A 72089-nucleotide genomic window follows, 5' to 3' on the forward strand; every position below is an offset into this window, starting at 1 on the left:
GGATTTACTTATTACAATTTGACCTGATCTTTATGGTTGATGAAATTATTAACTAACCAAATAACACCTCTTTTTCACCTTTTCCTGGCAAAATTCCTTGGTGATAATGTCATAGATGTCTCTATTACTTTTCAATTGGCATCATACCTAGATAAAAATTTATTTTTCAAAATGGATGCTTCTCAACATCACACAGTAAATACTCAGAAATTATTAGTTTATTTGAGTAATTTAATTATGCGTACTCTTGCTCATCAGATGAGGAAAATGTTTATGCTCATAGCTTCAATGCTAAATGCCCATAGCTTGAGTCTAACAGCTTTAGAATTTCTGAACATCTGCACAATTACTATAGTGGTCTTTAACAAATAGATTTGGGGTGTTTCTGTATCCCAGGCACTGTGCTAGACACAGGGGATATGATGATGATGATGACGTACATAGTTTCAGGTCCTCCAGGCTTCTATTTACTATTTTTATATATGTTATGAAAGGAAGAAAGAAACAAGAATTGAACTAGAGAATGATGCGGATGTGCTTACTTGGGGAAGGTGACTGGAGAAGGCCATCAGACATGAGATAATATTGAATGAGAGATATAAAAATTGGGAATGGAGTAGACATAGGAACCAAGGAGGAAAGAACAGTGCAGAAAAGTGGGTAGCTTAGGTGATGTGAGGGACTGAACTGTAATACAGCGAAGATGAGGAATAGATAGCCCTGGATGATACTGGAGATGTAGACTTGACTTTGTATTTTATTTCAAGTAGAGTAAGGAAACACTGGCAGTTTTGTAGGCATGAAAGTTAAACGATCCTATTTATATGTTTAAAGAGTCACTCGCGTTGTGGTTGATACTGAAGAGTTGCAGTATAATTAGGGAAGCACTTTACAAGGCTGTTGTAATAGAATGAGGAGTAGCAGTGGGTTTGACTAGGGTGATAGAGAAGTTTATGAGAAGTAATCAATAATAGCTACTGCGATAGTAATACCAATGATACTATTACCTCAGCAGGGATTGAAGATACGTGAAAGAATAATCGTAATGTTACCTATGAAACCCACGATACAATAAGAAGACAGTGATGCCATTTGATACCCAAATTATCATGAGAGAGTGTAAGGATAATACCTGACAGTCCAAAGAAATTGAATGATTGTTGCAGTACATTTCTTGAGCAGGTGTTGTGGTTAGAAGACATACTTCTTGAAATAAAAGTTCAATGCTGCCCCAAAATGTGGAGCTGACAAATATAAATGGCAGCCATGGCAATAGATAACTAAGTTAGAGGGGAAGGAAAGAAGATGGGTAGACCAAGACCAGAGTATTAGCTAGTTAATCCCTGTAAAGGTTTAATGCACAGTGATTAGTGACAGGTGTTAGAAGGGAGAAGAACAAAATCTTCAGTGAATCAAGTGAAGTTACCATAAAGTTAAAAGTATAGGGTTATTGGATCTTTCAATCAAATCATTCAGCTTTAAAAGCAGTCTAGAAGTTGAGGTGGTAAACGAAATGGCAATTGCCCATTGAAGAACTGTAACACGAAGCAATCTCCTCATCTCTAATGTGGAGATCATTATATTTGATTTGAGATTATGTAAATGGAAGCATAATTACTTCAACCTTAGCATGATGAAGCCCTTTGAAAGGCTTCAGAAGGAAATGCTGAAAATACACAAAGTATTACCATTATAAAAAAATCTCCAAATCTCTACCTGGAGTACAATTATCTTTCTGGTTTTGTTTTTATAAACAATTATAGCACAATACAAAATTTCATTTAAAGAGATATAAAGCATTTGATATGATTTTGGAATTGTTCGCTACACTTTATCAATGCAACACAAAAATCAATGTTTTCCTTAACAAAACAATGGAGTTGTTGTATAAAGGAAAAATTGCTTCAGCTTGGATTCCTTGCCAAGTCAGGTAATTAAAACATAGAAACAAATTGCTAAGTGTTTTTCATGGAACATAATACTGATATAGAAGTCACACATCTTTGGAACTGCTATCATATATCAAGAATTGGGGAAAAAAAAAGAGATGCCATCTGGTGTTTTAGGTTTGATATATAAGTAACCTGTGATTGAATTTATCACAGAAAAATCCATAAGCATAGGACTTTTAGAAAGTTCAAACTATGGGTGACCATAAAGCATTGGCATTACCTGTGAATCAGACACTTCTGCTCTAAGAGCCTCCTAATTCAGAACCTCTCCAATTCTTTACTTTGTTTTTCCTTCTCATGGTTTTCATTAGTCCAGCACAAGCCATCACAAGTTTAAAGGACACAAAGTAGAATGAGGACATCTTAGAATACAAACTCCAAAACAAATGAGTGAACAAAATTCACTGTATCTTACATTTTGGTTATTTTCTTTGGTCCTTTCCCAAATATTGGCTAATGCTAGGCACATTATAAAATGAAATATATAATTAAAAATTTGGTTTCATTGTTTACCATCCATTCTTGGACTACTAAGCTGAAAGACAGTGGTTATTTTTTTTTTTTATATTCAAGTAAAGCACTGCTAGAAAATACTTATAAATCCAGGGAAGTGATTTTGAAAATACCATGTTATTTCCATAGGTTTATAGTCCCACTGGAGACATTCAGTCATTTCTTGACATTGTGAAATCCTTTAGCTTTGAATCCTTCTTTTTTCCCTTCCATGTGGATGTTGATGAATTTCAATGCAGCAAAAGGTGATCTCTCCCATTCTTTATCTTTGAATTACAGTCATGAAACTTAGCTTAAAATTTTATCAAAGAAGAAGAAATACACTGTGAAAACGTGTAATAAAAATAGGAAGAGCTTATTTGCAACTTTGATTAAAATAGGGTTAACATCATATAACTCTAATTGTATTGGAAGTAATTTATCTGACAACGCCATTGCTTTAATCCATAATTATAAGTATGAGGGAGAGCTGTCCGATACATGTCTGTCAATCTTAATGCTTTATGATTGTTACAAAGAGTAATTAAGTAAAGAATTGCTAGTCTGCTTTTGTGGTTAGTAGATCATAAAAATAAAATAATATGGAACTGATTTGACAGAATCTAGAAAACAATACCATACTACTTAAGAGCTCAAGTTCTGAATCAGGTAAAATTGGATTTAAATTCTGTCTTTCCCACTTATTATGCACATAATTTTGAGACATTCAGTTAGTTCCTTTCAGCCTCAGGTTTTTTATTTATTTTTTAAGTTTATTTATTTATTTTTAGAGAGATAGAATAGACAGAGAGAAAGAGAGAGAGAGAGAGAGTGGGGGAGGGACAGAGAGAGGAGAGAGAGAATCCCAAGCAGGCTCTGCACTGACAATGCAGAGCCCGACATGGGGGCTCAGTTCCATGAACCGTGAGATCATGACCTGAGACGAAATCAAGAGTTGGACACTAAACTAACTGAGCCACCCAGGCACCCCTCAGGGTTTTCATTTGTAAAATAATATTATCAGACATAGATCTGTGGCAATTAAATATGTCTCATGTATAAAACTTAGGTTGCATGTAGCAAACCTCAAAAAATTATATATACATAAATAGTATGTTTATTCATATGTATATATTCATATACATATATATATAGAAAAAGAGAGAGAGGGAGAGAGAGAGAGAGAGAGAAAGGTAGAAGCAGTCATATAACTAAATGGATATTAAAAATAGATTTTGCCTTTAGAACTTGTATCACCAAATAACATTATTCTACTAAATAGCTTATTTCATTTAAAATATACATGCAAATCTCAAATTGAGAGAGGTGTTATTTAAATACGTATATGCAGGAAAAACATCATCTACATTAGATTTTCTCTTCCAATTTTCGGAAAATCATTTGAAATTAAGTTGGCGAAAGAAATTTAATTTACCAAGTAAATACATTGTGAAGCTAATCATTTAATTTTTTATCTACTTTGCTGCATGTTTTTCATATTATTCGTTTATATGTCCCTGGGTCACTACAAAATATATAAGTGCCTGCAAAACCACATTGAATTACCCTCAGTATGGTTTTAGAATATGCTGTGATATTGCCTTAATCAGACTATCTCAATAACCTTAGCAGCTCACTGTATAGCTATTAGATAAAAGGTATTTTACTCAATTGCCTTAAAGTTTAGTTGATTGGATAACTGTGCATATTCAAGTCACTGGTAATTTTCTAGAAATGATGTCTGTAAATTTTCAAGTTCACAGACTCACCATGCCTGTAAATTACTTATGTTTGAGGTATCTAAATCTAATTTAAATAAGTAGCTGCTTTCCTCAATGAGCAATTTCATGAAGAAACAAGTATTATCTTAATGCCGATATGTGTAAGAATTATTTAATATCACTACGAAGTTTTTAACAACTTTTCCTAGAGTACTGATGCACCAGGACTGAAATAACAAATTGAATAAACAGATCCCTCTAACACTTGCATTTCACATAATAAAATTTGACATGCGCGTGATATTTTTTATTACCTGCAGGATAAATTATTTCACTCTATAGTACGTTTTGAGAATAATTGCTAAATGATAATCGCTTCCACATTCCATACTTTTCTTCTGTGTGAACATTAATGGTTTCCAACTCTGGTGAAGAGATATCCTCCCTGATTAATCAGCGGCAAAGTATGAACTGAAACAAAAATATGTCATCCAAATCGGAGAATGCTAAGTGTTCTTGAAGTTGTATCGATACAGGAACTTTTGTACTTTCCTTACTGTTTTTCTCATATTCTTCTCAGGGGCAAAATTCTCAAGTTTCTAAGCACCAGAATTCCAGCATTTGGCACCGGAAGAAAACAGCAGTTCTAAGAAACTTATATCGAAAAAGAAAAGTACGGAGAGAATTATTGTAACAAACAAAATATAGGGGATGTAATTCCCCTTCTTTATTGCACTGTATGCAGACTCTCTTTAATTTATTAATTATTAATAGGTAAAACATGAATCTCTCATTCTTCCGATATCATGTGCTCTCTAAATTCATAGTGGGCATTATTTGTTTAGTATCCAGGTAAGAATATTTGCCATGCACCCTTTTATGGTTACAAACTACAAACTATGCATTTTCTATGCATCCACTAAAAACAAATACTACCAGCCCCAGTGCCATTAAAATATCTTATATATGTATTTATGCCTTAATTTCTACAAAGGTCACCAGCCCATGAAAATACAGTCCAGCCTCAGTCGTGTGTAATGTGGAGAATTGGGGGACAGTCGGCGGGGGGGGAGGGTAGATTTGAAAACTTTGCATAGGATCCAATTTTTCACAAATGCAATGAGTGCTTGCCAATTAGGCAACATATTTCACTTGCTGGTTAAAATGAAATCCATCTGTGAAACTGTACAAAATAATTGTTCTAAAGTCACCATCCCAGTGACCTTACCATTAATTTGCCTTATTTCTCTGATTTGTCCTAGAATGTTAACTAGGATCCTGGTGTCTGCAGCACAGCCAGAAATCCCGTATGATGGGACTATTGTGGTTCTTCATGTCATGGATGTGTAGATCTTTCCCATAAGGAAATTCAGGAAATAATTCATGGCCAGGGTACCATAATCCATAACCTAGGAGTTAGACAAATTGCCTGGCAACCAGGGATAAATGCAGGTTCTACAAATAAAAAATTAACTTTCTCAGGTTTACCATAATTTATATATGAGGTAAAATTCAATATACTCTGCAAACATTGAGTTTTTAGTACAGCTTAGGTTTTCTTGGAAACCTGGTTTTCTGGAAACACAGTAAAATCTTGGTGTAGCAAAATAATCCAGGGACAGGGACTGTTAAAGGAAAGGCATTTTTTGTGTAAGTGTACTCTTTTTTTTTTAATTTTTAATTTTTTATTTGAGAGAGAGTGCAAGCAGGGGAGAGAGGCAGAGGGAAAGAGAGAGAGAGAGAATCACAAACATGCTCCACACTCAGCACGGAGCCCCATGCAGCACTAGATCCCATGACCCTGGGATCATGACCTGAGCCGAAATAAAGAGTTGGACACTCAACCAACTGAGCTATCCATGTGCCCCGAGGGAAGACATTTTTAAATGACTCATGTGAAGTAGGAAATTACCACTTTGTGTGAAGTAGACCTAGTTAATACTGATCATTTTAAAGAATACGTTTTAACTCCAGCTGTCCCACTGCCAGACATGTCATACCAGGAGCTGTCATCTGTACTAGGGATTTTCCCCTCGGTATAATTTGGTAATAAGAGCAAACTTATAAAGCCTGAAGACATTTAGTTTTTTACTGGATATTGATAACAGAGAAATAATAAATTAGCATTGTGTCTTCGCACTCTTTCAGGCAATATTGCAGTAACAATAACTCAGCAATCTCTATTGATTTCAGCGGGAATATTCTCACTGTTAGTAATTCTGAACCAGAAGTCCAAAACAGAAATTTCAGCTCAAACAGCGCAGCAAATAGCACTTTTCGAGACACTTGCTTACCGGCATAACTGCTGATGGTGGCCATTAGGTAGTTTTCTTTAGCGGAGGAGAGAAGATTAGCCATCTTGCTCAGTCCCCCATTGTTTCCAGTAAGGAGACTTTTATGGTGAGAAAGTCATCTGTGCTGTGACTAGTAAATGAGGTAAATAAGACACATCCTTAGTATCTGGGGAGGAGTGAGAGGGAAGACAGAAGGAAAAGAAAGTACAGTCTCCTGTTGACCAAGAAGCAGGAACGCTGTCCTGTTGGAGACGTCGCTAACTACACGTTATAGGACAGAGCTCATTTACAAAATGTTTGAAAAATGAAGGAACGATTCCGTAGCACAGAGCTTAATTCTCCTGTTAAATGACAAGGTCTACACGCTGCTACCAAGGTCTTTTATTCAACCATCATCACCGGAGTGAAATTCAACTGAGAGGTGGGTTGCTGATTCAATTTCTAAGATGAAAAAGAGAAATTAATATTATGAAGTTGTTTAATGGGTAGAACTTCTACATAGATCGTCAGAATGGTACATGCTGGCACTTAACAACCCCTCATTCTACAGCAAGCTATGACAAGGCTTTTCCAGTGAAGGTCTAGTGATGGTTCCAGCTTCAGGTCCTTACCGTGAACCCAATGATCAGACATAACCTTGACACTGTTCATTCCAGTCAACCTGTGAATGGAATTCTGTTGACTCACTCCAAAACTTCGGGAAAATACAACACAAAATCACTGGGTGGCAACATTCCTAACCTTTCCATGTCATTACACAAAGACAAAATAACAATATTTATATTTATATTTATATTTATATTTATATTTATATTTATATTTATGGCATGCTGGTGCTGCCCAGGCCAAAGGGGAGTGGTCAGGGGCTCCAAGTAGCCTTGGCTTCTACCCAGCCACTCTCAGGTGGCCCCTTTACATCTGTCTCATCACACTACTGGGCAAAATCTGCTCTGATCTGATCTACCAAATGAATAGTCCGGCCCACACATCAATACATTATAGACATTGAAGAGAATTCATAAGTCTTCTTTTATTTATTTATTTTTTTGCAGCTGCCGCATTTATAAGGACTATCAGCAGAACATCTGGCCACTTAACGCATTCTACGGAGAATTTTAAAATATTGTTTTGGAATCTCTGAATTGACATTGCAGATGCTCTAGGCAGTGACAGTGCTTATGAATCCAAGAGAGACTATAACCTTCTCTACCATCAGACCGGTGAAGTATTGTTAAGAAGTTTTCAGGACACAGATCAAAATATTTTAGAAGAATCTTGCCAACGGTCACTGTGTCAGTTTTTGTTCGTGGGTATGATTTATGCTTTATTTATTCTGAATATCGTAAATGCACTCCAGATTTTTCAGGCTAATAATGGGCCCTGAATAATTTTTCAAATAATCTCCAAAAGGTGAAGGGGAGGAAAACGAGCCACTTTCTTTGTGTTGAGAGTCCTCACCCCCAACACACGGATTGTGTAATTGACATTAATGCATTTCTTTCATTACCACGGAGCTGTGCTGCAGAAACTTTGGGACACATCCATTATGTTCAGTTCCTCCTAGCATCATCGCTTTGTACTCTGTGCTGAGTAAAGGATTACAGCTTGGAAATGAGGAGTGACTACTTTGGTATTTTGAGCAATTACCCAAGGAGCACCAAAGATGATCTGCATGGGGGGAAGAAAAAGATAAGACTGCCTTTAAAGTTTCTTTGCCTTTCTTTTTCCCATCTTTCTATTTGTTTTTAATTTAATTAGAGGAGGGCAATATCCGAAAGAGTTACCAGGGGAGAGTGCCCTGTTGATGGAGTGGTGTGAGAATAGTTTGAGAATGAGGAACGACCCCAGCCTTGGCTGTGTTATTAGGCAGAAAACAATATTTTTTAACAGACTGCGTAGAAGGTAACAGAAGTACCATTAACAGTTTAGCTTCTCCAGAAGTAAAAAAATACTCATTACTTTCGCAATTTTTCTCGGCCAAGAAGTACCCAAGGGCATTCTGAAAGGGACGATAACTGATGCTTTTTAATATGTGAGTGTATACTGTCCAGGAGAGCTGCCCGTTCTGCCACCTGAGCAGAAGGCAGAGGCAGCCAGGACACCTCCCCGCCTCATGAACAGACCAATTTTATTTCCTTTCCGACCTATCCTACTTTCCCTTCTTTCTCTATTCTATATGGGTTTCGCTAAATTTTAATTTTTTTTTCAGTTTATTTATTCATTTTTGAGAGAGAAAGAGAGAGAGAAATGAGAAGCAGAGAGAAAGGGGGACAGATGATCTGAAGCAGGTTCTGTGCCCACAGCAGAGAGCCCAACACGGGTTCGAACCCACGAACTGTGAGATCATGACCTCACCTGAAGGTAGATGCTTAACTGACTGAGCCACCCAGGCGCCCCTGGTTTTACCAAATTTTAAATACATTGATTTATACCTATGTACATCATACAGAAACATAGTTAAATAATATTATTTATAGTTCTAAAGCATAAAGGTAAGAAGGTATCAAAAGATAAAGCATATCAGAGCTTCACAATATATCCATTAAGGTTATTATTTTCAGTGTCATGAAAAATTGCAAGAAAATAGATAGGAATATGGATAAATATGTAAGGATTTTACTTTTATTTTCTTTCCTTTGAACTTTAATTTCCTCAAAAGCTTTTTTATAACGTAACTGTTATCAACACTTTACCATTAACAGTATCTTACCATATCTGTTCAAACTCTCAAAGGAATTAGAAATTTAAATATAAAAATGCATTATAGTTATTTAAGTATATATTTACACCCATAGTTCTTTCTTTTAATAACGTATTGCTATCAATAAAATGCCAATTTATTATTTTATTTAATATACTCCATTTAATGTCAGTAATTAATTTCTGAAAACAGACATTCTGCATAGGACTGTAAATAGGGAAACTATTTCCCATTTTTTAAAAATTTTCTTAAATTTTAATTCTACTGTAGTTAACATAGAGTGTTGTACTAGTTTCAGGTGTACAATATAGTTATCCAACAAGTGCATACATTACTCAGTGCTCATCATGATAAGTGTACTCTTACTCCCCTACACCAGTTTCACCCAGCCCCCCACCACCTCCCCTCTGGTCACCATCAATTTGTTCTCTATCATTAAGATTCTGTTTTTTGGTTAGTCTCTTTTTGTTTCCCCTCTTGTTTGTTCGGTTTGTTCATTTCTGAAAACAGACGTTCCGTAGGAGAGCGTAAATATGGAGAATATTTCCCATGATCTTAAAAGGAAAGCAATTATAATTCATTTACATGTCAATCCTCATCAGTTTCTTAAAATATAACCAAAATACAGAGCCATATTTTCATATAAATTATAAACTATCATACCAAAGTATAATATTGTTTAAAACATTGCTTTCTGGTCACCCAAAATTCAGTTGTTATCCACTAACTGGAGCGACCCAGCAGTATCCAATCAAAGTCAGCAGTACTTGACATAGGACCCCTTGGTTGGGTCTTAGGGAGCTGTTCCAATCGTCCAAATGTGATTCTGGCCCTTCTCCAATTATATTTGAAATAGACCTTACAGCCTTTCCCCACTGGAGAGTTTTATGTTCTGAGACATTTACGTTAACAACATAGCAACGTTTCCCAATTAATTTTTGACTGAAATACTTGTTACTAAGAGTTAGATACAGAGTGCCTAGGTGGCTCATTCACTTAAGCATCCGACTCTTAATTTTGGCTCAGATCATGATCTCAGGGTCATGAGACCGAGCTCCATGTCTGGCTCTGTGCTAAGCATGGAGCCTGCTTGGGATTCTCTCCCCCACTCTCTTTCTCTCTGCCTGTCCCCTGCTTATGTGTGAGTGCAGAGGACCTCTCTGTCTCTCAGAATAAATAAATAAACAAGCATTAAAAACAAGCTTTAAAAAATGGGTTAGAAAGATAAGTTAGTATCTTAAAAACTAAGAGGAATTCGGAGTGCCTAGGGGCTGAGTCAGTTTAGTGTCTGACTTTGGCTCAGGTCATGATCTCCCAGTTAGTGGGTTTGAACCCCACCTTGGGCTCTGTGCTGATAGCTCAGAGCCTGGAGCCTGCTTTGGATTTTGTCTCTCTCTCTCTCTCTCTCTCTCTCTGCCCTTCCCCTGCTCGCACTCTGTCTCTCTCTAAAATAAATCAACATTAAATTTTTTTTTAACTGAAAGGAATTTTACCAGATAAGTGTTTCTTCATGAAAACATAACTATTTAATTTTTTGTTATTATATTGCCAATTACCCTGGGGGTATACTGAAGACACAGAACTGAATTCTCATCCTTCTGCCTTTCTTCCTGGACCAAAAAGAAAAAAAAAAAGAAAGATCCAAAAATGTGAATGTCTTTCCCAGATGGTTTGAATTGTTGGACTGTTAGATGTCATTCCAGAACTACAGCTCCTGAAATTGAGTAGTTCTTTGGTAGGATAAAATTAAAGATATCATATTTGCATGATTTCCCAAATTTTCTAGCCACATTCATGTAAATTTGAGTCATCTCAACTTAGGATGGGTGACTATGTCATGTTTTGACCACAGTGAGAGATTCATTGGTAGATATTCTTTTCCTATTGTCCTTGCCAGTGTAGAAATAAATATGCCTAGGACAGGGGAGGAGATCTCAAGACAAACATTACATAAAACAAAGTTTTTTCTGTTATAAAAAGGAAATCCTGGGTGGCTCAGTCAGTTGTGCATCCGACTTCAGCTCAGGTCATGATCTCCCCTTTGGTGAGTTTGAGCCCCGCCTCGGGCTCTGTGCTGACAGCTCAGAGCCTAGAGCCTGCTTGGAATTCTGTGTGTGTGTGTCTCTCTCTGCCCCTCCCCTTCTCATGCTCACTCACTCTCTCTCTCTCTCAAAAATAAATAAACATTTTAAAAAATTTTTAAAGGGAAATCCTTCATCATTTACTTGTATTGTTACATTTCAACATTTTATAGCAAGAAAAATAATAGCATGGAAAATAATGATACCCTTTTAATTGGTATACTTTTTTCCATGATGAAATAATATCTCATCTCTAAGTAGAGCCACATCCATAAAGTCAGGTAATCAAATACCAATTAATTTTTTTCACGTATATTTTTTGGAAGGTACATGAGGCAAGGCTCAGAAGATGGAACAATGAAGAATGTGTGGTGACATGTTAAGTTCTGTTGAAAAAAATAAAATAACCGTTTAGGTCAGTAAAATATAACAAGGGTCATATCACAATGACCTTTGTGAGAGAGAGAGAGAGAAGAAATTGAAGAGGAACTCAAACGTTCAGTGTTTACGAAGGATCCTGAGGCTTCACACACGATAGGAAGATGCCAACTATAGATTACAGAAGAATGCAATATCAAGGGCATGATCCGTATTGGCTATAATGTAAAAAGACTAGTCATTCAACGTAAGACAAATACCATTTCTCTCATATGTGAAATTTAAGAGACAAAACAAATGACCAAACACAGAAAAAAAAGAGACATCCAAAAGGACTCTTAAATACAGAGAACAAACTGCTGGTTGGCAAAGGGGAGGTGAGTGGGGGAATGGGTGAAACTGATAAAGGGGATTAGGAGTACACTTACCTTGGTGAGCACTGAGTGATGTGTAGGATTATTGAATCATTATAATATACACTGGAAACTAAGAACACTGTATGTTAATTATACTTAAAAGACAAACAGTAAGGGACTAATCCATTAAGCCTCATAGCAAGCAATTCTTTTCAAAACAGATTTCCTATCTATTTATGTTTGGATTGAACTTGGAATATTGTCTCAATTTGTCATTTTCTGCAACATTTTTGGTAATCAGACTTCTTGACTCAGATTTTGCAATGAAACTTAATTTACCTGTAGGACCCCACCAGGATTGTTTTCTTTTGGTTTTTAACTTTAACAAAATTAGTCTTTCTTTTAACAGTTTCCTTAGTTCCACACTGTATCATTAAAAAAAAGAAAAAATATATGCCATTAAAAACCACAGCATTTGTTAATTTTGTGATATTACGTGATATTTGTTACTATGTGATTAAGACATTTTAATTCGTAAGAATATCTAGATGAGTCATAATTATGTAGTTAAATCATATTTAAAACAACAAGATCATATGTGATGCCTGAACAGTTTTTATCAGGTCCCCATTATCTCTTCCTCTGTGTATGATTGAAACAAGCAAAGATGATCTGGAGCAATAAAACATAACTGTGCTGACCCTCCATGTCCCAAGATAGTATGAGAGACAAAGAACTCGAAGAGGCTACGTGTCCACCAATCACTCAAAATGAATAATAATTGTAAGGACAATTGCCATCACCTTATCAAAGATTTAGTCCAACTTATTTCGACTTCATTTTCTTTTTTATTTTAGAGAGACTGAGCATGTGAGGAGCGGGGGTGGGCAAAGGATGAGAGAGAGAGATAATCCCAAGCAGGCTCCACACTCAGCATGTGGCACCCAACATGGGGATCAATCGCACGACCCTGGGATCATGACCTGAGCCAAAATCAAGAGTCAGACACTCAACCAACTGAGCCATCCAGGCGCCCCATCTTCTTCCTTTTGATTTTAAAGACTTTATTATTTTATAGAAGTTTTAGATTCTCTAAATTTTCACAACAAAAGTTAGAGGAAAGGACAGAGATTTCCCATAAGCCCTCTGCCCCTGCACATGTAGGCTCCCCTATTATCAACAACATCAAAAACATCAAAGACGTGGCGTACACACACACACACACACACACACACATTGATATTATTCAACCACGAGAAAGAAGAAAACCCTGCCACTTGTGACAACATGGATGAACCTTAAGAGAATTATGCTAAGTGAATGCGTCACAGAGAAAGACAATACTCTACGGTACCACTTATCCGTGAAATCAAAAAAGCTAAACCTTTAAAAACAGAGAGTAGAATGGTGGTTATCAGGGACTGGAAGTTGGGGAAATTGGGGAGATGTTGTTTCCTCTCAGCAACCAATGGATAAATAAGTCTTAGAGATCTAGTGCACATCACAGGTTATAGCCAACAATATTATAAATTTCAAAGTTGCTAAGAGACTACATCTTAATTGTTCTCACCACAAAAAAGAAATGATAATTATACATGATATGACAGAGGCTAACTAACACTGTGGTGGTAATCGAAATATATAAATGCATCAAATCAACGCATTGTATGCCTTAAACTTACACATTATACGTCAATTATTTCTCAATCAAAAAAAAATTTATTTACCAGAATAGTACATTTACTACCAAAGATGAGCCTACATTGATACATCATAATCACCCCAAGTCCTTAGTTTCACTCTTGGTGTTGTACATTCTGTGGATTTGGACTAATGTATATAATGACATATATTCATTATTATATATCATGCAGAGTATTTTCACTACCCTAGAAATCTCTATGCTCTACTTATTTATCCCTCCCCCCTCCCCCACCCAACTCTTGACAACCAATGAACTTTTTATTGTGTCTATAGAGTTTTTCCTTCTCCAGAATGTCATATAGTTGGAATCATACAGTACATACATACAGAATCATACAGTAGCCATTTCAAATTGGCTTCCGTCACTTAGCAATATACATTTAACGTTCCTCTATGTCTTTTCATGACTCACTAGTTCATCTCCTTACAGTACTGAACAATATTCCAATGTCTATATGTCCTGCTGAATTGTCTAGTAGGGATATGTTTAGTTTTGCACGAAACCACCATACTGCCTTCCAAAGTAGCATACCATTTTGCATTTTGGTATTGTCAGTGTTTCAGATTTGGGCCATGCTAGCAGGTGTATGGTGATATCTCATTGTTGTTTTAATTTTCATTTCCCTGAGAATATTTGATGTGGAACATTGTTTCATATGTTTATTTGTCATCTGTGGATCTTCTTTAATGAGGTGTCAATTAAGATGTCTGGTCCGTTTATTAATTGGGTTGTTTGTTTTCTTATTGTTGAGTTTTAATGGTTGTCTATTTTGGATCACAGTTCTTTATCAGATGTGTCTTTTGCAAATATTTTCTCCCAATTTGTAACCCGTCTTCTAATTTTCTTGACATTGTCTTTTTCATAACAAAAGTTTTAATTTTAATAAAGCTTCTCAATTATATCTTTCATAGATCATGTCTATGGTGCTGTATCTAAAAAGGCATCACGATACTCGAGGTCATCTAGATTCTAACCTATGCCATCTTCTAAGAGTTTTATAGTTCTGCATTTTATATTTACATCTATGATCCATTCTTGAGTTAATTTTTGTGAAGGTTGTATGGTCTGTGTCTAGTACCTTTTTTTTATTTCTTTTGCATGTGGATGTCCAGCTATTCCAGCACTGTTTATTGAAGAGACTAACTTTGCTCCATTAAATTGCCTTTGCTCCTTTGTCAAAGTTGAGTTGACTATATCTACAGGGGTCTATTCCTGGACTCTCTATTCAGTTCCATGGATGTATTTGTCTATTTTTTTGCCAATACCACACTGTCTTGATTTACAGTAAGCCTAGAAGTCAAATAGCATCAGTCCTTCAACTTTGTTCTCCTTTACCCCATTTCTTTCGATGTTTATATTTGCACAAAAACCATTCTTAGAGAAGGCGCTAATTACTCAGATTTAGACAATGATGTTTTACTTTTGAAAACCTGTCTTCATTAAGAAGAGATGAATAGAAAAGATGTAGTTGGGAATTGTGGTGCTTATTTTTATGTATCCATTGGGCTATAGTGCCAAATTATTCAACCACTAACATAACTGTTACTAATCTAGGTGTTGTTGTAAACGTATTTTGTACATGTGTTTAATATCTACAATCAGTAGACTTCCAGTAAAGGAGATTATCCTCCATATTGAGTGGGTCTTATATAATCAGTTTAAAGGCCTTAAGAGTAGTTTTCCCTGAAGTTGAAGAAATTTCACCCATGAAGTCCAGCCTCAAATTCTAAGAGTATTCAGCCAGCCAGCCTGCCCCATTGATTTCAGCCTTGCCTAATGAGACCCCACAATCAAGTAGGCCAAGATCAGATCCTTGAAATAAGTTTCTTTACACACACACACACACACACACACACACACACACACACATTATCTCATACTGGTTCTGTTTGTTTGATGGATACAGGACTCATATTAGCTATTCATTTCACTCTTGTCATTTATAATTGATCCCTACCTGAAAACATACTAAACTGTTCCCTCTCCCTGAACTAGGGAGAGGCACACAGAGTTCTTGATACGTGGTGTCTATGCACATTACATATTTCTATCCAACAAATCTAAACAATGATTATTTTTAAGTTAAAGATAACTAAAGTTGGAATAGGAAACTCAAAAACAGTTCTCTAAATATGAAATATGCGATAATTTACTGAAGGCCATCTCTAAAATAGCTTAATTGTAAGGATACTTGTTTTTTTTCCTCATCTAACTATCCTAAATAAGCACCGGGACAATTTCTTGAACTCTCGGGTTGTTTTTATCTATCCCATCCCATCCAGTAGGCATTCAGTTGTAGTTGCTGTTATGTTTGGTATTTCTATTTCTTGTTAATGGACTGGTTCTGTTACGGTCATCTGATGAATTCTGAGCTCTCCTCTTAGTTCAGGGACTCATTATTTTCTAATTACTATTTTATGCTTCTCTTTGATTCATCGGGTTTTAATATTCCACTTAATTGACTCCCTTGCTTAAATGATGTAAGAAGAAAATGGTGCTAAATTTATCATTTATCTTATAAATTCTGATTTAGGAGAGTTGAATTTCGTTGTTCCATTTTCTGAGTAGAAAAGCTAAGGAAATATTTTCTGTATTCTATTCAAATTTCCATCACTAAAGTCATTCTTATAGCATGACCTTTCAAAATGTTCTTCAAAGACTTCAGAAACATTTACGTGCATACTGACATTTGTTTATTGTGAAGTTGACTGCTCATTTTTTAAAATCTGTAAACTTTCATATGATACATATTTTTAAAATCTTCACTCAGATCTTATTTCGTACAGTTAAGCCAAAGATAAAAAAAGAAGTCAAAGAATTGGTAATAAAATGTCAGAATATGTCAGAGATATGTCTTCAGCTTAAAGGTTGAAAAAATTACTAAAGAAAATTAGGAAAATATTTTTAAAAATCCAATTTCTGTAACATTTGATATAATCCTTTTCATAAAAGATAACAAAATTTGCAAAATGTGAGCAGGAATGCTTTACTGTTAACATTATTTTATTACAAATAAAACTATGTGTGGGGCTCCTGGGCAGCTCAATCAATTGAGTGTCCAACTTCTGCTCAGGTTATGATCTCATGGTTCCTGGGTTCGGGCCCTGCGTCAGGCTCTGTGCTGACAGCTCAGGGCCTGGAGCCTGCTTCGGATTCTGTGTCTCCCTCTCTCTCTGCTCCTCCCCCATTCATGCTCTGTCTCTGTCTCTCAAAAATAAATAAACGTTAAAAAAATTAAAAAATAAATAAAACTATGTGTTATTTTTAAATATAAGGCCAAGAAATGTAAATATTGGTAAATTAACGTATTAATTTGAATACCATTCTCATTCATGAAAACATCCTTAGAACAGATCTAATTCAAATATATGAATAGGAGACCTGTCTTTAACTTCCAAATGTATTAATATGAGTCCCAAATGTTAAATTTATTCCAGGAGATTATAATGATGATGGAAAACCTTCAAGTAATTTGTCCCAATAAGCATGACATAATGGCACTCTGATTCTCCTTTTTCATATATCATTGTAGACACAAGACTGTAGTATGTGACTTAAACCTATGAAAAGAGATTTTTAATATATTTTTTATGTTTTATTTATTTTTGAGAGACAGAGAGACAGAGCATGAGCGGGGGAGGGGCAGACACACACACACACACACACACACACACACACACACAGAATCCAAAGCAGGCTCCAGGCTCTGAGCTGTCAGCACAGAGCTCCACGTGGGGCTGGAACTCACAGACAGGGAGATCATGACCTGAGCTGAAGTCGGCGCTTCACCAAACTTACCACCCAGGCACCCATGAAAAGAGATTTTTTAACTCCAAGTTCATCCTATATTATTAACTTCCAAATCTTTTTGAATCCTACACAAAATGCTTACTCTAATTTTTTAGTGTAACCACAGCCTAGGTAGGTCTAGATTTTGAGAGAGAACTGAAATACAGTGGTTGTTACTGAAACCACACTGGAAAAAAAGAAATTCATTATCTCAAATATCTTGAGGATGAGACATTAAAGTCAGTCTCTCTTTCTTTTTCTCAATGAATTTCTATTATTGAATTTACACACATGTAGGATGAAGTTCTCTGCAGTATATAATTGACTGGATATTTTACTTTTTAAAAATTTTTCTTATTTTCCAGAGTATATTGATAATTTCCTTACTAAGAAAAGAGTTTTAACCACATTCTGAATAGGGGAATTGAGGACAACCTGAATCCAAGATGTGCAGTGGATACTCTGGGAAAAGAATTTTAATCCACCTCCACTAAATCCAAGATTTCTCACTGAAAGCCTCATACAAGTGAGTAGACAACGCACAGCAGTGCTGTTGTTGACAGAAAATTCCTCCAAATCTCTGCATCTGCCTGTGTTTTTAGGTACTTTACATTTTCTAAAATTCATAGCAAGGATCTGCAAGAGTTAATTCAGACTAGAAATACTAGTGATTGAAAAACAATTGTTGTCTAGTTTAGATGTTAGGGATGGAAACTATGATTCACTTATAAATTAATTAAAATTGGAATCTTTTAGGAAAATTCAGAAAACAAATATTGATGAAGATATTGGCATTGGTATATTTGGTATATTGGCATATATATATATATATATATATATATATATATATCTCAAAAGCTAGGGTTCTTTTGGCTATCTTAACTATTTCACACTAAATTTAATAAAGAAATAAGTTCCAAAGCATTTGTCAGATATTTAGAGAGCACTGGAGAAAGTACCAATGGATTTTTGGAAGAAAGAAAGAAAGAAAGAAAGAAAGAAAGAAAGAAAGAAAGAAAGAAAGAAAGAAAGAAAGAAAGAAAGAAAGAAGGGAGAGAGGAAGGAAAGAAGAAACAAAGGAAAGATGAAAGGAAGAGAAAAAGAGAGAGAGAACGGGAAAGAAGGAAAAATATAAATGAAATGTGGAGGGTGGGTCTTCTGGCTTTGCACAATATTTAATTGGCTGAAAACAGCCAATGTCACTTGACCTGAAATCCATTTCGTTAGGGACACAGTATTATAACTTCATTTCATGGTTAAAGATTAATCAATGAAAATTCCAATTCTTTTCATCTTTCTAACAACTGATGTAGTACTTTTTTTAAAATTAAGAAATCTTTTCATATTCCCTATCTCATGCTTTTCAAAGTCTCATTGTTAATAAATATTGTTCTTTTAGTGAATTTTGAGAAATACCAGTTAATACATATAACAAAATTATTTCCAACATTATTTTATAAAAATATGTTTTTATTTTAACAGCTTTATCATAGTATATTTGACATACAGTACATGCAATAAATTGCATGTATTAAAGTGAACAAGTTAACAAGTTTTGGCATAAAAACACATCTGTGAACATATCACCACAACCAATGTTTTTTGTCTTTTCAAGCTTTTATTTGAATTCTAGTTAGTTAACATACAGGATAATATTGATATCAGGTGTAGAATTTAGTGATTCATCTCATATATATAATGCCCAGTGCTCATCACAGCAAGTGCCTTTCTTAATACCACCCCCATTTAGCCAATCCCCCACTCACTTCCCTCCATTAACCCTCAGTTTGTTCTCTATAATTAAGAGTTTCTTCCGGTTTGCTTCCCTCTCTTTCTCATTTTTCCCCTTCCACTATGTTCACCTGTTTTGTTTCTTAAATTATTCCACATGAGTGAAATCATATGGCATTTGTCTTTTTCTGACTGTCTTACTCTGTTTAGCATGATATGCTCTAGCTCCATCCACACCGTTTGCAAATGGAAAGATTTCATTCTTTTTGATGGCCGACTAATATTCCATTATACATATACATATATATGTATGTATTATCCATTCATCAGTCGATGGACATTTTGGCTCTTTCCATGGTTTGAGTGTTGTTGATAATGTTGCTATAAACACGGAGGTTCATATGCCCCTTCAAGTCAGTATTTTTGTATCTTTTGGGTAAATATCTAGTAGTGCAATTGCTGGGTTGTGGGATAGTTCTATTTTTAACTTTTTGACGAAACTCCATACTGTTTTCTAGAATAATGTAACCTGGCTGTACCAGTTTATATTCCTGCCAACAGTGTAAGAAGAGTCCCCTTTCTCCACATCCTCACCAACCTCTGTTGTTTCCTATGTTGTTAATTTTAGCCATTCTGACAGGTGTGAGGTGGTATCTCATTGTGGTTTTGATTCATCTTTCCATGATGATGAGTGATGTTGAGCATCTTTTCATGTGTTTGTTAGCCACCTGGATGTCTCTTTTGGGAAAATGTATATTCATATCTTCTGCCTATTTCTTAACTGGGTTATTTATCTTTTGGATGTTCAATTTGATAAGTTCTTTATAAATTTTGGATACTAGCCCTTTATCAGGTATGTCATATGCAAGTATCTTCTCCCATTCTGCCTTTTAGTTTTGTTGATTGTTTCCCTCACTGAGCAAAAGCTTTTTATCTTGATGAAGTCTCAACAGTTCATTTTGCTTTTGTTTCCCTTGACTATGGAAACGTGTCTAGTAAGAAGTTGCTGCAGCCGAGGTCAAAAAGGTTTTTACCTGTGTTCTCCTCTAGGATTAGAAAAAAAATTAATGTTTATTTATTTTTTGAGAAAGACAGAAACAGAGTGCAAGCAGGAGGGAGGGGCACAGAGAAGGGGAGACTCAGAATCCAAAGCAGGCTCCAAGCTGCACAGAACTCAATGCAGGGCTCAAACCCACAAACCATGAGATCATGACCTGTGCCAAAGTCAGACCTTAACCGACTGAGCCACCCAGGTGCTTCCTTTTTTTTTTTTTTGTAATGTTTATTTATGTCCTCTAGGATTTTTATGGTTTCTTATCTCACATTCAAATTCATTTTGAATTCATTTTTGTGTATTGTGTAATAAACTGGTTCAGTTTCATTCTTTTGCACGTTACTGTCCAGTGTTCCCAACACCATTAGGTGAAGAGACTGTCTTTTTTTCCATTGGGTATTTTTTCCTGCATTGTTGAAGATTAGTTGATCACTAGTTGTGGGTCCATTTCTTGGTTTTCTATTCTGTTTCATTAATCTATGTGTCTATATTTGTGCCAGTACCATACTGTCTTGATGACTATAGCTTCATAAATTAGCTTAGAGTCCAGAATCATGATGCCTCCAGCTTTGCTTTTCTTTTTCAGGATTGGTTTAGAATTTTTTGAACACATCAATAACTCCAAAAAGCTTCCTCGTGTCCTTTTTAAATCATTCCATTCTTCACATCCAACTGAGTCTTCAAACTTCTGCTAGACTAATTTTCATAGGACCCAGCTTTTGTAACAAGCTTCTATGTTCAAGACTCCAGGATGGCTTGATATAACTATCACAACTAATCAAAATACTTTTAAGTCTATTGTAGAGAGGTCTCGTCCAAACTGTCTCTTTTCTCTTCTTCAAAATGAGCCACTAGTCCACTCAGGCCAGCCTTAATCTAGCACTTTAATCCATTACCCCAATAACAACATATATGTTCATTCTATAGCCTACCCAAAACTGTTTCTTCCCCTCCTATGAAAGCCAATCTACTTCTCATTGTCCATCTTCCATACTGTTCACTCACCAAATAATGAATCCACCTCTCTTCTAAACATTTACTTTTTTCTCTTGTTGTTTAATAATTATCTATCATGTTCCTTAAAATAAAGGTTCTAGTAAAGGACTGTAGTTTTTCTCCAAAGCTCCCAAGTGCCCTCTCTGATTCCATGTCAGCATATAGACTTGCGTCCTGCACCAAAGCAAATAGAAGCCATCAGAAGAAAATCCTCTCATTTTCCTGTAATTAAACATTCCTAGGATGTCTGTCATCCTTCATCCCCATGCTCTCTTAGTGTGATGGAAAATCTATTCTTTCTCTGACCTAAGGCCACTCCTTGTACTTGTGACTTGGCTCTCACCAGATCCTACCTTCTCAGCCATCAACTGTCTTTTTTTTTTCTTTTGGATATTTACCTTCTCCTGAAATGAGTCCTTCCCATTATCTTAAAATAAAATGCCTCCCATTATGCTACATTTCTGCCACCTACCACCCCCTGTCTATTCACCCTTCCAAATTTCAGATCAGGCTATCCCCCAGCTTATTCAAGTCATTGTGTTGAGTAACTTCAAGTCATTCCAGGTGCAACAGGCCCAAAATGCAAGTTATAATTTTACGAATTCCATCCTACCACAAAATAAGCAAACAAAGAAAAAAAAACGCAGTCCTGTCTTTTTCCATTGTTTCCTCAGTAAATTCAGATATTCAGTAAATATCACTTTCTGTAAGGCAGAAACTTAATACTCATGATTCATTCTGTATTTTCCTTTTCTTTCCATATACAGCCAATCATAAACTCAGGTCAGTTTTGCATCCTAAATACCAATGACATCCACTCCTTTCTCTCCATATCCACCTCTACCCTCTTAGAAAACCTGTCTCCATTCCTTGATCTAAACATTCAACTTTGGCTTCTGCCCACAGCCTTCCAACCAGACCTTGCTAAAGTGTCCACTAAGCTCTCTGTTGTTAAACTCATGGAATGTGTTGGTCTTTATCTTGTTTTACCTCTCGGTAGAATTCAAAACAGTTCTTAATTTTGTTCTTCTAAAAATTCTTTTCCTTTGTGTCAATGAAAACCCTCTTCTAGAATTCTGACTACACTGGACACAATTCCGCAGTTTTTGTTTTTGTTGTTTTCAATCAACTGGGCCATTCAAATTGGAGTTTCACAACTCTGTCTCTGTCTCCATATCTACTTCTCATACGTAATCTTATCCATGATGTGGCTTCCCAGACCACTTACACCCACTACCCCATTATCTTAGCTCATTAGTGTCTACTCTTTTACCGAAAGCCTTCTCAGACTTTCCAGCTGATGGCAATTCCCCTATTTATTACTCTCATAAGATCGTGCATATTTCTTTATAGTATTTGCCAGTTCCAATTATAAACTTATCTATATTATTCTTCTATTAATAACTGTCCCACCATTACGTTGTAATTTATTTGAGAGTTAATTTCACATTTCAACTTTTATTATTATTTTTTATTTATTTCATGTGCAAAGGTCCTAGAATTGCACCTAAAGCTGTATATAGCAGATGCTTGATAAATATTTGCCAAATCAAAGAATACTAAATGATGTGTAATCGATAAAACACATGCACTATGTTGATTATGATTGACAGTCAGGAGACTTCTCCCTTTTGTAATGTCTACAAATTAATTTGATGATACATGAGGTTGCTTTTACAAAGATGACAGCTTTGATGTGATGTATTATTTCCTTGCTTATAAAATAAATGTTGTAAGCTGCAACGTAATAGATAAGTTTGTTTCAGATTTAAAAATAAGTACACATTATCTTATAATTCAATAAATTAGAGTATGACCTGATTTTGAAACTATGAGAACTAAATTGATCAATTTTATTAAGATTTCCCCATAATATTGAGGCAACTACTTCTAAATCAGTATAAATTAACTAATACTGCCAGATTCTTTTATCCTTTTTCTCTGTAAAAAAGTACATTATTGCACTCATTGAATTCTAAAACAAATTAGGTTCAATAAATTTATTTTCTCCATAACAGGGACGAGGATACTAATAATACTTGAGATTTTAAATCTAGAATTTAATCTAATACTGGCATCCTAGACCTTTTACTCAACACATTCCTTTCTGTCTCACATTACATTCTGTATTAGGAAATGCTTTATACCTGATAATATAGAAAATACACACGCAGCATTTTCATTTTAAAGCAACTTTAAAATGCTTGCATTTTAAAGCAGGCTACACGTACCTCTTATGCAGAATGAAATGTAAGTGTCTATTTGAAAGAAAAGATTTGCTTTGAAAGATTGCTTTCCAAACAGGATATATTTGTTATCCCTAAACACTGCACATGCAACATATTGGTAAAAATCATACCATGTTATGTCTTACTAGTGAATTTTCTCTTTTTCTTTAATGTTTATAGATGATATCAGTGTCTCTTATTCTATTCTCTTCTTTCTCTCTTTAGGAAAATACAATGGCAATTCTTGCTTTCTTATTATAAGAAAATTAATTTCAGTTGTCAGTGCTATGGATGAAAATGAAAAGACCTTATATTTCACTCATATGTGAGAGTTAAGAAACAAAACAAATGAACATAGAGAAGAAAAAAGAGAGCAAACCAAGAAACGGACTCTCACCTATAGAGAGCAAACTAAGGGTTACTGGAGGGGAGGTGGGCGGGAGGGCAGATTAAATAGGTGATGGGGATTAAGGAGGGCAGTTGTAATGGGCACCGGGTGTTGTATGGAAGCGATGAATCACTAAATTCTACACCCGAAACTAACATTACACTGTATGTTAACTCACTGGAATTTAAATAAAAACTTGGGGGAGAAAAAACAGAATGACCTGCAGGAGGCAGTTTACTACAATGAGAAAGGCATCCATCAAGTTCTCTACCACCTATTAGCCAAGGTGTTTTTAAGTTCTAAGAGCTGCAGTTTTCCTCTTATAAAGAGAAATATTCTCTTCTGAGACTGTGCAAGTGTTAGGGTCAATACATGTGAAGCGGTTGGCATATATTGCCAAGTGAAATGCTGTGACATGAATGTTCAAGGTTCTTTTTAATATTATCATTTGCTGCTGGGCAAAATGAATTTCTTTCCTGGGTGAGTTACTGCTGTAGGAGAGGCAAGTTAATAACCAACAGGGCATTTATGGAATTGAAACTGGTGATGTAAAATAGAAAGGTCTAAACTCTGTACTTTAACATGGCTTTTATATTATTTCATTTCCTTAAACTAGGTATCACTTAAATATTACATAGAGTAAAATGTAGAGATTTTCTCAGAATATTTAACTTGTTTAAAGCAAACTCTACATAAATAGCATAGAAAAATCATGTAAATTTACTGAAATAATTCCATAAAATGACTACTATTTTCACAAACAAGAAACAATTCTAGAGGACAATAAAAATTTTACTCAAATGTAGATACACAATAGGTAGACATATAGATTATACATGAATGATAGATGATAGAGAGAGAAAGAGAGATGTGGAACTTGAGACACTTAATAGAAGACCATGGGGGAAGGGAAGGGGAAAAATAGTTACAAACAGAGAGGGAGGGAGGCAAACCATAAGAGCCTCTTAAATACAGAGAACAAACTGAGGATTGATGTAGGGGTGGGGGAGAGGGAAAATGGGTGATGGGCATTGAGGAGGGCACTTGTTGGGAGCACTGGGTGTTGTATTTAAGTGATAAATCACAGGAATCTACCCCCAAGACCAAGAGCACACTGTATACACTGTATGTTAGCCAACTTGAAAATAAATTATATTAAAAAAATAATAAAAAATGAAAAAAAAACTGGTGTTTTATTTTTCTGTTCAGTTTCGTTCAACAATCATTTTATTAAGAGTATGATATATGTCTAGGTTTGTGTTATTCTCTCAGGAGTATAGAATAAGAAGGTAGCAAATTCTTACCTCTGTTCATATTTGAGTTAGTAGAAATGCAGTATTTGAGTATTGAATCAATAATGTTGCAGCAAAAATAGATTTACATCTAAAATAAGAAGATATATAAGAAAACGTATGGTGATAAGTAGATGTGAAAGCCAAAGCTAAGAAGGCTATTTCCCAATGCTCAGTTCAAACGTACGTGTTCTGGATAGTCATTAGGATGGAAAGGATACTATTTGTTACAACCATCCAAATCCGTTTCATCACAGAGTTGGATTTACCTGAACTTCAAGGAGTGGTCAGCTTAGAAAAAGCAAAATGCAGACCATCAGGAGAACAAACAGAAAACCTCAAGAGAAGCTAGAGATGAGAAAAACATATTGTATATTGGGGTGAGAGTAAGAAACAGACTCCTGTGTAAGAGGAAGAAAAGCTTTCAAAAGTAACGGGAGGTGAATTAAGGTTATACTACTGTGAAAGAGAACATGTGCAGTGAATAGGATTTGAACTTGATCTGGAAGGCAGTGAGAATCCTTATGAGGTGTAGAAGAAAGGTATATCTATTTCCCCATTCCACAATAAGTTTGATCAGATATGGAGCGAACACAATTTACATTGGATAGTACGTTGAAACATTACTTACCATTTGTTGTATTCATTCATTGTATAATCATAAATATAAGGGGGATCTCCGCATTCCCACTAGATTTCTCTAGACCAGGTGACTGTCTATGGGCAGTTGGGACAGTAGATGGCTCACCTGTACTTCTGTCTCACTGAAATAATTGTCCAAAAACCTATCCTAAAGATTTGCCCACTTTTCTGGGATACTCCTATCTATCTGAAATCGGTACAGATTATTTACTTGTGTGAATTTAATTCTAAAAATGTATGTCAACAGACTTTTAATAATAAAAATTCTGTTACCATTTTATTAAAGTCTATGGTAACATGTGTTGGATAAATTAGTTTAGAATCATAAAGATTAATTTTTCTAACTTAATAATCTCCCCAGTACTACAGATATCGATGAATGACTTACAATGCAAGGAAATTTTTCTTGACCCTTCATGTATTATCATCTCTAAAGTTAACACACTCTAATTAGAACCCAACCTTCCTTGTTATTGTGTTAACTGAAGATCAATTTGCTAAGCACTAAATAACACAAGAGCAAGACAAGGATAATACAGATCATCTCTGCCTTCTAATCACCGCACTGGGCTGATGTCTCAGCGGTTGTCAGGACTCGTGCATTTAAAGTCAAGGTTAAGGCAATAGCCTTCTTTAACGCAGCTGGAGAACTGCCAGCAGAAGAGACATAATGATGAGCATCTTATGCTACCACAGGCAGTAGCTTCTTAAGAAGTGGTTCAGTCTCTGTAGCTTGCTTTTGAATTTTTTTCTCCAGGAGATATTTCTGAACAGCCGGTACTGGGACTCCCAAGTTTCTGCCTTTCTGTTAAGTGTCATGAAAAAAACATTTTTTTCTAAGCCGATTTAGAAAAGAAGAAAAAAAGCTATATGTATCTTTACTCTAGAAGCCAATGTATCTTTTCTTTGAAAAATTGTAACAATACAAAATTGCCATAGCATTCCCAAATGCAGAAGTTATGACAGGAAAGTAAAAGTCCCAATAAAGTATCCAAGTGAATGCCACAGTCCAACCTTATTTCCTTTCACCAAAACAAAATCTCAAGAGTGTATATTTTTATTTGTGCATTGATTTTGCTACTATTTCAAACTAAAAGGTGAAGGCGTTTTATCTTGGTGGATATATCCACCAATATTGTTAAATCATTAAGTCAGTATTATCACCTTATTTTTACCATATATGAGAAAAATTTAGCCTCTATTTGAAATTCTGTGTGTTACCAACGCACCCCTTTTCTGTAAATGAGAAACTGAAGCACAAAGCATTTGTTCAATGTTATTGAACATTAAATAGACTTAATAAAAACAATTTATTTCAAAAGTAATTCTTGCCTGGGCTTATGTGGTCCATCAGATCTGTGTACTACTTAATTTTCTTATGAAACATTCATGACCTTTCAGTGTGCTATTTGCTAAAATTATTTTAGTTTAATTCCCCCAATATTGATAGAGTTGTATTTCCCAAAGGTAGTATATCGGGATTTTCTTTTTTTGAGAGGTAATTCATGAGAATAGAGTTAAAGAGAAAAAAAAAATCGGGGTTTCAGTGAAAGTTGATAAGTTAATATTATTAAATCACCATTAAGAGTGGTAAAGGGGCACCCGGGTGGCTCAGTTGGTTGATCATCCACCTTCGGCTCAGGTCATGATCTCCAGGTTCATGAGTTCAAGCCCCACAAGGGCTCATTGCTGTCAGTGTGGAGTCTGCTTTGGATCTTCTGTCTCCTGTCTCTCTGACCCTCCCCTGCATGTGCTCTCTCTCAAAAATAAATGAAACATTTAGAAAAAGTGGTAAGAACCCAAAGTTTTAAAATATTATGGTATCATAGGTGAGGAGCCTACAGAGATTTCTTAGTACTTAATCAAAAGCATTAACATTTAAAGTTAAAAGTGTGAGTGGATGGATGTATTAATTTGATGGGAATCCTTTTACTGTGTGTGTGTGTGTGTGTGTGTGTGTGTGTGTGTGTTTATATACACATATGTGTATTTATATATCTACATATATAATTATCATGTTGCACACTTTATAATGCAATTTTATGTGTTAACAATACTTCAATAAAGCTAGGGAAAACTTTCAAGTACTTCAGGTCAGTTACTGTATTTTTCAACTCAAATTTGATGGTTTATGTTTGCTTTGTTGAACTTCTTGTTTGGTCCATGAATTATTTTCCTAATTTTGCTTAGTTGACTATCTGTGTGTTCTTGAAGTTCACTAAACGTCTTTAAAAAGATTATTATTGGGGTTCCTTAACTCAGTCGGTTAAGCATCCGACTTCGGCTCAGGTCACGATCTCATGGTTCATAAGCTTGAACCCCGCCATAGGGCTCTGTGCTGACGGCACAGAGCCTGGAACCCGCTTCAGATTCTGTGTCTCCCTCTCTCTCTGCCCCTTTCCCACTCGTGCTCTGTCTCTCTCTCTCTCTCTCTCGCTCTCGCTCTCTCTCTTTCTCAAAATTAAATAAACATTTTTTAAAAATTTAAAGAATTATTATTAATTATTTATCTGACAGTTGATAGAGCTGCATTTCTTTTGGATCAGTTATTAGAGCTTTATGAGTTTCCTTTGGTGGTGTTATTCTACCTGTTTTTGTTGTTGTTGTTGTTGTTGTTGTTGTTTTGTGATCCTTGACTCGTTACATGGGGTTGGGTAATTGGGTTCCATTTCTGGACTGTAAAGATTTGCTTTGGCAGAGATGGATCGCCAGGGCAGCTCAGTTTGGGTTTCTAGTTATGTCTGCTTGTGATTCATTTGGGCAGGTACGGCTCACCATTATGGTCCATTTTGGGGTGAGACAACTGTTTGAACTGTGAGGTCAGGGATGGGCGAGTCGCACACTGGCTGAGAACAGTTGGCCAGGACTGCTGGTTGCATTCCCTCCCCAAGTAAGGCTGGGCTCCCTGGTGGCCCATATTCTCTGGTCAGGCTTACTTGATAGTTAGAAATGGGTATTGAATCTGGTAGCATGTGAGGCTATGAATTAGCTTTCCTGCCCTGACAAGGCAGCAGGATGGGATCCAGGGTCGGTATGACTCATTGTTAGGGAACCCAAACCAGGCAAGAGTGTGCACTGAATTCGCTGGTCAGGTGAGGCCACTGGTTGTCCTCTGGAGATGGTGAGAGCCATGGCGGTGCTCTCAGTTCAAGTGCCACTCTGAGCAGGGCTGTTGGATGGGCAATGCAGCATCCTATGTGTCTGTTTATGTTCCAGAACACAGAACATGTGTTCTGTGGTTGGGCACAGAATGCTGTGGGCATTCTGGTTGGGCAGAACCAACCTGCAGCCTGGTTGGGCAGCCTGAATGCTGAATTCAGCCATGAGTGGGTCTACAGATTAGTATTTCTGGCCAGGGGTAGCAGGGGAAGAAGCTGTAAAGCCAGTAAAAGCTCTTTGTTGTCTTAACCCAAGATAACTCACTCCCCCAAGTGCCCTGGCTGAACGGCGCCACTGGCTTTGCTCTTGCAGACTGTCAATTCTGCCTGCCATGTCTCAGCTCTAGTGTTGCTGGCTTATGCAGCTTCTAAATGTTCTTGCCAGCGCTTTTGGTCCGATGGGGCCAGGAGATCTCCACAGCAAGTGAAGCTATTATCTCAGTTCTTTTGCCTGGATGGGATGGGAAACAGCCATGGGGCCAGGAGTTACCCTCAGTGTCAGCTGGAAATTAATCCCCCTGCCTGGGCTTAGCAAGGGACCCCTCCATACCCAGTGCTGGCTTTGCTCTGTGCACAGTCAGCTCTGCCTGGTCTCCTCTCAGCTCCAGCATTGTCAGTCAGATGTCGTCTTCCAGGCTTTATCATCAGCTCCTCTGGTCTGGGAGTCCCAGGGGGGTGGAGCTGTGTTTCAGCTCACTTGCCTTGGAGAGATGGACAGAGGCCATTCCAGACACCTCCTAATTTTGTTTTATGTTTTGTTTTGCTTTTATTTTGTTTTCTTTTCCTTAAGCAGCTTTCTTCTCAGGATTGGCTTGGAACTACCCTCAGCCTTCAACGTAGATTAATCCCCTCTACCTCCTCATGTCTGGTGCTGGCTTCCCTTGAGGCACTCAGGTTTTCCCACCTGCCTCTTAGCTCAAGTATTGCTGAACTGCACAGCTTCCAGTGTTCTTACCAGCCTTCCCGGACAAGTGGAGGCAGAAGACACGCTCCCTGTGTGGGCAAGACCGGAATAAGGTCTCCCACAAAGTGGCCCACAAGGCTGAGGGAGCTGGTTGTCCCCCATGGGCTCTCTTTTTCCACGGGAGGAACCAGGGGTTCAGGGGAGACCTCTCTGCATGGTGCCTCACTGTCCTGGGGGAAGAGTAATGCCATCAGTGTTTAGGTGCCTCATTTACCCTTCTAATAAGTCTATCTTGGCCTCTTTGGTACAGAGGGTGCCGACATTCTAAGATTCTCTCAGGGGTGTCCTGTTCATGAGTAGTTGTTAATCATCCTTTTTGTGTGGGGAACCAAAGTCAGGAACAGCCTATGTCGCCAAGATGGCATCATATCTCTCTATGTCAGTCTATCACCTTACCTTTTTTAATTTTTCTATTAGCTCATATCCCCCACTGACATATTATGAATGTGCAACCTAACTTGTTTGGCTGCCTTTCCCTTCCCACCATCCATAGTGGGATCTGAAACTCCTAACACCAGAAAGCTCATTTTGTTCACTGCAGTATCTCAAAAACCCCAAATGGAGCATGGCACACAGCAGGAGCTCACTAAATGTTTGTTGCATAAGTGAATGTTTCCTCATGGATGAACCAATGAATTATTCTCATATCATCATTTGTGTAATCATCCCTCCATTACTAAAAACTGCGTTTCCAAACTCGTTGCAGAAAAGGATGAGTCCAGCTCTGCTTTTGTTGTCCTCCCATTAGATGGAAACATTGAAGAACAGAGAATTGAAGTGACTCAGGACACTGACACAGCCAATTGTTAGTGGAGAGCATAACAAAACTGAATTCTGCAGCATCGAATTCTAGGCAGATTACCTAAGAGTTTGGCAGCTCACATCTTACCATTAACACATTAGGTAGATCCAGTTCAGGACATAATCTGCTTGTGCAGCTCAAGTCTGTGCTTTCTGAAGGCATACAACTCTTTTACCCTCTCTTCTACACTTTTCTTGCGTGCAACGCATAGCCTAATTGTCGCTTTACAACCTGGGTCATTTAACACATCTTGCAAGGAATTTAACACAGAAGACATGAGGGAATGGGATTTTTTTTTAAATTTATTTTCATCCTGGCTTGATTCAGAATGAAACAGAGGATGCACACTATCCTAAATGGACACCAGATTTTTGCAACATGAGCTGAGCTAATACGGGCTGTATAAAATGGAGGAATTGAAAGGCTGGCCGTGGCGAACTAATTTTAGGACACATCTTTTAAAGCTATTAGGTTCATTCTTCACTTGTGCTACAGATCAACAAGGTCTGTAATTGCTAAAAGGTCTCTCTATGGGTACTTTATTCCCCAGTGGAAAAAAGACAATGGGTTGTGTGCAATAGCATTTACAAGCCAGTTGTGAAAGTCATGGTTGTGGGATCAGATGAATGGAGTGGGTGGGCAAAGACAACATGCCTTCAATTAGGACTCGGAAAAGAGTGATTTCTCTCCAAGCTCCCTTTGTTTAGGAAGGATTGAAAAGCTGTGCTCCTACTTAATTATTGTTGCAGACTTTTCCTCCGCTTCCAGAGTTGGCACAGCCTCTGATGGTTTCCAGCATGATCTGCCAAGGCTGCTTCGATTCCTTTTATCGAGTGTTGGCTGACTGCAAACTCTCTTGGCAATAGCCAAGTGCACACATATGCCCGGCCACAGTGGTGCCAAGGTCCCTCCCGAACGCCTACCCCTCGGTGTCTTTGCCTTGTTAGAGTGTGTGCAACTGAGTTGTAAGGCACAGTTCCAAAAACTGCAAGTTTCAATCCACAAAGTTGATTCACTTCTTTGGATGATGAGTATGCTTTCCTTAACTTTTTGGTGCTGGTGGTCCATTGGAAGTATTATATCTACTGCTGTGTTCTTCCTATATTTTTTTAAGTTTGTTTTATATATTAATTTATTTATTTATTATTTAGAGCATGAATGCGGGAGGGAGAGAGAGACAAGGAGAGAGAGAGAATCCCAAGCAGGTTCCATGCTGTCAGCGCAGAGCGTGAACTCGCAGGGCTCGAACTCACAAAGCATGAAATCATGACCTGAGCCAAAACCAGGAGTCAGATGAGTAACAAACTGAGCCACCTAACTGCCCTAGCTTCTGTGTTCGTCATCTATAGATATGTATTTTGAAGTTCCCAGGGCTGTCTCCAAAATTTCGAGATCAACCAGACCAATAATCCAAAATTTGACAAGTAGATGACTTTGAGAGGCAAAGTCTAATTCTATCTACTAGACTTCATGCATGACTCCACAGATATTTTTATCTTATGCTTGACTTCTGATAATACCTCGCTTCGAGGGGAAGTGGTTTAATGTGATTCTAATTTCCATCATACCTTCAAGGGCTCTGCTTTTCTCAGAATTGTAAGTCTTCGTCTTCATCATCGACTTCACGTGTGGCCTTTGTTTAAGTCCCTCATCCTACTGTAAGATTTCTGCAAGAATCAATCCCTCTTTTGAAGAACATTCTCTCCTACTGTGTTTGCTTCTTTACCATAGAATAATTTTGGTGTTGTTTAACAAGGACATTATGTTCTTTTTTAAATTTTTTAATGTTTATTTATTTTTGAGAGAGAGAGAGAGAGAGAGAGAGAGAGAGAGAGAGAGAAAGCCTGAATGGGGGAGGGGCAGAGAGAGAAGGAGACACAGAATCCAATGCAGGTTCCAGATTCTGAGCTCTCAGCACAGAGTCCGAACTGTGAGATCATGACCTGAGCTAAAGTCGGATGCTTAGGAAGTCGGATGCTTACCTGACTGAGTCACCCAGGCACCCCCAGACATTATGTTTTCTTGATCAGATTTCTGGACCATATGGACTGTGTATTTTAGAACTTTTCCTTATCCTACATTATAAATAAAATAAAATAAAATGGTGTGTTAAAACCAAACTTTGTTTAAATAATACTAAATGCAGAATCTTATTCAAACATCAAAATTCACTTAGCAGCAAAAAAAATTCAGTGACTTATAGCATTTTGTTTCTGAGTTGAAACTAAGTGCAAAAACATGTACCAAAATATAAACCAAAAATAAAATATTTAATAAATCTATTCACTTTGAAAGAATGTTTTATTCTCTCCCCCTCTCTGTTTCTTTTGCACTCTCAGTTTCTCTTTGATATGTATATTACAATTTCTTTTTTTTTTAAGTTAATTTATTTATTTTGAGGAAGAGGGACGACCTGGGTGTGCCTGCAAGTAGGGGAGGGGCAGAGAGAGAGGGAGAGAGAGAATCCCAAGCAGGCTCCATGCTGGCAGTGTAGAACCCATTGTGTGGCTCAATCTCATGAATGACTGCAAGATCATGACTTGAACCAAAATCCAGAATCTGACACTTAACTGACTGAGTATCCAGGCACCACATGATTTCCAAAGTCTTGAAAAACCTTGTAAATTAAATGATGCTAAAAAAGAAGGTACTTAAGGATGTGGCAGTTAATTTTATGTGTCAGTTTGGGCTAAAGGATATCTAGATACCTGCCAGAACATTATTCCTGGGTGTGTCTGTAAGGGTGTTTCTTGAAAAAAGTAGCATTTGAATTGGTAAACTAAGTACAAAAATGCCCTCCCCAATGTGGGCAGGCATTATCTAATCCACTGAAGGCTCGAATGGAACACAAAAGTAGAGAAAAAACAAATGGGCTGGGACACTTATCTTCTCCTGTCCTCAGACATTGGTGTTCCTGGTTCTTGAGGCTTCAGATCCAGACTGGGATTTACGTACTGTCTCCTATGGTTCTCAGGGCTTCAGATTTGGACTGGAACTACACCTGAACCTACAACAGTTATCCCAGTTTACAGAAAGCAAATCAGGAGTCTTCTCAGCCTCGAATCATGTGAGCCAATTCCTATAATATCTATCAAAAAAAAATTGTCTATCTGTCTACCTATCCTATTGGTTCTGTTTCTCTGAAGAACTCTGACTAACACAGGGATAATGGAGGAAAAGTGTCACTTGAAATACCAATAGATGGGTTTTAGTACTTAAAATAAAGAAATAATAATATTTGCACCTAGAACAAAGTGCCTGATAAATATCAATTGAATAATAAAAGAATGAATGAATTTGATTTAAAGTATAAGCATATAAGATTATATTTTAAAATGTACTCAAGATTTTTATTAGTCAGGTATAGCAGGACATGCAGATACAGAAATGACTGTCGTGAAGGATGACATTTATAGTCACATATAGGAGGCATGCCACACCATGCAGGGCCACAGGAGGAAGCACCAGGGTCAGTAAGGAGAAAGAAGAGACAAGCAGAAAATGTGGGTAAGAGCCTTTGGCATGGTTTCTGAATTAAGGAAAGACAGGTAGGTTAAATAGGTTTTAATTAGCTAGTTTGATATTTTCTATGGGCACTGGGTTGTAGCAGCTCACCTGAGTTGCATGGTACCTGGTCTTGGCCAGGTTAGGACAGGGAACCACAGACCTGGACTGTAGGATCCTGATGAGGGCTGGAGGGGAGGGCTTTGATTGGTTAGTTTGCATTTGAATGGCAACCTCCCTGCTGAATTGATTTCTATCCCTAGGGAGCTAGGGATTAGCTAACACAAGGAGGAGCAAATCCCTGCCAGTGTCAGTAAGGCATCATTCCCATATGATTCCCTGGTGGATTCTCTATCAAGATTCATTCACTATCTACCAATTAAATCCGACAAGATTTCACCCAATAAGAGCAGACGTCACAATAATATTGCAAATAAGATACGGCACCGTTTCTACATTCATACGATGGGTAGCTAATTAACACCAATTAAATAGGATTGAACATTTTGATGTGTAATATTTTAATTGGTACTTATAATAAAATACTTATTTATATTTAAAATAAGGGTTGATCTCCAGACTTGAATGTGTCAATTAATGCTGTATTCCTTCATTTCCTTTTTAGTTTTAGCAAAAGCTTGTGTGTGTATGTTTGCATGTGTGTGTGTGTGTGTGTGTGTGTGTGTGAAAAAAGTGAAGTGAAAGTACTAATGAAAATAGTACAGATCTTTTTGTAGTTCATAAGCATGATGATTGCGTGTTCACGCCATTGTGTGACATGTGCCTCCCTTAAACCTTGTTACGTGACCTCACCCCATTACCTGTCTGACGTGAGAAAAAAAAAAAAAGTACAAACTGGTGAACAAGAAATACTATTAAGTAAATTCTGACTTCCATGCTACAATGTGATAAAATATAATCATCAAAAATTTGAAAAACTAGAACTAATTCTGAAGAGGTCTGCTGTAGGACGTGGAGACACAGCAGTGTCAGGAAGGCTTGCGGAAACTTTTGTCATACCCTCCCTTGTCCTTATCTGTCCCTAGGACGCCAGGAAATCTCATCTCTTCTGCTCTGTTGTCTCAGCTTATATTTAAAAAGATTATGATTCCCTGTGGCATGAAAAAGATAAAACGTTCTTTACATTTGTACTAAGAGGTACTTTCCCTATGCACTTCCCCACCTGTATACACCCCCTCCCTATACACTTCTATGCCAAAATGTTTCTATTCACAGTTCTAAAAACATTATTCTTGCACTCCATTTCAACTTTCCCAAGTCTCACACATTTCTAAATTATTCATATTTCAATGAGAAGACTCTGTCATATCACTAAAAGTTTCTCACCCGTATTTAGGACTACTATGATGGTAATGAGTCATTTTAATAATGTAGCTTCTTTTTTTTTTCTTCTTTTCAACGTTTTTATTTATTTTTGGGACAGAGAGAGACAGAGCATGAACGGGGGAGGGGCAGAGAGAGAGGGAGACACAGAATCGGAAACAGGGTCCAGGCTCTGAGCCATCAGCCCAGAGCCTGATGCGGGGCTCGAACTCACGGACCGCGAGATCGTGACCTGGCTGAAGTCGGACGCTTAACCGACTGCGCCACCCAGGCGCCCCAATAATGTAGCTTCTTATTAAAATGACTTTTAATCTCATGACATGGCAGGGGGTGATCTTGTCAAAGCAGAAGGGTTACATTGTCGCAGTGGCACCTCTAAATTAGTCTCTACTGGTGGCAGGCACTAAGGATCCACAAAGTAAAATGTAAAACTTACATTACTGAAAGGCACTCTGACCACAGACTGTTCTAAGTATGAGGCACCCATCCTGGTCTATATATCTGTCCAGTTAGCATCCTCTGATCCTAGGGTGTTAGCCTCGTTCTTTCTAGGGAAATTGTTCTGAAAATCTTACAATGTATGGCTGCACCCAAACATAATTTACAGTACTGTTTACATGTCTGAAGTTGATGTACAGGTTATAGTACAAATAGCAGCATAGGAATGTTTCTGCTACTGCACATACTTCCCAAGGTTTGCTGAATCCAATAAAATGTTCTGTTATTGCATTTTCCTCATTAAAAGTGAAATGAGTGTCAGTTATTATGCTTATTGGCCATTTGAGTTTTCTCTTTTGTGAATCGTGAAGTTACACCTTTTGTTCATATTTCCATCATATCTGCCATCAATCAACTTCATTTTTTCATTTTTTATTTTTTTTTTGTTTGCCATTTACTTTTTGTTTGTAATAGCCTCATTTTTCTTCCCTCTTTTTCCCCCCTTAGTTCTTAATAGCTCCACACTAGAAAGAAGGATGTGATGGGTCAATTTGACTGGTTCACAGGGACCTAGATATTTGCTACATATGCATATAATGGAAACAGAATCAATACATTTGTTATTATTAGTTATATAGTATATACATACGTATATAACAGAAATAGAATCAAGAGGATATATAGTCTTTATATATTTATAGATACATATATAATACAAGCTACAGGATGAATGCAGAGACTAAATAATAAGAGACTACATTAAAAGTAAAATTTCCTTTTACTTTAAATTGAAGATGACACAAAGAAATGGAAAAGATTCCATGCTCATTGGTTGAAAGAATAAATACTGTTAAAATGTCTATACTCCCCAAAGCAACATACACATTTAATGCAATCCCTATCAAAATACCACCAGCATTTTTCAAAGAGCTAGAACAAACAATCCTAAAAAGGGACCATAAAAGACCCCAAATAGCCAAAGCCATCTTGAAAAAGCAAAGCAAATCTGGAGGCATTACAATTCTGGGCTTCAAGCTATATTTACAAAGCTGTAGTCATCAAAACAGACAGTCTGGTACTGGCACAAAAACAGACATAGAGACCAATGCAAAAGAACAGAAAACCCAGAAATTGACCCACAACTATATGTCAACTAATCTTCAACAAAGCAGTAAAGAATATCCAATGGAGAAAAGACAGTGTCCTCAACACATGATCCTGGGAAAACTGGGCAGCAACATGCAGAAGAATGAAACTGGACCACTTTCTTACACCATACACAAAAGTGTATTCAAAATGGATAAAAGACCTAACTTTGAGATAGGAACAGGAAGCAACTTCTCTGACATCAGCCATAGCAACTTCTTACTAGACACATCTCCAGAAGCAAAGGAAATAAAAGCAAAAATGAACTATTGGAATTTCATCAAGATAAAAAGTTTCTGCACAGCAAGGAAACAATCAACAAAACTAAAAGGCAACCTTCAGAATGGGGGGAAGATATTTGCAAATTACATATCCAATACAGGGTTAGTATCCAAAATCCATAAAGAACTTGTCAAGCTCAATATCCAAAAAAATAAGTAACCCAGTTAAGAAATGGGCAAAAGACGTGAACTGACATTTTTCCAAAGGAGATATCCAAATGGTGAACAGACACATGAAAAGATGCTCAACATCACTCATCATCAGGGAAATAAAAATGAAACTACAATGAGGTATCCCTTCACACCTGGCTAAAGTTAACAACATGGAAACATTAGGTGTTGGGTAGGAAGCAGAGAAAGGGGAACCCTCTTACATTGTTGGTAGGAATGCAAATGGTACAGCCACTCTGGAAACTAGTGTGGAGCTGCCTCAAAAAATTAAAAATAGAACCACCCTATGATCTAGCAATTGCACTACTAGGTATTTACCCAAAGGATACAAAACTACTGATTTAAAAGGATACATGCACCCCGATGTTTATAGCAGCATTATCAACAACAGCCAAATTATGGAAAGAGCCCAAATGTCTATTGACTGATGACTGGATAAAGAAGAGGCGGTATATATATATATTCAATGGAACATTACTCAGCCATCAAACAGAATGAAATCTTGCCATTTGCAACAATGTGTATAGTGCTAGAATGCATTATGCTAAGCAAAATTAGAAAAAGACAAATACCATATGATTTCACTCATACGTGGAATTTAAGAAACAATACAAATGAACATGGGTGGAAAAGAGAGAGAGAGAAACCAAAAAAGAGACACCTAACTAGAGAACAAACTGAGGGTTGTTGCAGGAGGTTGGTTAAATGAGTGATGGGTATTAAGCAGGGCACTTGTTGTGATGGGCACTGGGTGTTTTGTGTAGGTGATGAATTGCTGGATCTTACACCCAGAGGTGGTATTACACTGTATATTAACTGACGAATTTAAATAAAAACTTGGAAGAAAAAATCTCCTTTTATTTTTAACTAGTTTGGTCTGTGGATTCTTCTAAATGACAATCACTCTGTTAACAACACATATCACATGCCACTGTATGATAGGAGCTAAAGATAAAGCAAATAACATGATTCTGCTCTCACAAAGCTTAGATTCCATGAAGTAAACATATAATTACACTTTGTGAATGATGGCTACTCATCCTGAAAGCTTGAGAAGTTTCTTTGGCATTTTCCTTGTATGCAGTCTGGAAGCATCCATGGAGAGGGTGCTTTCTCATAGCACACTGGTCCCTTAGGAGACATTGGGACTCAGGTTTTCAAATCCCCTGTTATTTTTTCCTCCAACTGCTAAACAGACCTGACCTAAAAGAGGGATCGATTGTTTAAAAATAATCAGTATAATTACTATAACTTTAGATCAATTTTAGCAATTATATTGAGCCCAGATTTGTCTACCTCTCAGATTTAGGATTTCAGTGGTGATAACTTACATAAACCAATGCTCAGGTGGTTAGAACAACAACAATCTGAGAGGTGGTACCTCTCAGATTTAGGATTTCAGTGGTGATAACTTACATAAACCAATGCTCAGGTGGTTAGGAGAAGAGTCTGGGTTTGCACAGCCTCACCAGGAGCAACTCCTCTCATACTTGGGATGACATATATTGGAATATGATTAGTCTTGTCCTCAGCAGTCTGTACTGTCATCAGAAGCTTGAGTGTCTAAATCTTATTAGCCTGTGATGTCCTTGAGAACCGAAGTGCTTGATTCTCTTTCAGATATATTGTCCCATTCTAGTGCAGTTCCTGGAAGATATTTAGTGATATCTGGTGAAAAAATATAGGAATGAATTTCATGTATATTAACATCCATGAAAGAGTTGCTTTCTCCTGCCAGTTTATTTTGGTTCATAGACACTTTGAAAACAGAATAATCTTTGGACCTCAGAGATACAAGGGCATGCATATCCTCAGACTACTTCCAAACATACTTTCTGAGCAAATGAAAAGAGGGAAAGCCCTCTTTGCAACCCTCTCCATCCCCTTCAAAGCAGGGAACATTGGGGAAATTATTGTGGAAAAATCAACTGACTTTGAACTTACAAGCCAGATGTTTGCTTTATACCACTGCTGTTTTTTCAATGTCATCTCTGAGCATTTTTTGACTTTTCACACATCACTGAAGGTGGGTGTTCTTTCCAAAAAAGCAGAAATTGGTCAAGTAATAATAATAATATTAAATACACTTATCAGCCAAAATCAGGGGTTGAGTATTTTTTTTAATTTTTTAAAATTATTTTTACATTTATTTATTTTTGATAGAGCACAAGTGGGGAGGGGCAGAGAGAGAGGGAGACACAGAATCCAAAGCAGGGTCCAGGCTCCGAGCTGTCAGCACAGAGCCCGATGTGGGACTCAGACTCACAACCATGAGATCATGACCTGAGCCGAAGTTGGACGGACGCCCAACGAACTGAGCCAACCAGGCGCCCCACAGGTTGAATATTCTTAAGCAAAGGGACTTCATATGGTCCCTAGGATGTCTGTTTAACGTGTAGGCAATGCTGAGTCTCTCATTCCCTTAAACCTAAAGTAGCCCTGACTGCAGATTTCCAGGAATTAACTGAAATCCTGATCTACAAAAAGAGAACAGATTCTGCATGATTGAAACAGTTTCTGTATGAAAGAATCTGCCACAAAGCATATGTAGCCCTACTATTGTTAGAATGAATCAAATGAGAGGTCCTATTAAATATTTGGGTGAAGGTTGAAGTTCCAAATTCTTGGAAAAAAAGCTGTTAGTAGCTCATTTGTCACCTTCTTCAGAGACTTTGCTTAGGGAGGGAGGTAGATGTTCTCTCGCATCAGGTAGCTAGAGAATTCTCTTTGTAGGTGCCATGTTGAAAAGGTTTAACACCATTATCTCACCTTCTTCCTAACTATTACTCTAGTTCTTCCAGATTCCTTTTCCTGATGGTGTCACCTTTGGCTGTATTTCAACATCAAATATCTTTGACTGTTTTGTCACTTTCGTTAGAAATGTGGAAATGTGCCACTAAATGGAAACTCCATTATACTCTATGTAGAGGTTATAGGATTGTCTACAACCCTAATGCATAAGCGCTATGAATTCATTTTTGCTAAAATATCTTTTACAGAGTAATGTATAATCTGTACCTTTCCTAATAGAAATAAGTCCTGGTCATGTATCGAGATATTTTCTAATTGCTTCTGCAAAAACATTATTGATCATTTAATTGCCATCTAGTGAGAGTCATTTCACATTAACATGTTAGCTCATTATGTTTTCTTCCTCAAAATGTCCAAATCAATACTATAATCAGTCTTTTTTTGACCAAATGTTCTGTATTAGTGAATACCAAACCAATAAGTCTAAATCCTACTCATTAAAATTATTTGCTTAGAACACAATCCAAACTTTAATGCAAAAGCTAGTTACTGGACAAGTCACAAAACTCATACTCAATTTTGTTATGTGACTGATTGTTGTCAACAATTAAAAATTTTATTGTACAGAATTTCCCTCTTATCTGATTATGAATTTCTAGAACATGAATATTTGGGCTTTGTTTCCTCAGTGTTTATCAGCTTTTATCGTTTATAATTTATTGTTCTTTCAAGTACTGCAGTTTTATCCAACTATAATAAAATATAAATAATAAATAAAATAAGTAAAATAAATAAATGAAATATAAAGTATATGTATTCATTTTCACTCAACATACATTAATTAACCTCTATTATGTGCCAATACCTGTTCTAGGCATCAAGATACAACAATGAATGACATATACTGATTCTCCTCATGGAGCTTAAAATCTGGTGGAGAAGTATAAGAGAAGGTTAAGAGACACCCAGGCAAGGAAAGAATAAGAGTGGAGTCTTGGGGGAAGAATTGACATGGAATTCTCAAGGCATGGTAAAATGAACATCAAAATATTAGATGGCAAGGAAATTAGATGTTTAGATTTCACTTCATTAGTTATTTAATATTCCAGTAAGGTCTAGGACACCAGTTGTTGACTTCGGATGTCTCTCTCAATGAAATCTTCTTCTGAAATTAATATTTCAAGCCCAGAATTTATTAGTTATTCATTTTGTGTATGTAGTACAAGAACAATGAGTTCAGAGTTCAGAAACCAGTGGGCCTCTATTTTTTTTTTCTCTTTACTCTTTTAATAAACACATTTAGGGGGAAATTGGATCAAATTTTAAAATTGTGAAAGAAAACGTATTGAAAACCATGTTGTATTATGAAAAAAAAATCTGTTCAAAAATATTACATCCATTTCCATTCTCATCTCTCACATACAATAACTACTTACCAGATAATTCAGCCATTCATTAAAAGCTCATTTTGGAATCTTGTTCAACTTGGCCAAGTATGTCCAATTAGCATTCCTGAAAGTTGCCTGGTGCTGGACAGTGGTTAGGGATACTTGTCGCAGAACCTAACAGCTCTGAGGGTCTCAGACAATTTCTATCCTGGGTCTCCTCTACACTCGCTGCCTCGGTGTACAGCCTCCCTTTCTACACTTTAGCAACTTCACATTATACAAATTTCAGGAAGGAGTCCGCTGCAAAAACGTAAGCCATTAGTGGGCACTTTTATATTACAAAACCAGTGAATGTATAGTTCTATCAATGCCCTGTAATCTACTCCCAATTTATCTTAATCATTTCAGACCCATATGAAAATAACCTAAACTTCTATTCTTAAAATTGCATTACTTGTTTGATATTGCCTAGGTGGCAAAGAACTTTTCAGCAGTTTTTGGCCTATTTTTGTCTAGATTTTCAAATGATCTGTCAAACTGACAAGTTTTTGATAACATTTTCATGTATAGTATGAACAGAATGCTTGATGTTTCTACTTTTTTATTTATTTTTTCTATTTGAAAGTAATTGACACCCAATGTTATTGACTTCAGGTGTACAACATCATGATTCGACATCTTTATATGTTGGGCTATTCTCGCCCCAAGTGTAGATGCCATCTGTCACCATATAACTCTATTACAATATCACTGACCATACTCCCTGTGCTGTGTCTTTCATTCCTGTGACTTATTAGTGATGTTCCTATTTTCATTTCAAATTAGTGACACCCATTAAAACCCATACATTCTCTTTTAAGACCATTCATAATTTCATTTAATTGTTCTTTTTTTTTCCATTGATAATTCTTTCTTACTTAAGCTCCTTTCTTCACTTTCAAATTCGTTTTATTTATAATTCAAGAAATGATGCCTTTGAACCTGACATACTGATCTAGGTCAATGTCACTGGTGTCTCTTAGTCTTTTAGCTTATTTTATTAGTCAATGGCTTCATATCGCTATGCATGAATATGAGTAAACTTTCACATTTCCATTAGATGTTCTGAGGTTATAATAATTTGATTAAACACTTAAAAGGTTAATTTTCTACCTAATTTTCTACCTATCATTTTATTATAATTTTTGTTAGATATTTCTTTAGTCAACTCCACATATTTAATATTACTTTTACCCAGATTTTTCAATCAGCTTTGTTGAGGCATAATTTTAGTACACTAAAACTCACCAGTTTTCACTGTTAACGTCATCATACATAGAAAGTCAGTAGCCCCTAGCAAAATGTTTTTATCACCCCAAATTTTATTTCCTTCCCCTTTGGTGTCAGTGTTCTTACCCACCTTCCTGAATATGGCAAATTCTGTTCTTTCCAAAATAATAATTTTGCCTTTTGAAAAATATTTTTACACAAACAAAATTATGTGGTATGACACCTTTTGTGTTGGGCTCCTTTCACTCAGCAAAATGCTTTTGACATTCATCCCAGTAGATGTTTATATCATTCATTTACTTTTATTTCTGAGTATTCCATTGAATGGATACACCACAAATTATTTAACTGTTCAGCAGCAGAGGGACATTTGGGTTCTTTTTTATTTTCCTGTGATGAATAAAGCTACTGTGTGAACATTCAATGAAGCGCAAGATTGTGTGGGTTTAGGTTTTTGTTTTTCTTGGTTAAGCACTTATGGGTGAAATTGCTGGGTCATATAGTAAGCATATGTTTAGTCTTTAGAAAAACTAACAACATTTTTTTCCTAAGTGCCTGTAACATTTTACCTTTCTTAATGTTTCACATCCATGCAAACATTAGTCTTTTAAAAGCTATCAATCATTGCAATATGTATGTAGTTCAAACTCATGGTTTTAATTTGCTCTTTCCTGGTGACTAATGATATCAAGCATTTTTTTTAAATTTTTATATATTTTTGAGAGAGAGAGAGAGAGACAGAGACAGAGACAGAGTGCAAGCAGGGGGAGGTGCAGAGAGAGAGGGAGACACAGAATCTGAAGCAGGCTCCAGGCTCTGAGCAGTCACCACAGAGCCCAACAGGGGCTCAAAGTCACAAACTGTGACATCATGACCTGAGCTGAAGTTGGACGCTTAACCGACTGAGCCACCCAGGCGCCCCTAGCATTTTTTTTAAGTAGACCCTAAATCCAATGAGAGGCTTATACTCGCTACCCTGAGATCAAGAGCTGAATGTTCTACCACCTGAGCCAGCCAGGCGCCCTGAAATCAAGCATTTTTAACGTGCTTATTTATTAATCCTGTCTCTGTCTTTTTTGGTGTCACATCTGGTCAAGTCTTGCCATTTTATCATCTTATTTTTTCTCTTCTTTTGAATTGTCACTAAATATATGCTCTGGATATATTCTGGATTCTGATTCATTTTCAGATATATTCTCAAATATATTCTCCCAGTCTGTGTTTTGTGTTTTCATTGGTTTCACACTGTATTTTGACGAGAAAGAAATGTTAAATTCTGATGACATCTAATTTATCATTTTTTTTCTTTTACACTTGTTCATGTCTATTTAAAGAAGTTTTACCTAACCAAAGTTTACTAAGATTTTCCTCTATCTTTTCCCAGAAGGTTAGTAAATGCATCTCTTACACATAGGTTGACATTTTATTTTTAATTTCTGTGTATGTTTTAAGTTAGACTTGAGGTTGAATATTTTGTACATTGATATTCAATTCTTCCAGCACCACTTACTGAAGAGGTTACTGTTCCCTCCATTATCTTGCCTCAAAAGCTGGGTTAAAAATCAATTGAACATGTACATGTGAATGTATAATTTATGGATCCTGTTTACCGTTCCATTGATCTATATGTCAATCTTTACGCCAATACAACATAATTTTTAAGTTAGGTAGTCTAAGTTCTCAAACTTTGATTTTTTTTTTACACAAAATTCTTAGTTATTCTACATCTATTGAGTTTCCATAAAAGTTTGCATTTAGATTGGCACTTTTTATTTTTAAAAATCAGTTTGTTGTTGTTTCAATTAGGATTTATTTGAATCTGTAAGTGAATTTGGGGTGAGTTGACATCTTAACAATATTGAGTCTTTTAATCTTTGAACATCATCTATTTCTCTATTCACTTAGATTTTCTTTAATTTTTCTCAGTAATGTTCTGCAGATTCTCACATATAGGTTTTGAACAATTTCTGTTTACTTTAACCCTAACGTTGTCACATTTCTGGTGAAATTGTGAACTGTGATTTTCTAAATTTCGATTTTCACTTTTTGTTGTCGTGAAAATTTAGAAGCAATCTTGATGCATGTATAATAACCTAGTTGTATACTAAAACCTCCCTAACTCACATTTAATTTCATAGGTTCTCTGGGTTACCTATATACGTGATCATATCTCCTGCAGATAACACAATTTTACTTTATTCTTATTTCAGTCTGTAGGCTTTTTATTTCTCTTCTTGCCTTATTTCAGTTCTATGACCTTCCTTTAGCACAGTGTTGAATAGAAGTCATGAGAGAGAACAAAATAGGTGAAAACAGTCAGTTGTTCCACATTTATATATTAGCTATAAGATTTTGCTAGTTTTCCGTTATCAGGTTGAAGATGTGTCTGTTTCTAGTATGCTAAGAATTGCTTTCATGAGTGGATTTTGAACGTTATCAAGTGGTTTTTATCAAGTGGTTTTTGCACTGAAATTATAGAAATGATTTGTTTTTCTTTCTTAGTGTGTTGGTATGGTGAATTATATTATTTGATTTTCAAATTTTAGCATAGTTTACTTCCCTTGGATAAATCCCACTTAGATGTATTCCCTTTTTTCAAATTCATTAAAAAATATACTTTTTGTTTCATTTCATTTGAGAAGATGCTGTTAAGAATGAAGAATATGGCTTAGTGCTTTTATTTTATTTTAGTTTTGTAAAGTCTTGCTATCAAGATAATGTTGGTCTCTATGTAAAATGAGCTAGTGGGGTGCCTGGGTGGCTCAGTCAGCTAAGCGTCCGACTTCAGCTCAGGTCATGATCTAGCGGTGGGTGAGCTCAAGCCCCGCATGGGGCTCTGTGCTGACAGTTCAGAGCCTGGAGCCTGCTTCGGATTCTGTGTCTCCCTTTCTCTCTGCCCCGCCCCCACTCATGCTCACGCTCTCTCTCTCTCTCTCTCTCTGTCAAAAATAAACATTAAAAAAAATTTTTAAATGAGTTAGGAATTGTTGTCCCTTCTATTTTCTCAAATAATTTAAAGACAATTAGAATTATTTCTTCCCTAAGAGCATGATGTCATTCACCACTGAATCAATATGGGACTAAGTTTTCTTTATGAGAAATTTTTAAGTAAACATCCAATATTTTTAATAACTATAAGATTATTTTGTCTAATTCTTTCTTCTTAACCCTTTGGCAGCATCTCCTTTAAGGCATTGGTCCTTTTTATTCAGGTTGTTGAATTGATCAATATGTGGTTTTCTACAGTATCTCTTTATCAGCTTTCTCGTGTCTGTGAGATCTACGATGATGACTATTATTTTATTTTTGATATTTGCACTGTGTTTTCTCTCACTTTTTCCTGAGCAGTCTGATTGGAGGCTCAGGAACTGTGTTCGTCTTTCCAAATATTTAAATTTTGCTTTCATTGCTTTTATCTACTCTTTCAATGCTTTCTATTGCATTAATATTTGCTCTCTTTTAGATGACACAAAGATATGGAAAAGCATCCCATGCTCATGGATTAGAGGCACAAATATGGTTAAAATGTCTGTAGTCTCTAAAGCAATCTATACATTTAATGCAATCCCTATCAAAATACCACTGGCATTCTTCACAGAGCTAGAACAAACAATGCTACAATTGGTATGGAACCACAAAAGACTCCGAACAGTCAAAGCAATCTTGAAAAACCAAAGTGGAGCTGGAGGTATCACAATTCTGTACTCCAAGCTATTTTACAAAGCTGTAGTCATCAAAACAGTCTGGTACTGGCACAAAAACAGACATAGAGACCAATGCAAAAGAACAGAAAATCCAGAAATGGACCCACAACTAATTATATGTCAACTAATCTTCAACAAAGCAGGAAAGAATATCCAATGGAGAAAAAAACAGTCTCTTCAATAAATGATCCTGAGAAAACTGGACAGTGACATACAGAGGAAATGAAACTCAATCACTGTCTTACACCATGCACAAAAATAAATTCAAAATGGATGAAAGACCTAAATGTGAGATAGGAAATCATCAAAATCCTAGAGGAGAACACAGGCAGTAACCTCTTTGACATCAGCCATAGCAACTTCTTACTAGACACATCTCCAGAAGCAAGGGAACAAAAGCAAAAATGAACTATTAGGACTTTATCAAGATAAAAAGTTTCTGCACAGCTAAGGAAACAATAAACAAAATTAAAGGTAACCTTTAGGATGGGAGAAGATATTTGCAAAAGACATATTTAGTAAAGGGTTAGTCTCCAAAGTCTATAAAGAATTTATCAAACTCAACAACCAAATAACAAACAATCATTTTAAGAAATGGGCAGAAGACATGAACTGATATTCTTCCAAAGAAGACATACAGATGGTGATCAGACACATGAAAAGATGCTCAACATCACTCATAATCAGGGAAATACAAATCAAAACTACAATGAGATATTCCCTGACACCTGGCTAAAATAAACAACATGGAAACAACCAGTGTTGGCAAGGATGTGGAGAGAGGGGAATCCTCTTACACTGTTGGTGGGAATGCAAACTGGTGCAGCCACTCTGGAAAACAGTATGGGGATTCCTCAAAAAGTTAAATATAGAACTACCTTATGGCCCAGCAATTGCACTACTAGGTATTTACCTAAAGGATACAAAAATACTGATTTGAAGGGGCACATGCACCCTGATGTTTATAAAAGCATTGTCAACAATAGCTAGACTACGAAAAAAACCCAAGTGTCCATCGACAATGAACGGATAAAGAAACGATAGCATATATATACAATGGAATATCACTCAGCCATCAGACAGAATGAAATCTTGCCATTTGCTATGATGTGAATGGAGCTAGAGTGTATGATGCTAAGTATATTTACTTACCGAAATAAATCGGTCAGAAAAAGACAAATACCATATGATTTCAATCATATGTGGAATTTAAGAAACAAAACAGATGATCATAGGGGAATGGAAAAATAAAGAGAAGGAAGAAAACCATAAGAGACTCTTAACTATAGAGAACAAACTGAAGGTTGCTGGAGGGGAGATGGGTGGGGGATGGGCTAAATGGGTGATGGGGATTAAGGAGGGCACTTGTGATGAGCACTGGGTTCTGTATGTAAGTGATGAATCACTAAATTCTACACCTGAAATTAATATTACCCTACATGACAACCATAATTTAAATAAAAAGTTGAAACTAAAAAAAAAAAAAGAAAAAGAAAAATTTTGCTCTTTTTTTGGATCATTTTTCCCCTCTGTTTGAGTTTAATTTGTCCTTTTTCTATTTCCATAAGTGGGAGACTGTAATATTTATTTAATATTATGCATTTTTATCATCCATCAGTTCAAATATTAGAATTTCCTTGTGATTTCTTCTTTGACTCATCAGTTATTTGAATTGTCTTGTTTGATTTCCAAATATGTGGAGATTTTGCAAAGAGCTTTCTGTTATTTATTTCTGTTTCAATGCTGTTGTGTTTAGAGAACACACTTTGTTTTTATCTGAATCCTCTTAAATTTATTGAGACATTTTATGCGACAAAATATGGTTTATCTTAATGACTTTTCTGGGCATACTTGAAAAGTGTATTCTGCCATTGCTGTGTGTTCTATTAATATCAACTAGGTCAGGTTGGTTGACAGTGTTATTTGTACATCTTCTCTATACATTTTTTTTTGTCTACTCATAATATCAATTGCTGAGGGAGAACCATTGAAATATCTAACTATAATTTTGAATTTACCTATTTCTTTGTTATGCTTTCACCTTTTGTTTCACAATTTTGAAGCTCTGTTAGTAAGTATGTGTATACATTTAGGATTCTTATGTCTTTTTGGTGAACTGACATTTTATCATTAAGATATATCTCATTTTATCCATGTTAATATCCCTTATTCTAAGATTCCTTTCTCTATTAATATAGCTACTCAAGCTTACTTTTAGTTGATAATTTTCTGGCCTGTGATTTTTAACCTATTGGTTACTTTCTATTCAAAGTGGATTTGTTGAAACTGAGCTTTTTTTTTTTTTAACCTAATCTGACATTTGTGCCTTTCAGTTGGCATGTTTACATTATTTGCATTAAATGTGATTTTGCTATTTGTTTTACACCTGTCAAATAATTTCTTTAATGATTTTTCCCACTTTCCTTTCAGTACCGTAAGTATTTTTGTATGATTCTGTTATATGTCCACTTGGTTTAGCACCTCTAACTTTTGCTTGAGTTGTTTATCTAGGGTTTAGAATATATGCATACTATCTTATACTCTATCCTCAAAACAATATAATACCACTTTATAAATATTATTGACTTCTTAAAACAATACAATCCCTCTCCCTTAAACTTTTCCCTATGGCTGTCACAATTTTCATTAAATTTTATAAACCCTGCGACATATTGCTAATACTTTAGCTTTAAATAGTCAATTATTTGGGAAAAACAACTATAAAATAAAATTTGTATATATTTACCTACATAGTAATAATTTTTAGTGTGTTTCATTGTGTAGATCTAAATTACTTTGACATCATTTTTCTTCTGCCTTAAGAACTTTATTTAACATTTCTTGTAACACATGTCTGCTGGCAGTGAAATATCTCAGCCATTTTTTTTTCCTGAAAAAAAATCTTTATTTTTCCTTCCTTTCTGAAAGACATTTTGTGGATTACACTTCTAAATTGATAGTTGTTTTTTATTCCCCCGGTATTTTAATTTTTTTTTCAACTTTTATTTATTTTTGGGACAGAGAGAGACAGAGCATGAACGGGGAGGGGCAGAGAGAGAGGGAGACACAGAATCGGAAACAGGCTCCAGGCTCTGAGCCATCAGCCCAGAGCCTGACGCGGGGCTCGAACTCACGGACCGCGAGATCGTGACCTGGCTGAAGTCGGACGCTTAACCGACTGCGCCACCCAGGCGCCCCTCCCCCGGTATTTTAAAGATATCACTTTACCATCTTTCGGCTTGCTTTGTTTCTGATGGGAAAATGGTAGCTACTCTTATCTTTGTTCCAATATGCCTTTTTCTCTGGCTTTGTGTTCAAAGATATTATTTTTATTAGCAGCTTCCAGCCATTTTATTCTTACATGCCTTATAGTTTTCTTTATGTTCTCTGTGATTTTTTTAACTTTTTGGATTTTCTGTTTATATTTTTCATTAAATGTGGAAAATTACACCCCTTTTTTCTCAAATAACTTTTTGTCCATATCCTTTCCTGTAATTCCAGTTCTGAGTGTTATAGGCTGATTGATATTGTTCTAAAGATCACAATTAGTACCCTGTTCATATGTGGTACCTCTGCTAATATTTTTATTTCAGTTTTCTCCTTCTGTGTTTCAGTTAAGCTCTATTTCTATGTATTTATATGTGGGGAATAAGCTTAGGAATTCCCTGACCTTGCACTGATGGGTTAACAAGGCATAAAGAATTAGAAAGCCACAGGATGAACACACCCAAGTTTGGGTAAACAAAATTAGGTAAACAGGGCAAAGGCCCCCAGTATAGGACAAAGGTATAGGAATAGGAAAGCCTCAGAATGAATGCATCAAAAATGAGGTAAACAAGATTAGGTATTCGGGGCAGAAATGCCCCCCAAGTTAGCACAATAGCAGAAAGCTGCTTTCACAGGAAGGAAGGACAAAAACAGAAAAACAGAACTTTAGAGCCCAACAGGGCGAAGTTGCCCAGAGCGGGAGTTAATTAGCAAATGAAAGGTGCCATGTTGACCCTGAGGTAGCAAGTTCTGTCTTTCTTGTCCCCTAGGCAAGTTTAGGTAAACAGAACTGTGCCTCATGGCTGCTATAAACAACCTTCCTCCCAGTGCCAGGATTTTGTTTTGCATTGTCCCCTAACATAGCATATTTTCAAAACCCCCTTTCCCTCACGCCCACGAGTTAATGTTCACAGTTTCATTGTCTCTTTGTGCACGTCCACCATGCTTGTAGCCTTCTGATCTTAATAAAAACAGAGCAAAGACCCTTATTCGGGGCTCTTGTCCCCTCCCAGACATTAGCCTCTCTCACATTTTAATCCTGTGTCCGCTCTCTTGCTGGACAAGAGAGAACTACAGACCCAGAGTCTATGACATTTATATTCATTGATCTTTTATTCTGAAGTTTCTAATCTCCTGTTAATATCTTACAGTATATTTTCATTCAGATAGATATTTCATCTCCAGAAATTTAATTTCATTCATTCTACACCTTCCATTTTGTTACTCACCATCTTGAAAGTGAATGATTCTTATAACAGATATTTTAATGTTCTTTACTTCTACTTCTATAATATTTGTCATTTCTGGATCTGCTTCCATTTGTTGACTTTTTTCCTGGTTATCAGTTGTATTTTTCTGCTCTGTTTCATGGTTGTTAGTTTTCTTTGGATGTTAGACATTGCGGATTTTATGTTTTTGCTTATTGGGTGCTTTGTGTGGTCCTTTAAATATTGTTGGGCTTTCTTTGGGGACACAGTTAAGATACTTGGGATCAGTTTGATCCTTCAAAGACCTGTTTCTCAGGTTTGTTAGGATGCTCAAGACAAGCACTTAGTATAGAGATAATTTGTCCTTATTACTAATGCAATACTCCTTTGAGCACTATACAATATGCCTTTTGTATTACTAAGTCTTTCCACTTTGGTTGGTTGAAGCACTAACTTTTCCCAGTTGTTTGTGGGGTGCATTACTGCACACACATTCCTTTTTTATACTTCTTTCCCTGACTTCAGATAGTGCCCTCTCACGCATGCAAAGTTGAGTGTGCAGACAAAAATGAGAGGTACCCTTTTACAAATATGCAGTTCTCACTATCTGTTAATCTCTCCTCTCTAGCATTTTGTGCTGAGTAAATGTTAACCACTTTGTTCTTGCAAACTCTAAACTTTGCCTCCTTAACTTATCAGGAATTCCATGCTCTGATTGACCCCCACACTCCATTTTTAAGTCTAGAAACACTACCAAAGCAATAAGTAGAGTAATAATAGGGGTTCACTCTATTTGCCATTGCTTTAGTCAAGAATCACTTCCTCATAGTGCCTGTTGCCTAAAATATGCTTAAGTGGTTATTTCCATATATTTTGTCCAATTTTCTAAGGGTTTTTTTGAGACTGGAAATAAATTTAATTTCTATTACTCCATTTTCACTGAAAATAGAAACCAATTTTTAAAAAAATTACAGCATGTATTTGTCTGTTTCTAAATTTGCTGTATAATTCATTTTTATTTATATTCATATAGAGTATATCCTAAATGTTAAGATGCCAAACTGACTATGTTTAGTTGTGCTTTGCCAATTATTTTTTAGGTGACCTTAGATAGGCTTCTTAACATCTCTATGTCTCAGTTTTCCATAGTTGACACTCATATGTAGGAAAGCAGTCCAGTTTCATTCTTCTGCATGTCTCTGTCCAGTTTTCCCAACATCATTTGTTGCCTTTTTTCCCCCATTGGATATTCTTTCTTGCTTTGTTGGAGATTAGTTGGCCATATATTGTGGGACCATTTCTGGGTTCTCTATTGTGTTCCATTGATCTATGTGTCTGATTTTGTGCCAGTACCATACTGTCTTGATGATTATAGCTTTGTAATATAGCTTGAAGTCTGGAATTGTGATGCCTCCAGGTTTACTTTTCTTTATCCACATTGCTTTGGCCATTCAGAGCCTTCCATGGTTCCATACCAATTTTAGGATTGTTTGTTTTAGATCTGCGAAAAATGCTGGTGGTATTCTGATAGGAATTGTATTAAATGTGTAAATTGCTTTGAGTAGCATAGACATTTTAACAACATTTGTTCCTCCAATCCACGAGCATGGAATGAGACAGGGATGGCTACTCTCACTATTGTTATTTAACACAGTACTGGAAGTCCTAGCCACAGCAGTCAGACAACAAAAAGAAATAAAAGGCATCCAAATCGGCAGGGAAGAAGTAAAACTTTCCCTAGTTGCAGATAACATGATACTAAATGTAGAAAACCCAAAAGATTCCACCAAAAAGTTGGTAGAACTGATACATGAATTCTGCAAAGTTGCAGGATACAAAATCAACTTACAGATATCTGTTGCATTTCTATGCACCAATAATGAACCAGCTGAAAGAGATATCAAGGAATCAATCCCATTTACAATTGCACCCAAACTCATAAGATAGCTAGGAATAAACCTAACCAAAGAGGTAAAAAATCTGTACTCTGAAAACTGTAGAACACTAATGAAAGAAATTGAAGAAGACACAAAGATTTTGTGCCTCTATTTTTCGAATGCTTAATATGCATAACCCCTAAGCTAAACAATTTAATATACAATCTCAACGAATCTTCATGGCAATCTTGGGAAATAAATACAGTAGATAGTTACACTCCCCAAATATAGAGAATGGGGTTTAAAGAGGTTAAATGATTTCCCTTAGGTCCTACAGACGTATCATAAACATTGAAATACAAACCTCATTCTCTGTGATTCTAGAACATGATTTGTTGGGCATTATGGGATTTTATTAAGTGTAATATACAAGTAGAGTAAACATAAGTTTTACTTTAAAGAGGTCTGCTTCATACCAGTTTTCATGATTTAACTTTTAATAATGCCCATGGTCACTTTCAAAAATTCACATATGTGTGAAAAATTATATTTTTACTCTATTTATAACAGATATTATTGATTGGCATGATTTATAATGAGTATCCAAAGTCTAGGGGAGATTTATACTGTTAAAGAAGGTGAAGACTGTAAGGTCATTTACCGATGCTTCACTGATTTTTATCACTTTGACTTTTAGAGAAAAAATGACAAAATGATGACACTTAACAGAGATTTGTTATAATTTAGCAATTTGTTATTTAGCAATTCCAATTCTGATAAAGAAGGTACCAAATCAGAAAGATACTGAAGAACAAGGATTAAATGAAGAAGTGGACTTTGTCAGATGCTCAGCATTCCTTCCTTGCCTCCTCAGCTTTGATTGAGATAGAAAGAGAAAAATTAAATTTTTATTTTTTTTAATTTTTTTAAAAAGATTTTTCACGCTTCATAGTTTTAATACAGGTTTAAAACCAGCATCAAGTACATTTTTAAAATACTTTTTAATGTTTATTTATTTTTGACAGAGAGAGAGAGAGAGGGAGAGAGAGAGACAGAGCATGAGTGGGGGAGGGGAAGAGAGAGAGGGAGACACAGAATCCGAAGCAAGCTCCAGGCTCTGAGCTGTCAGCACAGACACTTAACAGAGATTTGTTATAATTTAGCAATTTGTTATTTAGCAATTCCAGTTCTGATAAAGAAGGTACCAAATCAGAAAGATACTGAGCCCGACGCGGGGCTCAAACTCCCAGACTGCGATATCATGACCTGAGCCGAAGTCGGACGCTCAAACGATTGAGCCACCCAGGCACCCCAATAATTAAATTTTTAATAAGCATCTGTAGTTAAGTGGTTCTTTGTGGGATGGAAAGGTGGGGCAAAAAGGAGAATAAGAGTGAGTGAAAGTGTATAGAAATAATATAAAAGACAAACAAATAGCCCACAAAGTGTTCTTTGTATACGTGTCAGAACTATACTTAAAAAAAAAAAAAGTACTAGAAATATAATCATTCATTCCAGTCATTCCTGAAAAGGTAGAACTGAATATTTAGTATTATCCTACGCAAATGCTAAAAAAGATGATGGGCACAAAAGAGAATGTTCCCAGAAGAAAAGCTACTGTATCATTAAATGTCTAAATTATTTTATCTATGAAATGAAGGAAAACAATGCACTTTTCAACTAAAGGAAGTTTTCAGTGGCTTACCAGTGATCCTTAAATCGTTCACAAACTGTCATGGAGCAAATGGAATAAAATTGCCCTCTTTGGGGCCTTGGTTATGCTGTTCCTTTTGCCTGGAAATAGTTCCGCACAAATGGATGTGGTTTTCCTTATCTTGGTCATGGAAAATCACTTTCTCAGGGAGGTTTCTATATGCAGCCTATTTATATTGCTAACTCTTGTACACACACACATACACACACACACACACACACACACACATTCTAGCCCCCTCTATGATTGCATTTCCTCACTTAACACTTATTTCCACCTAATATGGTATATGTTTTTCTTTCGTTGTTGTTGTTTATTTTTTTTAATTTGCTAAAATGTGAGGCCCACCAAAGTCGGAATTTATTTTGTTTGCTGTTCATTACTAATACATAAACCAGTACCGAGTGGTGTTTAGTAAATACCTGCTGCGTGCGTGAAGAATAAATGAAGAATTTGTTCTGCTTCAGCCTGAAGCGTTGAACCAAATCATGGGGTATAACCTGGAGGATGGCAGATTAGATTCATCCCATGAAGTGTTAGCACTACAATCTGTCTCGTTATGAGGAAGTATCTGCTCAGAATCATGACTATATCATCCCTGAAATGACTGTATGAACAACTAAAGGGAATACTTTTAAGGCTCCGATTGGATGAGCAGTTGAATTGGCGTTTTGTTTCCTTTAATACAGAGAGTTTGATGATTCAGGAAAGAGATCCAAGGCATTCAAAGCACTACTAGAAACAAATTACAATATTGAGATGAATGTCTGTCCCATTTGATGTTGGGACTTGCTTGCTACCTTACTTCTATTGCTGTCACCCCAAAGACTTGCCTCTACAAAATCTGAAAGATAAAGGCTAAGCCACCAGGAGAGGTGAAGCGGGACTTCAGGAGTGGGGGGTAAGGACAATAATGATGCAGGAGGAGCGGCAGCGGGTGGAAACTTTGCTGCCCGAAGAAGATACAGCTTAGAATATGGGCATTTGTTCTGAGACAAGAGAGAAAAAATAAAGAAACCATTTTATGGGAGTCCTTTTTTCTCTTCCACGTTAAAACATACAAAATTATCTTTAGTTGTAAATACTACGCTAAAATCTTCCTGATTCAATGAAAGAGTTTCAGAAAATGAGATGATTTGAGCCTCAACACTGCAACTTGAAACTGCAGAGACCTGCTTGCTATAGGTCCTCAAACCCTCTTGCTGCAAGAGCTCTGCCAATTTACTTGACAATGTGCAACCTTGGGACTTTGAGCCCATCTTAAGTCACAACAGTTTGGATCCAATTACCTTACAAACCTTCCAGCCTATTAGCCTATTTGTTTTTGGATAACAGCTCTCCCAGTTTGAAAAGGTATTTTGCTTTTTCAAAACATGTTTTAAAAAACCAAAATATGGTATGTGCTTAACATTTTTAACATTCAGGAAATAAAACATTAATTTTTCTCTTACATAAACCTGTTTCACATCTGGCTCAGTTCTTCTCTTGTTATTCCATAGCTGTTTCTGTGGTTTTCCAACTAGGCTAAGAGTGAAACATTTGCTGATTCATTAGAAGGGTGAAGGCCTCATATCCTACGTATTTTCAGGGAAGAAAAACCTTTTTGGCAATAAACCAATGTTCACCATTACCCTGAGGTGAATGTTGTTTACATTGTATTAAACTGAACAGGGAAAGATTATGCCTAAGCCATGGCAGGTCCATTAAGATGAAAATAAATGCATTCAATTTTACGGTGAACTTTTTCACTCGAACCTTTGTTTCTAACAATTAATAGTCTTGGAGGATAATACTTGGATGATGTTCAAATAAAATATACTTGTACAATAATGTATCATTGCTGCACTTCTATTTATTTCCAACATGACAGGTATTGTGGGTAGTGACTTTGCATACATTATTTCTAATTCCCGGCAACTCAGCCAAATACATATCGCAAGCTTTGTCTAAGAGATAAAAAAAAAAAAAAAAAAAAAAAAAAAAAACTTAAGTTCAAAGAAGCTTTGAAGAAGCTCAGATAGCTAAAAGAGGAATGACCAGCATTTGCAACTAAGTCTTATTGACTTCATTAGTTAAAATTTTTATTTGGAGTAGTTACTCATGATACTATTATAACATACTTAAAGTGAAAATGAGAGAAAGCAATGGAAGAAAAAGTAATGAAGAACACATACACATAAATGTATGTATACACATACATATATACGTTAAATGTATATATATATACACATATTAACTAGTAATATATATATAATATGTACATTTAATTAGTAATTATTATATATATTGGGACAAAATGCAGGCAAACCTCAGAGATAGTGCAGGCTTGGTTCCAGACCACTACAATAAAGTTAACATCACAACAAGATGAGTCAAATGAATTTTTTGGTTTCCCTGTGCACATAAAGGTTATATTTACACTATACTGTAGTGCCCTCAGTGTGCAATAACATTATGTCTAAAACAACAATGGACATACCTCAACTGAAAAAAAATACTTAGTTGCTAAAAAATACTAACCATCATCTGACTTCAGTGAGTTATAGTCACTGATCACAGATCGCCATAACAAACATAATAATGACAGTGAAAAAGTTTGAAATGTGAGAATCCTCAAAATGTGACACAGAGACACCGTGGGAGCAAATGATCCCGGAAAAACGGTGCCAGTTGACCTGCTCAACAGAGTTACAACACACATTCAATTTGTAAACAACACATTCTCCACCAAGTACAACAAGAGGAGGCACAAAGGAGGTATGCCTGTATTTGTGAGTTGTGTAGAAATTAAATAAAAGATACTTGAAGAGAAGAGAACACTTTTCTGATGATAGCCAAACAAGAAAATGTAAATGTTCCACAATTCAAATATCTAATTTGAGTCTAAGTTAAGATTGTTAATTGAAAGTTTTCTAAATGTCTAAACTAGAAAAAAAAATCATTGGGAATATATCGAAATAGTTTATTAAGGGGCGCCTGGGTGGCGCAGTCGGTTAAGCCTCCGACTTCAGCCAGGTCACGATCTCGCGGTCCATGAGTTCGAGCCCCGCGTCAGGCTCTGGGCTGATGGCTCAGAGCCTGGAGCCTGTTTCTGATTCTGTGTCTCCCTCTCTCTCTGCCCCTCCCCCGTTCATGCTCTGTCTCTCTCTGTCCCAAAAATAAATAAACGTTGAAAAAAAAAAGAAATAGTTTATTAATACATACTGATATTTTAAAATGCCAATTATATGTATAGGTCAAAAATATATATTGGAACTCCATGCGAATGTAGGCAGAGTAAGTCTACTATAAAATAGAGTCTTAACTATAGAGAACAAACTGACTCTTACCAGAGGGGGGCGGGAGGTGGAGGGATGGGTTAAATAGGGGATGGGGCATTGAGTGCACTTATGATGAGCACCGGGTGTTGTATGGAAGTCATGACGTCCTAAATGCTACTCCTGAAACTAATGTCATACCAATATGTTAAGCAACTAGAATTTAACTAAAAAACTTGAAACAAGCAAACAAAAACAAAGAAAGAGTGAAGGAGAGGTGGTGTTTACTTCTGTCCCACCACAAGTAAAAATTCAACACACTGAAAACCTGCAACCTTCTTGGACCCATTGTAATATAGAGGTCATGGACACATTGCTACCCTGAAAAACTGGAGAGAGGCAAATACAGAGAATCAGAGCTTACTGCAAGCCGGTAACTTATAGGAAGACTTGAATTGTAATTAACAAATTGCTAGTGATTCAATGTGCGCTAGAGTTAAAAACTGTTGGGGTCCATTCATGAGGACTCCCACACTTTCATAAGTTTTATACCTCCAGGAGCCCTATCAAGTTGTCACAGTTAACGTCAGAGAAAAATCCCTCTATGCTTTAGGGTGGCAGGGAGAAAAGGTCGCCATTTTTTTTTAATAAACCACGGGGAAAAGCAACAATTTTAAAATAGATTTAGAGTGTTCTGTTCTCCTTAACAATATTGGCACACTCAACTGAAAGGCTGTGGAGGAAACTACTTTACCATTCCTGGTCTGCAGATCATGTCTAGGAAGTCTTCTAGAACTCCCAAATTTATTGGGAACGGTCCTCATGACAGGAAACAATCAGGAAAAAAAAAAGTCACTTCTTCCTAATCCTCATGAACATCTGCTCATATGGCAGAACATATGGAAACCAAACAGTATTTTCCAAACATTAGTTCACTCATTCAGCATCAATCATCATTCAGCTTTTATGGCACGTATACTACGTGCTGTATCAGGACCAGGGGGATTAAAAATTAAAGAATACATCACAGCCCGTGTCCAGAGAAGTCATCTCGGTCTCCCATAATATTAGCAAATAGATTTCCTGTTTTTCAGTTAAGAAAGCCAGAATAAATATATCTATCTACGTCTCTCCAATCTGTGTGCATGTGTTTTCAAATCCCTTGAACAAAACGGTCAGGACTTGAATTCCAATTTTTTTTTTCTAAAATAGAATTCTATTGTTTAATTTATTTTTTTTTTAATTTTTTTTTCAACGTTTATTTATTTTTGGGACAGAGAGAGACAGAGCATGAGCGGGGGAGGGGCAAAGAGAGAGGGAGACACAGAATCGGAAACAGGCTCCAGGCTCTGAGCCATCAGCCCAGAGCCCGATGCGGGGCTCGAACTCACGGACCGCGAGATCGTGACCTGGCTGAAGTCGGACGCTTAACCGACTGCGCCACCCAGGCGCCCCTTTTTTTTTTTTTTTTTAATTTTTTTTTTCAACGTTTATTTATTTTTGGGACAGAGAGAGACAGAGCATGAACGGGGGAGGGGCAAAGAGAGAGGGAGCTATTGTTTAATTTAAATGCCGTACAAACTATACTTTGAACAAGCAGGAAAAGATGCTACTTAAGAGCAAACACTGCAGGGGCGCCTGGGTGGCTCAGTCGGTTGAGCATCGGACTTCAGCTCAGGTCATGATCTCACATTTTGTGAATTGGAGGCTGGAGCCTGCTTCCGATTCCGTCTATCCTCTCTCTGCCCATCCCCCACTCGTGCTCGCTCGTGCTCTCTCTCTCTCTCTCAAAAATAAATAAAAACATTAAAAGAAAATAAGAGCAAGGACTGCAGCCAGATTGTCTGATTTCAAATCAAATTCTTCCATTTCCTAGTTATGTGAACTTGGCCAAGCTACTTAGCTTTTCATGCTTTGTTTTTCCCATCCATACAGCACCATGTATAATGTACAAGGCACAGTGTGATGGTATCTACCTCGTAGGGCCACTGTGAGGATTTCAGTGATTTAAAACATAAAGTATGTAACAGTGGAGGGATATGTTTGCTGCTGCTACTGCTTATCCTATTGTTAACTGTTGTCATCACTGTTATTTCAATCCCAATGGGCAACAAGTTAACTTCTGTCCATTTCATCTGCGGGAACCTCTTTTCACCATCCCATAGCATGTTAACCACGGCAAAGGTTGATTATGTGGTAGTTACGTTTGTACTGGGAGCCTTTCAATAGTTTATACCTATTACTAAATAATATTTTGCTTTGGGGACCCAGATCTTGTGACAGTCACTAACAGCTCATTAAGCACGGTTTTTAACTTTTGTTTTCAGCTGGAGGCATATGCAAATATTACGTATACTCATTGCTCAACTAAACCTAAAATGACTGACATTGCACATTAGCTTGTCATATTTTTCCAAGTAGCACAGCATAGGTGTTCTGGCAGCTTTATGATGAGAAAATGGCAGAGCTGGGCATCCTCTGGGAAATTTGCTATAACTACTTACATTCCCTACACAAAGAATTTTTTAGGATTTCTCTAGAGGAAAAAGAGTAAAATCTTTAACTATTATGCCTCCCTACTCCCTGCTGTATCTTCACATCTCTGTGAATCTTGATTTAGGATAAGTGCATCATTAATCTTTAACATATCAACCCAAGAACACAATTAAAGTCAAACAGAATAATGAGTGGCATTAAAGGAATACAGAAGAGCATGCCTAAGAATGCATTCAACTGCTCCATATGCTGCATAATTTCACACACACACACACACACACACACACACACACACACGCTAATTTGCTCTGATGCAGAACTTTTAACTCTTTGTTGAAAAGCAAGTGTTGGCAAACCTTTTTTGTAACAGGCTAGATAAGAAATATATCCTCCTTTGTGGACCATATATGGTCTCTGTCACCATTACTCAACTCCGCCACTGTGAAATGAAAGCAGCCACAGTCAACACGGAAATAAGAAAGCTGTACGTAACAAAACTTTATGAACACAATTTTAATTACACATATCATATACACACATATTCTTCTTCTTAAATTTTTTTCAACAACTTCAAAAATGCAAGAACAGCTCATAGCTCACAGGCCATATTTAAAACATCGCAGGCTCAATTTTGCCCACAGGCCATTAGTTTCATGACCTCGGATACAAAAGAATCAGAATAGATTAAGGTTAACAAGTTAACCGGGGTACGACAGCTGTGACCTAGAATATTAACTAGTAATAAAAGATGTCTGGAGGCATAGATTATAGTACCAGTTTTATTTGTATGATTTATCTATTCAGGATTCTTTGACATCAGAAATCCTAAGTTATAATTTCACAATCACCACTTACTTGTCTGATAACCTTGGGTGAGAACATAATCTCTGGAATCTCTATTTCCCCAAATGTAGTATATAGTAGATGTATTATAAATACCGCTAAATTATCACTGTGCATCAGAATCATTGTGGAGAAACTAAGGCCTAACACTAAGAGATGTGGCTTCAACAGGTGATTCCAACTGACAGCTAGGGTTGAAAACTATTGGTTATTGGTATCCAGACCTATCCCTGCTCAGTAAAGCTAAGGATCTATATCCTTTATACTCACTTTGACTCAGTCCTCAACCATAATGTAGTGTTACTTCAGAAAATATTAATTTTAGAAATTAGTAGAAACCCTTTACACAAAAATCAAGAATTATTTACTTTATTGGGGAGCCTGGGTGGCTCAGTCGGTTAAGCGTCTGACTTCAGCTCAGGTCATGATCTCACAGTTTGTGGGTTCAAGCCCATGTCTGGCTCTGTGCTGACAGCTCAGAGCCTGGAGCTTGCTTTGGATTCTGTGTCTCCCTCTCTCTCTGCCCTCCCCTGCTTGCTCTCTCTCTCTTTCTCTCTCTGTGTGTGTGTCTCAAAAATAAAAATAAAACATTAAAAAAAATCAAAAAAAGAATTATTTACTTTACCTTTCCTTATGATGGTAATAAAGAAAAAATATATATTTCACCTCTGTTAACATACCATTGAGATGGCTAGAATAGAAAAAATAAGTAAAAGCAAAACAAAGAAACAAACCCTACATTGTTTACATCTCATAGTTTCCAGAGAAATTCCACATGAGAACAAAAAGAAAAAACCCAGTCTCAGTCTGTGCTTTTCTTAGTGTTTCTCTGAAGCCCTAGGTTTTCCACTTTATAATACTTTCTAGGTGAACAACTGCAACATCATTTTTATGCTTCCAATTTCATTGTTTTAGAGACAGTTCACACAAATATGCAAAAGTAAATAAAGCACTATTTCACAGATATTTCATTTCTTCCTAACGTTCAACAGTTTCCATAGCCAATATCTTGTTTATACTTGATTCCATTGTCAACTATTCACTTCCCAAAAGACAGTCATCAGAAAAATTAAGATGATGAAGCAGTTTAGTGTTTGAAACTGCTTGCAGTATTGATCACACACACACACACACACACACACACACACACACAGACTCCTTGACTGAGCTGAGCCTTAGTAATGTCAACAAACATTGTAAGTTTGGGAAGGAGAGGTTTAGGATTCTTTGGTCTGGGCTGGATGATTTTTAAATGGGTCTTTTGAAGCAGGAAACTGGTTGAATTTGGGAAGAGTTTAAGAATTAATAGTTTTGAGCAGGGTGGGAATGAGTCTTCAAAGGAATTTTGATAAACTCTGGGTCTTGATTAGCTATTAATTAAACAGTATGGCCATAAAAACACAAGCATTCCTATGAACAAATACCTAAGTTATGTTTACTTGTTTTCAGTACTGCTTGACATGGGGCATATGAATATGCTCAGCAGCCCTATCACTTAACACAATGGCAGAAGAGTATGCCCGGTTTAATACAAGGAGAGAAAAGTATGGTTAAATATTTTTAATGTTTTTTTCATTTATTTTTGAGAGAGAGAGAACAGGAGCATGGGAGGGTCAGAGAGAGAGGGAGACGCAGAATCCAAAGCAGGCTCTAGGCTCTGAGTTGTCAGCACAAAGCCAGACATGGGGCTCAAATTCCCAAACTGGGAGATCAAGACATGAGCCTAAGCCGGACGCTTAACCAACAGAGCCACTCAGGTGCCCAAGAAAAGCATGTTTATATTCATCTTTACCAACCTTTTGGTCATGCTTTAAGTTAAGTTGGAAGAGAGCATTCCGTTATGAGGATAGGGTCAATACAGATCAGCACTACTTTTTGAAGTGTCAAGGTCATTGTAGAAAAATGGCCACCTAAGGATGTCCACTTCTTCACCTCCAGAACCTGTGAATAGGTTAGATTGTGTGGCAAGGGGGAACTTCAGGTTACAGATTGGCTTATCAGCTGATTATTCTGGAAGATTGTTTTGAATTATCTAGGGGGGCACAATGTAATCACAAAGGTCTTTAAAATAGAGGGTGAGAGGGGCGCCTGGGTGGCGCAGTCGGTTAAGCGTCCAACTTCAGCCAGGTCACGATCTCGCGGTCCGTGAGTTCGAGCCCCGCGTCGGGCTCTGTGCTGACTGCTCAGAGCCTGGAGCCTGTTTCCGATTCTGTGTCTCCCTCTCTCTCTGCCCCTCCCCCGTTCATGCTCTGTCTCTCTCTGTCCCAAAAATAAGTAAACGTTGAAAAAAAAAAAAATAGAGGGTGAGAGAAGACTTCCAGCATGACAATGTGAGGAGCTCCAGGGCTCATTCCCCAGTGAAACCATTACGAATTATAAAAAAATAACAACAATAACATCTCCCTAAGGAGCAACATCAGAGGTTTAACAATGCAGAGTGGGGGAAATAGATATCACTAAAGTAATCCACCCTTGAAGAGTGGGAGACCACCAGTACCCCCAAAATTTACAGTATATTATTTAGTGTCCAGTTTGCACCAATAAAGTGTGAGGCATGCAAAGAAACAGAAGTATGACATACATCAGAACAAAATCAGACAAAGAAAATGGTGTGTGAGAGCAATCAAATGTCAAAAATAACAAGAAAAGGCTTCAAGGTAGCTCTTATAAATATGTTCACAGATATAAAGAAAATCATAATTTTAAAAATAAAGGAAAATATAATAACGATGTCACACCAAATATAGACTATCAATAAGAGAAATTATATAAAAAGAAAATAATGGAAGTTCTGGAGTTGATAGATAAAGTAATTGATGCAAAAAATAGATAGGCTCAATAGCAGACCTGAATTGGCAGAAGATATTAGCAAACTTGAAGAGAGGTTAATAGATGTTGTGTAAGTTGAAGAACAGAGGAGGGGGAAATAAAGAAAGAAGAAAAATAAACAGCTACTCAGGGAAATGTGAGACATGCATTATGTATATTAGCATTCATATAATGGAAGGATAAGAGGAGAGAGAAAAAAGCAAGAAAAAATAATATTCAAAGGACTAATGGCTGAAAATGTCTCTGTCTTGTCAGAAAACACTAGTTTGCAGGCCCAAGAATTTGATGAATTCCAAGTAGGAAAATGCAAAAGGATCCATATACAGACACAACATAGAAAAAATGCTGAAAGTCAAAGACAAGGAGAAAATCTCGAAAGCAGTAAGAGGAAACACAACTCCTCACTTACAAGGGGACCTCCATAAGATTAATAGCTGATTTCTCAACAGGAACAATATAAATTGAAGGCAATAGGATTTCATACTCAAAATGCTCAAAGGAAAAAGAAAACTGACAACCAACCATCCTCTATCAAACAAACCTATTTTTTTTTCAAAAATGAAGGTGAACTAAAGACTTTCTTAGATAAACAAAAACTGAATTTATGGTTAGCAGGTCCACCTTACAAGACACACTAAAGGAAATACTTTAGGCTGAAAGCAAGAGATTCCATATAGCAATTTAAATCCACATGGAAAAATATGAGCTCCAGTAAAGGTAATTATGTAATTATAAAAGACAATATAATTGTATATTTTCTCCTTTCTTCACTGACTTACAAAACAATTGTATCATGTAATATGTATATAATGTATTGCTGGGCCTACAAAATAGAAATTTACTTAATATATTTGTATATATTTGCCAGCAGCAGCATCAAGGAGATGGATGAAAACAGAAGAATAAAGGGAACTAGTACAGAATGTAAAATAATGAAGATAACAAAGCATTACTGGGTTTGCAACATCAATACATGCAGTATATATACAATAACAATACCATGAAAAGAGGAAAAGAGAAAATAGAATTATGCTTTAGTCATCTCAGGCTGCTGTAATACAATCCCATAGACTGGGTGGTATAGATAGCAGGCATCTCTATTTCTCTGGATGCTGGAAGTTCGAGGTCAGGGTGCCAGTATGGTCAGATTCTAGTGAGAACTTTCTTCCTGGCTTGTTGCATTCTAAGCCCTCAGATGGTGGAGAGAGAGCAAGCTCTGGCCTCTTGCTTTATTTGTAAAGATACTAAACCTATCATGAGACCCCATCTTTATGACATCATTTAAACCTAATTACCTCCCCAAGGTTCTGCCTCCTAATACTATCACCTAGTGGGTTAAAACTTCAGCGTATGAACTTTCTGAAAGGGACACAAATATTCAATCTGTAACAAGTTATACAGAAGAAATATTTATCTCACTAGAATTAAGTTGGCATAAATCTGAAACTGATTCTGGTAAGTTAAGATGGATATGGTAAGCCCTAATGAAACCACTTAAAACACACACACACACACACACACACACACACACACACACAAGATATAGTGAAAAAATGAAAATAGTTTAAATGCTTCATTTGAAAATATCCACTTAATGCAAACAAAATCAGTAAAGGAACAACAAAAAGACAAAAGACACACAGAAAACAGACCAAAATCTCTTTGAATATGGATGCAAAGGTCTTTAACAAAATACTGGCAAACTGAATACAACAACATATGAAAGGAATTATACACCCTGACCAAGGGGGATTTATTCCATGAATGCAAGATTAGTTCAATGAAGAAAAGCCAGTAACGTAATGTAACATACCAGTAGAATTTTTTTAATCACATGATTATCTCCAAAGATACAACAAAGTGTTTGTAGGGGCACCTGGGTGGCTCAGTTGGTTAAGCACCTGACTTCAGCTCAGGTCATGATCTCACGGATCATGGGTTTGGGCCCTGTGTGGGGCTCTGAGCTGACAGCTCAGAGCCTAGAGCTTGCTTCAGATTCTCTGTCTCCCTCTCTCTTTACTTCTTCCCCACACACGTGTTGTTTAAGCCACTAAATTTGTGCTAACTTATTATGGCAGCCATAGAATGAAGATTGAAGTAATGAAGATCAGTGAAGATTAGATTAATGGCGATGGTCATCTTAATATGCCAACTTGGGTAAGCTACAGTCTCAAATTTTTCAATAAAACATTATATGTTGCTGTGAAAGTATTTTGTAGACATAATTGTAGTTGATAATCAGTTGACTTTATGTCTTGGAGAGTACCCCAGATAGTCTGAGTAATACTGATTCTATCCATCAAAAAGTACTAAAATGGGCTAAGGCTTTCCTGAAGAAAAAATGTCACTTGTGGACAACTTCAGCCTGTGCCCTGGGAGTTCCAGCCTTCCTAGCAGACTGCCTGAAGATTTAGGTTTGCCTATCCAGTCACTACAATCATATCAGCCAATTCCCTATGGTCAACATCTACTGATTCTGCTCTTTGGTTCAATCCTAATACACACTGGCATGAATGAAGTCTTCGATGGTGGCTGTCCCAATATCCAAATTGGCTGGCTGACCATTTGTTGAAACTTTTAATTGGCCAACAGCTACATAGCCTTTATGACAATGACAGTGATGAGATTTGTCTTGTGATCACACATGAGAGACTGTAACCCAGAAAAATACTAAGAGAAAGATTATGACCAGAGCCCACAGTTTATTTCTAACACAGTAGCCAAGAGAGTCCAAATTAAATCAAGAAAGCAAATCTTCTCCTTTATCTAAAGTGCTCACAGACCAGATTTCACTAAATGAATTCACCTGGGTATAAACAAATCACCTAATTTCATTTATTTGTTTCATAGACCTTTTTGTTTTAGTAAAGAAACATGAGGAATCTAAAAGATATAAGCACAATTCTTCTCCTAAGATAGCATATGCTCTATTTTCAAAGGCTAATGATAGGTCTAAAACAGCTTTATTTTTAACTACTACCTGTTCAATTTCACAACAGTGTTCTAAAGTCATATTGACAGTATCTAGTTCTTCTTTTATTCTATGAACCATAAAATTCATAAGTTGGGGAACTCTTTTAAAGCATGAAAATTACTTTGAGAAAAACAAAATTCCCTTTTAATCATTAAAATTGTCAAACTGAAGTCCCGAATTTTCTACTTCTTTATTTAAATGATCTAAAAATCCCTTCTGGAAAAAAAAATTGAGAGAACAAATGAAACATTGGCTGAAACCATTGGCCTGGTGAAATCACGTAGCCATCAGATAACAGATTTCTTGTAGGTATCCCCTCATAGGCCCTGTATGCCTCAAATCCACCAATAATCATTAGTGATTGACCAATAATTTATTTTCAGCCAAAATATGTACTGTATTGTCTACTGTGGTATCAAATATTATTTTAATTATTCTCTGCCATTTCTCAAAAGGGGGCCAACATTAAGCAAAGTCATATTTACCATTCAAAACTTCCAGTAGATGGAAAGCAAAATGTTTAGAGTTAAGACAATGTAATTTAGCTCTCTTACAAGATATATAAAAGGGATATAGACTCTAAATAGATATCATTTGTTTCTTTTTTTTTTCCCCGGGTCTATTTCTGTGTAAGTTCAAATGAAAAAGCTACCTGTTGAAAAGAAAGGGGGGGGGAGAGAGAGAGAGAGAGAGAGAGAGGAGAGAGAGAGAGAGAGAGAAAGAAAGAAAGAAAGAAAGAAAGAAAGAAAGAAAGAAAGAAAGAAGGAAGGAGGGAGGAAAGGATGGAGGGAGGAAGAAGGAAGGAAGGAAGGGAGGAAGGAAGAAAGGGAGGGAAGGAGGAGGGAAGGAAGGAAGGGAGGAAGGAAGGAAGGAGAGAAGAGAGAGAAGGAGAGCTGTTACAAAGTTCCTCTCTCTCTAGGTGTGATGTGATAAGGTGTTAGGGAGTTTTGATTTTCTGGCTTATTTGTGCTTGCCATCCTAAAAATCTTCTGTAAGTCAAGTCCACTGATCCAAGACACTACCTGACTTACAAAAAAGAACCTAACTTATAAAAGAAAGCTGTCTGCCATTGAATAGAAACTGATAACAAAATTGGTGGCTTATTCATATATTTTAGCAAAATCTCAGGAAAGTATAGCAGGACATATAATAAGCAGTAACTCAGGATGCACAAAGAAATATTAAGGGTAAGGACCTTACAGATACCGTAACTATTGTAATAAAGAGGTAGTATGCTAATTAACAATCCAAAACCTTAAATCTGCAAAGAGGAAAGAAAATATCTAGAAAGATAAAGAATAAAAGCATTCAAATTAAAGTGTGACAATCTATGTATTTGATTATCTTGTTCTGTGTGCCTTGGAACAATGACTTTCTGCAACCATCAACTTGATACAAAAATCATAGGTTAAAGCTGTCTCTCCCTGGAGATCTGCTTCTGGGTGATTTCTAAGAATCCTCAGCTTGAGATCTCTGGTTGGAACAGTTTTCTAGGATTTGAGGACGATTTTTCTTCCCTTTTGTGAGATGTATATCCAAGAAACAGGCATACTCCTAAAGTATTTACTTTTGTGCTAACTGGTTATTCTACTTATTAAGAAATTTTTCACTAAATTCAATGCATGATCTCATGTCTTTTCCAGAAGACAAGATCTCAATATTTAAGATCATTCAAGTTTTGTCTAGGAGGATGTTGAAGAAAGTGTGAGTATCTGTTGATGATAAGACTAGGTGAATACCATGAATCCCTTTTAGTATTAGGTAAGGTCTGCTTGTATTAGAGGAGTATCTAAAAATCAAAGCTAATACTCCTAGGTACAAGAGGCAGTGGAATCCTAATGCAGAAGGGAAGAGTCAGCTACTCCCTAAAAACAGCTAATTCCATTGTCATTAAAAACAATGCCAATACCATAGGAATTCCTATATTGTCTGAAAGCTTTGTTGATGTTTGCTTTAGTTTAAGAATTCAGTTTTTCCTTCTACCATTCTTGAAGACTAGGAGGTAATATGGGCAGTGAAGTATCTGAATAAGCAGCACAGTATTGAAAATGTCTTCAGTGACAGTCCCAGTGAAATGGATGTCTGTCATTGGAGAGATAGGTTGGAATCCCCAGACTGGGAAAACAGAATCAAGTGATATATATTTTTTAAATTTTTTTAATGTTTATTTTTGATAGACACAAGGTGGGGAGAAGAGAGGGAGACACAGAATCTGAAGCAGGCTCCAGGCTCTGAGCTGTCAGCACAGAGCCTGATGCAACTCTTGAACTCATCAACTGAGACATCATGACCTGAGCTGAAGTTGGTCACCCAACCTACTGAGCCACACAGGCATCCCTCAAGTGATATTTTTTGACATATCAAACTCATAGCTCTCTGACAAGGAAAAGCTTTCATCCATCACTAGCATGAGGAAATATTGACCAAATATATTCAGGATCTATTGTGGGGGATAGTGGTATGAAACCTACTGGGAAATGTTCAAAAGAACTCTGAGATTCACGCTCTTATACATGTCTCTTCTTCACATTTTTAATCAGGACTGTGCCGATGACCAGTAAGACATTTGTCAATGACAACATCAGCAACTTAAGTCAAAGTTCCCAGCAATGCTGGATGACCATAGTGGTCAATTTGTCTTTTCTTTTTTTTTTTTTTAATTTTGTTTTTTATTTTTAAACTTTACATCCAAATTAGTTAGCATATAGTGAAACAATGATTTCAGGAGTAGATTCCTTAATGCCCCTTACCCATTTAGACCATCCCCCCTCCCACAACCCCTCCTGTAACCCTCAGTTTGTTCTCCATATTTATGAGTCTCTTCTCTTTTGTCCCCCTCCCTGGTTTTATATTATTTTTCTTTCCCTTCCCTTATGTTCATCTGTTTTGTCTCTTAAAGTCCTCATATGAGTGAAGTCATATGTTTTTTGTCTTTCTCTGACTGACTAATTTCACTTACATTAATACCCTCTAGTTCCATCCATGTAGTTGCAAATGGCAAGATTTCATCCTTTTTTTTTAATATATATGAAATTTATTGACAAATTGGTTTCCATACAACACCCAGTGCTCATCCCAAAAGGTGCCCTCCTCAATACCCATCACCCACCCTCCCCTCCCTCCCACCCCCCATCAACCCTCAGTTTGTTCTCAGTTTTTAACAGTCTCTTATGCTTTGGCTCTCTCCCACTCTAACCTCTTTTTTTTTTTTTCCTTCCCCTCCCCCATGGGTTCCTGTTAAGTTTCTCAGGATCCAAATAAGAGTGAAACCATATGGTATCTGTCTTTCTCTGTATGGCTTATTTCACTTAGCATTACACTCTCCAGTTCCATCCACGTTGCTACAAAAGGCCATATTTCATTTTTTCTCATTGCCACATAGTATTCCATTGTGTATATATACCACAATTTCTTTATCCATTCATCAGTTGATGGACATTTAGGCTCTTTCCATAATTTGGCTATTGTTGAGAGTGCTGCTATGAACATTGGGGTACAAGTGCCCCTATGCATCAGTACTCCTGTATCCCTTGGGTAAATTCCTAGCAGTGCTATTGCTGGGTCATAGGGTAGGTCTATTTTTAATTTTCTGAGGAAACTCCACACTGCTTTCCAGAGCGGCTGCACCAATGTGCATTCCCACCAACAGTGCAAGAGGGTTCCCGTTTCTCCACATCCTCTCCAGCATCTATAGTCTCCTGATTTGTTCATTTTGGCCACTCTGACTGGCGTGAGGTGATACCTGAGTGTGGTTTTGATTTGTATTTCCGATTTCATCCTTTTTTTGATTGCCGAGTAATGCTCCATATATATATATATATATATATATATATATATATATATGTATGTATGTATATAACATCTTCTTGATCCATCCATCCATAGATGGGCATTTGGGCTCTTTCCATACTTTGGCTACTGTTGACAATGCTGCTAAAAACATGGGGGTGCATGTGTCCCTTTGAAACAGCATGCCTATATCCCATGGATAAATGCCTAGAAGTGTATTTGCTGGGTCATAGGGTAGTTCTATTTTTAGTTTTTGGAGGAACCTCCAGACTGTTTTCCAGAGTGGCTGCACCAGCTTGCATTGCCACCAACAATGCAACAAAGATCCTCTTTCTCCACATCCTCTCCAACATCTGTTGTTGCCTGAGTTGTTAATGTTAGCCATTCTGACAGGTGTAAGGTGATATCTCATGGTGGTTTTGATTTGTATTTCCCTGATGATGAGTGATGGTGAGCATTTTTTAATGTGTCATTTGGCTAGCTGGATGTCTTCCTTGGAGAAATGTCTATTCATGTCTTTTGCCCATTTCTTCACTGGATTATTTGCTTTTTGGGTGTTGAGTTTGATAAGTGTTTTATAGATTTTGGATACTAACCCTTTATCTGATATGTCATTTGCAAATATCTTCTCCCATTCTGTCGGTTGCCTTTTAGTTTTGCTGATTGTTTCCTTTGCTGTGCAGAAGTTTTTATTTTGATGAGGTCCCAGTAGTTCATTTTTGCTTTTGTTTCCCTTGCCTCCAGAGACGTGTTGAGTAAGAAGTTGCTGCGGCCAAGATGGAAGAGGTTTTTGCCTGTTTTCTCCTCAAGGATTTTGATGGCTTCCTGTCTTACATTGAGGTCTTTCATCCATTTTGAGTTTATTTTTGTGTATGGTGTAAGAAAGTGGTCCAGGTTCATTCTTCTGCATGTCGCTCTCCGGTTTTCTCAGCACCACATGCTGAAGAGAATGTCTTTATTCCATTGGATATTCTTTCCTGCTTTGTCAAAGATTAGTTGGCCATACGTTTGTGGGTCCAACTCTGGGTTCTCTATTCTATTCCAATGATCTAAGTGTCTGTTCTTGTGCCAGTACCATACTGTCTTGATGATTACAACTTTGTAGTATAGCTTGA

The 72089-nt window shown here is 36.6% G+C and overlaps 1 non-coding gene across 1 annotated transcript; it reads left to right on the top strand.

Moving 5' to 3' along the window:
* Nucleotides 1-34953: 34953 nt before the first annotated feature.
* Nucleotides 34954-35059, top strand: LOC115524383. The gene has a single exon (XR_003972085.1). It is a non-coding gene; the product is annotated as a small nucleolar RNA U13 (small nucleolar RNA).
* The last annotated feature ends 37030 nt before the right edge of the window (nucleotides 35060-72089 follow it).

This window comes from Lynx canadensis, chromosome C2 (assembly GCF_007474595.2).
Source record: "Lynx canadensis isolate LIC74 chromosome C2, mLynCan4.pri.v2, whole genome shotgun sequence".
Classification (NCBI taxonomy): Eukaryota; Metazoa; Chordata; class Mammalia; order Carnivora; family Felidae; genus Lynx; species Lynx canadensis.